The sequence below is a fragment of the Syzygium oleosum genome, unplaced genomic scaffold, assembly GCF_021117445.2.
Source record: "Syzygium oleosum isolate NSW1041296 unplaced genomic scaffold, Sole_v2.1 Sole_v2.06, whole genome shotgun sequence".
Classification (NCBI taxonomy): domain Eukaryota; kingdom Viridiplantae; phylum Streptophyta; class Magnoliopsida; order Myrtales; family Myrtaceae; genus Syzygium; species Syzygium oleosum.
The window spans coordinates 13135914-13206521 of NW_026607490.1; the positions used below are offsets into that span (position 1 = coordinate 13135914).

Consider the following 70608-nt stretch of genomic DNA (forward strand, 5'->3'; position numbering starts at 1 on the left):
AAACATTTACACGTTTTGTCAATTGAGTCTATCTTGCCAATTTTGGCAGAAAATCCCTGACATGGACACTGGCCGTTTTACGTGGCAAGGCTGGAGCTGACGTTGATAAATTTTTATAATTTTCATAATTTTTTTCAAATATTTTATTAATTTATTGTTTCTTTTATTTTTCCTTCTCTTTTCCTTCCTTCTTTTCTATTTATTTTCCCACAATGGCCAACGAACTCGCCAATCGCTAGCAAGGGTCGCGGCCGTTGCACAGATCTAGGGGAGGCCATCATGAGCCGCGGTTGCAAGCGAGGCTGCCTCACTCAGATTTGGGCGAGCCAGCCTCGCCAGGGCATTGCCGGTCGCACGTGAACGTCACCATGCCTCGCTCACGGCCACGATGGCCTCCCCAGTGGCCAGGTGGGAAAAAAAGAAAGAAAAGAAGGAAGGAAAAGAGAAGAAGAGGAAAAAGAAAAGAAAATATAAAAATTAGTAAAAGATTCGAAAAATATTAAAAAATTTTAAAAAAACTGTCCACGTCAGAGCCAATCATGCCACGTAGGACAGCCAACGTCCACGTTAGCGATTCCAGTCAAAATTAGCTGAATGGACTCAATTGGCAAAACGTGAAAATTTTTAGAACTGAATTGGCACATGTGTCATAGGGTAATGCCTTTTTGGTAATTTTTCCCTTATTTAAGTGAAAACCCCGAAATAGGAAGTCAGAAAAGAGGTAGCAAGTAAAATGGTATTATATTGATCAATATTCCAAGTTAATTCCCAGGAGTTGAATGGGTTAGTCGAGTGATAAAATGATTAAGATTGTTTATCTAAAGTTGTTTAATATCGCTAGTTCAATTATTACTTGACATAACCTTTTGGATCATGGTACAAGGAAGTATTTTATTGTGAATCTCATAAATGATAGTTTGGACGCAAATGAAGAACAACTTTTCACTATATACGTAAATTATTTAGCTTTTTTTTCCGACGTGTATCGATGTAAATGAGCCGCCCACATAGAACACCATGTTATTGCTCCAGAAAGATCAATAAAACTCAGCTTAAATTCATAAATTCCGAAATCATGAAATATCCCACTAATTCAATTGAACAAACCATGCTCAAATGAAAACGAAGTGACCATGTGACACAATTGGAAAGGGTTGGTTTTGTATGCGAATTTTCCCCGTCTTTGCACAAATCGGGTTCTTATTGATATTGTTAGGGTGTGAATGAAAACCATTTTTTTCCCAGGCCCATTTCTGGCTAGAATTAGAAAAAAATTATTTATGTTTCCTAGATGAGTTTCTAAGCTGAAAGTAGCGTTTGATAATGACACAAAATTTTTGTTCCCGGAATGGAAATTCGTTTGATAGGTTATTCTTAAAATTTTGTGACTGTCGGCGAGCGGCGGCAAGGGGTGGCGAACGGCCAATGGGGGGGCGGCGGATGGCTATTGGGGGGCCGTGGCGGCGGCGAACGATAAGAATAGTTGTTATTTCTAGAAATGTAAAAAAAATCCACCTCACATATCTGTTCCTAATCTATTTCTGAGTTAAAAATTTATCCCGGAAATAAAAAAAATGAAGTTGCGTTACTAAACAGATTTCTGTTCCAAACATGTTTCCAGAAACAGAAAAATAAAAAACAAAGAAATATAATCGTTATCATTCTCGCCCAAAGTCTGCAAATGCCTTGATCAAAATTTCAAAAATATATCTCCATTGAGGCAGGAACAAAGAGAGAAATATTAATACAAAAAAAAATTTGATGACAAAAAAGTGGTGGCGAATCTTTTTCAATTGAAACACTTCAATTTAGCATGGAAAAGCAACTCGTGACCTCTTCTAAGTATGCATTAATCATCATCATCATGAAGTAAGTTGCGATTTGGTAAAAGCTGTTAATTAATCATCATCATCACCATTATGCACATGTATGTTTTTTTTTGTTACCCTCTTCTATTCCTGAGTTGATAGGCAATGTATATTCAATTACACTATTCTATTCCTGAGTTGATAGGTAACTAATTCATTTGACATATATTTGAAATATGCAACCTTGTCAAAACTTATTTAAAGCAATTCTGAAATTACTTTAAATATGCTAAGATTGAAAGAAAACTCTAAACTTAATGTATCCTTTATTTAAGTTTTTAGAGTCATATATGACCCAAATGTGATATTCCTATTTGTATTTTGGAAGGCAGAGATAACTTATAGTGCTATATGAACAAAGCTCTAAATGTGTTATTTTCAATTTATTTTGTATTTCTCCGTAATAGACTTAATATAATAGCGTGGGTATTGCTAAGATAATGAACAAATCATGAAAAATCTAGAAAGTTAAATAGAATAAGAGAAATGAAATAATGATTACTTAGATATTTCTATTCTTCGAAATTTTTAAAGATTTTGTTAGCACACGCAATATGTAAGGATGTTAATCTATAATGCACAACATTGTAAATAAAAAATGGTCAAGATAACTGTAAGGTAATCTCTTAAATTCGTCATGCATTACAAACTAAAAATGCAAATTTCTCTCATCATGTGAGGGCGGCGCGGCCCTCGCATATGGCCAGTTGGCACTTGATCAAATCGTCATGTTAATAAACTCCGGCCAAAATTGACCAGGTGAAGAATATTAGAAAATTATCAAAATATTTAGGACTAAATTGGTAAAATTGTTTCGACAAAAAAAATTGGCAAAATTGGAAAGTTTATGACTTAATTAGCAGTCATACAATAGGCGTATGACTTTGTACACAATTTCCCTTTTTTATCACGTGTTTCATTGATTAAACAAGAAATTTAATTTTAAACCTTGATTTTCGAGAATTTTATTTCTGAATTGTTACATTTTTGGGAACTCGAATAATAATTCATTTTTGTTGAGCTTACTGTTTTACTGAAATTAAAATTAAAAGTCTTATTACCTTAATTACTTTTGGCATCAGGGTTGATTAACTTTTTTGTGGTCCAAAATTTTGAACAAACATGGCCACGGCACCCTTTATAAATTACAAAAAGCAGTGAGCATTCACTTTTATGAAAAAGTGGTTCATTCTTTGTTTGTTTTGCCAAAAATGAATTATTTGAAAAATATTTTCTTAAAAATGATCGTTTACAAAAATAAAGACCGATCACTTTGAATATGATGCGAAATTCACTGACAAAATGAGGAGGATCAAGGTATTGAGATTGTTTCTCAACATTTTTCCATTTTTTCCTTAGCTTTCAATTCCTATGCAGTGAAATGACTGCAATCTGCCAATCACCAGATTCCACTCCCTCCTGTGGACGAAAAAAAGAGAGTAATTGAAGACGTTGATAAGGATCGGCGCTATGCCATAGATGCGTCAACTGTGCGCATCATGAAGAAAGTTTTAGGTCATCAGCAGCTGGTTATGGAGTGCGTCGAGCAGTTACGAAACATGTTTGAGGTCTGTGATGGTCTCTATCTTTTCCCTTAATTAATGTTTTTTGCCCATCTCCCTTGCAAATATGGGCTCATCTTTATTAACTGAGCACATTTCTATTGCAGCCTGATTTCAGGGCGATCAAAAAGCGGATAGAAGATTTGATCACTCGGGACTATTTGGAGTGGGACAAAGATAATCCTAATTTGTTCAGATATCTTGCATGAAAAACTGCTAGTCTACTGTCCAGCTACAGAAGTTGCTGCAGATATGGGAAACGGCAGAGGGGGGTTCCATCATTTTCTTTCCGAAGGGTTTTGAAGACCCACGAGTTCAGCTGTACCTCTTCCACTTGATTAATTGGGAGCGCATGAGCTGAAAATGCCTGTACATTTTGCCTTGAAGACCAAGTATCAGCAATTGAAGAATATGCACCAAGATATCATGTAATGATTGTCCGAAACTTAGAGCGGGACCATCCAGCATCTTCCGCTGGTATGGAAGCACCCAAATGACTATTGGTGTTTTCGGGTTGATTTGTCCTTAGTCCCAAATCTTTAAGAATGAGACTCTACTTGTTTTAACACAAATTATCATTCCAATTTCGGGTTGTGCAGCAATATGTCGGAACTTTCTTATCTTCTGAACTGGACCTGCAATTAGGTTTTTGACAGCCTTGTTTCATACTGGTTCTTCATGAAAGGGTAAACTTATGATTCTCACTTCAGTTTTGTATGTGTGATGGTGAGATATCTTCAAGAATTCAATCATAATATTGGGTTAGAAATTTGGTTGAGTGCATTGCCATAACTCACGCTGAACCAGCCTTGTTTCATACTGGTTCTTCATGAAAGGGTAAACTTATGATTCTCACTTCATTTTTTGTATGTCTGATGGTGAGATATCTTCAAGAATTCAATCATAATATTGGGTTAGAAATTTGGTTGAGTGCATTGGCATAACTCATGCTGAATCATTTGATCATGCAAAGTTTCTGTGCCCAATAAAAGCACAAGAGTGGTCAAAACTCACGAGGTCCTAAGACTTTGAGAGCAAAATTTAGGCGTTCAGCACTGGCAATTGAATTTATATCTCTTGATGTGGTGTGTTGAAGCAGCCTTCGGACAGATTTGGTATGGTTTTTGATGTAGCTAGCAAGGATCACCTAGAGGGGGGTGAATAGGTGATCTAAAACAAGTTTCAATAATTTATGCGGAAACAAAATAAATCGCAGAAGAGTCGGAATAAAATTCAGATTCAAGACAGATTATATAGACTGTGCTCTTGATGTGCAGAATGTAAAGTAAGAGATAAGGGATAGAAAATCTGCACACAAGTTTATAGTGGTTCGGCTTATAACAAGCCTACGTCCACTCTCCCACGCTTACAGCTTACTGGCTGGATTCCACTAATCAAATCAATGAGAAGTTACAGCAAGTTGTGCCGCTTAAACCCAAGCACTTCTCCCCGAATCTGGTGCTGCTTATACCAAGCAGATAGATCACACTATCTCACACCTAAGCACACACTTATAACACTGTCTACACCTCTCAAATGATTACACGTTTAAGCTCACGAAAGACAAGAGATTGAATCGGAGTATGCTCAGACTTTGGACTTGTTGATTCTTGATTTCGTTCTCTACCTTCTGCTCCTCGTTGATCTCCTTTTATACTCCTCCACTTCCAAACTAGCCGTTGGACAGTCTTCAGAGGATCATCTTCCAATATTCACCTTTGGACAGATTTGTATAAAATGGATTGAGTAGCCGTTGGTTGATAAAATCTGAATCCCGCTGATTCTGGTCGCCCATATAATTAGAATCTTGGTTTCCATAAGTAGAGCTTTATCCATTGTAATGTATACTTGTCGTAATGTTTGATTGTCAATCAATTATAGCCTTAGATTGAGACAATCAAAACTTTCCTTCTGTGAAATCCATACCGGATCACTATGTTATGTTTCGTTCGAATCTAACGTCCGAATAATTTTAGCGTCTGCGCCCGAATAATTTCGGCGCTGCGTCTCGAAGAATTTCTGCGTCTGAAGAAATTCTGTGTCTGAACTTTCTCGTTCTGAGTCTGAACTTCTCGTTCTGAGTCTGAACTTCTCGTTCTGAGTCTGAATCTCTTTTGCTTGAAGTTCTTTCACAATCTGAACACGAACTAGATCAAGATTGACATATGCTTTTCTTCCAAAAACAACTTCCTGAATCAAAATATTTCAAAGCATTTATCAGACTTACAAAACACTCATGGACAGTTTTGTCAACTTCAAAATCTATTGGGAATTTTCCTTAACAGTTTTGAATGAAAGTCTCAAGTGTTTGGGAATGAATTTGTGTGTTCAGAACTTGGTCTGCAAGAACAAGTAATTCTATCCACTTTTTTCATATTTTATTTTGGAAGGAAGAGGCTAAATATGGAAAGGAAGCTGATATAGGTGCCCAATTTGCAGGTTCTTGTGAGGAAAGTGATTAAAGTACATAATAAGTACCCAGCACATGTCAAAGATAGTTTCGAGAACCACACTCTCCTTCAAAAGGTATCATGCTACTGCTGCTAGTTCTGCTTCTGGGCATCCCTGTTTATGCTTAATGTCACGTTCTCTGCTCTTCTGTAGAGGGAAGAATAGCATCTCTGCCAATTAAGAGGCTTTGCCACCGCCAAGATGGTCGTGTCTCCTTACCAGCATGTCTGAAATCACAATGAGGGAAGTAGAGTCCTTTAAGTACCTGACTCCACAAAGATGTTGGGTTCTGAGTCATTCTCCAGGCTTGTTTTCCCAACATAGCCTTATTAAAGGTGATGAGGTCTCTAAAGCCCAATCCTCCATTATCCTTTCTAAGTTTTAGCACATTCCAGTTTCTCCAATGCAATCCTGATTTGCTTGCCCCATTTCTCCACCAAAAAGCAGCAATTTTCTGTTCAATAGCATGACAAATGGAGATAGGAACTTTAAAGATGGACATAGCGTACTGTGGGAGAGCTTGAACCACTGCTTTAATGAGGATTTCTTTCCCTGCTTTAGATATCAACTTTTCTTTCCAGCCTTCTAGCTTCATATTGACTTTCGCCATAATCCACGCAAACATTTGCTTGACTCACCCCAGTCAGAAGGAATTCCCAAATACTTGCCAGTTTTCTCTATAATTGGCACTCGCATCTCCGTAACCATATTCTGTCTCAATCTTTGTGGGCAATCTTTACTAGCAAATAATCCAGATTTATTCAAATTAATAGCTTGACCCGAGGCATAGCAGTATTGATTCAAGATTGCAGCTACACTTTGGCACTCATTAATTGTTCCATCCAGGAAGAAGATTGAGTCATCCGCAAAGAGTAAGTGGGTCAAAGTTGGGCATGATCTATTTAATTGTATTCCTTTGATAATCCCATTCTCCAGTGCATTTTTCATCATAAAGGATAATACATTCACCACAATGATAAATAAATATGGAGAAAGTGGGTCACCTTGGCGAAGACCTCTTGAGGGATGAAAATAGGGCAATGGCTCTCCGTTCAACTTTACACTATAAGACACAGTTGTGATGCATTGCATAACCCATCTAACCCATTGAGCACTGAATCCCACTCTTAGCAAGCAAACTTCCATAAAATCCCATTCGACTCTGTCAAATGCCTTTTTCATATCAAGTTTAAGGATAGCCTGGAACTTCTTCTTTCTCTTTCTAATTCTGAGTTGATGTAGCACTTCCTGGACAATTAAAATGTTATCTTGAATCTGTCTGCCACTTACAAATGCACTTTGCTCTTTCGAGATGAAAGTTTGGCATCCATGGTTTCAGTCTATTCGCCAAGACTTTTGAGACGATTTTATAAGCAAAGTTACATAAGCTAATGGGGCGGTATTGTTCCAGCTTCTCTGGGTTAGGGATCTTTGGGATAAGTGATATGTGCGTTCTATTTAGCTCTGGGTTGAGAATCCCACAGTTTAGAAAGCTTTGTACTTCTTTGAACACCCCATGTTTTAGATCTTCCCAGTGATGATGGTAGAATTTCCCATGTAGTCCATCAGGCCCTGGTGCTTTAGTGGCACCTAGTTGATGAGCAGCTTCTGTAACTTCTTTCATTGTCAATTCTGCAGTTAAGACTTGGTTTATCTCCTCTCCCACTAAGTTAGGAACAAACTCCATTATAGGTTCAAAATGTTGAGGGCCCTCAGAGCTGTACAAAGTTCTGAAGAAATCCATTGTCTGCTGTTTTAGTTGACCTAAGTCATGGATCCAAACCCCTTCTAAGTTTCTCAACATTGAGATCTTGTTCCGTTGCCTTCTCTGTATTGTAGTGGCATGGAAGTATTTTGTATTTTTATCCCCCCACGTTAGCTAGCTGATTCTCGATCGCAAACCCCAGTACATCTCCTCTTGTATCCATATCTTCTCTATTTCCTTTTTTAGGTACCGCACTCTCTCTCCATCAATGAGGACTGTTTTGCTGTTAGTAAGTTCCTGAATTTCTTTCTTCATGGTCTTGATTCCCTTTTTTGCATTTGAGAATTTCCTCCTACTCCACTCTTGCAGAGCTTTTGAAACTATTTGTAGATGTCTGGATAGTTCCTCATTTGCTAGTTCAGAGGAATGCCAACTATTTCTAACAATCTGCTCACATTCAGCATCTTCTAGCCAAAACATCTCAAATCTGAATTCTCTTTTCCTTCTCACTAGTTTAGGAAATAAAGACAACAATAAAGGACTATGATCTGAGCCAACTGCTGGGAGTGCAAATGCTTCAGCGTTGGGGAAGCTAACCCTCCAATCCATGGTACATAACACCCTATCAAGTTTCTCCTTAACGAAAGCCTTTCCTTCCCTGTGATTAGACCATGTGAAAGCACAACTTTTACTCTCCATATCCATCAACGAGCAAGCATTTAGGAAGTCTCGAAAAGCATTGAGTCTATAATGCTCGGCCATGCGTATCCCAACCTTCTCCCAATGATAAAGAATCTCATTGAAGTCTCCAATGCAAGCCCAGGGGAGATGTTTCATGAGACTAATGCCATGTAATTTGTCCCATAAGAGAACTCTCTCATTAAACTGCGATGGTGCATGAACGAAGGTAAGTCGCATCTTCTGTTTACTCTCCTCGATCACACACTCTACATCTATAAAAAATTCTGAGTGTGATTCCACTTTTAAAAAAACTTGGTTGTTCCAAAAAATAGCCATACCTCCTGCAATACCCACTGGATTTACTATGAAGCAATTCTGAAACTGTAGCTGTCTTTTTATTTGATGAAGCATTTGTTCCTGATTTTTAGTTTCCACCAGAAACACCAAACTAGGCCTTTCTTGAGCCACGAGGGCTCTAAGTTCTCGAACTGTCAATGGTGTGCCTAACCCCTGACAGTTCCAACTTATAAGTTTCACTTGTAACCCGGAGGCTTATTAGGGCTAGCCTCCAAAGCCCATTCACTTGCTTCTGCTACAACATGAATAGGAGTTTCCATCAAATCTGTATCATCCACGGTATGTTGATTTGCCATCTTGGAATCGTAAGGGCTGTAACGTCGCTGTTTTTTATTGGCCTGAAGCTTTGGTCCCTTACTATTCTTCTTCTGGCTGCCCATTACAGACTGTTCCACAACAGAGATTATGGACTTTTGTACCTGCACAGGAGCTGGAAGTAGAAGTGGTGCCAATGCAGATACATGGTCTTGCTGGTTTAGAGAACTACCTTCCCCTATAAATACACCTTTTCCTTTGCTCTATTTTTGGGTATTATCCTGAGTTTCCAACTTGCTAGTACCCTTGTTAGAAGGCACCGGTAGAGTAGAGCAAACTCGAGTTTCAGGGATAAAATCTTCTGTCATTCTCTCTTCCTCCAATTCCCCGTTAAATATCTTCCAATGTGGACTCCATTCTTTCTCTTCAGCTCTTAGCCAGCTCCCAAAGCGACATTCATCCATCTTTCCCTCATCAAAGGATACTTCTTGACAAAATTTGGCAAAGTGTCCTATCCTTCCACAAGCATAACAGCAGTGGGGAAGCCTCTCATACCTGAAATCTAACCAAAATTTCCTATCTCCATTATCAGTAAGAATTCCAGACTTTAGAGGCTTAGATAAGTTCAGAGTTACTCTCGCTTTCCTTGTATTTTGGGAACCAGGACCTTTAGAGAATACTCGAACCTCCGAGACTTGGCCGCTAAATTTTGCTGCTTCATTCACTGCTTCTTCAGATAGCCATTCATACGGGAACCCATGGATTTGTACCCAGAACGAGTAGAAGTTAAACTCATATTCATGTGTTAGCATATTCGGTTCCCAGGGTTTGAGAATTAAAAGATGATTCGCAAAGGACCACGGACCATTATCAAGCACTCTTTTCTTCTCTATTTCGGATTTGAACATTACAGCAAACATACCAGCATCCAGCTCTTGGAAAGTGACAGAATCGGACCTCCATGACCTTCGCATTGTATTTTGGAAGGCTTGAAAACTGATGCTCGGATTATTAAAGATTTTCCCAAAAATGGTCAGATTACATTCTTTCAATTTTTCTGGGGAAACTACCCCTTTCATAATAGCAATATCTGAATCTGACCATAATGAACCTAGGCTCTTACAAAGGGCAGCCATTCGAGTTTCTTCATCGTTGATTTTCTCCATTGTTACTTTATAGGAGCGTCGCACCATGGACAAATTACCACCAGGAGAGAAGCAGTATCAACAGCGAACACACAACAGTCAACCAGACATCAAAGTGTAAGAACCTTTCCCAAATTCTTACACTAATTTCACTCGGGCATATGATCAAACATGTGGCAAGCGTCTTAGTCGATTAGAAGCAATGACGAAGCAAAGATTCGGATCATACCACCACGAAATCATCATGCCTTCCTGTGATTCAGCGAACACCAAGAACAGGAGAGGAGCAGCATCAACAGCGAACACCAAGAACCAGACCTTGTTTGTGTTGTAGGCAAGTTACAGAGCTATTGCGGAGGGGACCGGTGAGTCATTATGCAAGGCTGAGTTGCGAATTTGCCCAACAGACATGGAGAGAGAACAGTCGCTAGAGGGCCCAAATTTGACCTCCAAAGACTCTTCCTTGCTGGTCATCCATCGGTTAGTGGGCATCAGATCCTTTAGAAGGGAATGTGTGTTTCTAGGTTTCTAGATTTCTTTGTGGGTAATGGGAAGAAGTGGGGGTGTGATGTTAGGGTAAAACAGGTTGGGAAGATTTAGGGTTCTGGGGAGGGGAGGGATTTGGGTTAGTTATCACCAATGGGGTAGGGAAGAACTCTTACCGGAGAAGAGAGAGAAGCCCTAACGAGAGAGCAGGGCATTGCTTGTGGATCCTCAATTACGTCGACGTTAACTTGAATTCACGGGTTTGCTGGGCTGAAGAAGTTAAAGAACAGCAAGCGTGCACTTTGAGCGCTATTGAAGAGAGTTCAAGGGGAACTTTGTGCGTGCTCGGACGTGACTTCTTCGAGTTGCATGAAGAGCTCCGATTGTGCCGCAAGTTTACATTCAATTAAGTTGTTCATTTGAAAACACTATGAGTTTTGGTGTAATCTAGGTGTGGGAAACACTAAAGCGTGTCAACGATTGTAACTCTTTGATTCTCCTATTATTAGTGGATTATTTGCTACTGGCTCTTCCCATGAAGTAGATACCAACACTCGGATCAAATAATGTAAATCTTTAGTATTGTTGACACCTATTTTTAATTGCCTAAAATTAATTACACAAGTTTAGGCAAAAAATTATTTAGTTTCTAATTGCATTGCATATAGACATTAGGCATATTTGCATTAATAGGGCCTATTAGAATATATTTTCTTAATTAATTTTCAAAAAAAATAAAAAATTTTAATTATTAATTAAACAAAATTGGATCTGGCCGGGCCAAGGCCGGCCTGACCCGACCCTCTTTTCCCCCTTGCCGCAAGCCCAGCCCACTCCATTTTCTCTCTTCTTTTTCCTGCGCGGCTGGGCCCGTCCCGGTCCAGCTCCCTTTCTCTTCCACCTCCCCCAGTCGAACCTTCCCCCTCTTTCCTCTGCTCTCCTCTGTTCCGACCGCACCTGGGACAATGCGGATTACCCGCTCCACCGCGCAAAATTGCCACGAAAGTTTTCAGTAGGAGCGGTAGGCCGGTGCAGAGCATTTAATGGAGCAGAGAGTGGCGTCATCGTCGTCGGCTATACAGGCCAGCGAGAGAGAGAGAGAGAAGGGGTCGGCTGGTTCGGTTGGTGAGCAAGAACAGAGAGGCCGTGAGAGACAGACCTAGAGAAATTGAGCGAATTCGAGAGAAGACAGAGTGAAGAGGGAGCCTCAGTCAGCCTCGCCGTTGTGCGTAACCTCCGGCCGCCGAGCCAGGGGCGGTTTTTGAGAGCAAAACAGAGAGAGAGAGAGAGAGAGAGAGAGAGAGAGAGAGAGAGAGAGAGAGAGAGAGAGAGACAAACCGGGAGAGAAAGAGAGAGATCGGGTGAAAATTTTCCGATATTTGGCTTACAGGTGGAAGAACGCGACCGCAGGAGCCCCCCCGGCGAGCCAGAGCCGCCGACGATCCACCGAGCCGACGTCCTCGACCGGTTGATCATTCTCGGCCAAAACAGAGCACCGGAAGAGAGGGAGAGATTGAGCGAGAAATAGAGAGAAAAGGGAGAGTTGGCAGAGCACCGAGGTGACGCCGGAGCAGGAAGGGTAGTCAGCAGCCTCGCCGTCGCCCCCAGATCAGCCGGAGACCCTCCAGCAGCGCCGGTGAGCCTCCCCGGCTCTATCTGCCCCTGTTTTTGTGTGTGATTTGGCTGGGACTCGCGCCAGCCGTTTTGCGCGAATCCCGGCCAATACCGTCTCTGGTCCTGGCCCCCAGTCGCTGTCGGAGGCGAACCGAGGCTGTCGGAGCCGACCGGGTCGCCGGAACAGGTCAAAAATTCCCTTTTTAAGCAGTGCACGCCAGGTGCTCGACGAAATGCCCCAATGAAACAGGTTTGATTTTGGTCGCCGGCCGGCGAGTGCGTGGCCGGATTGCGAGTTGGGTGACTGAAGGAGCTTCGTAGGGGTCCCGAGAGGTGAAAGTCGAGCTGGATTTGGTCTGGGTCGGCCGGCGAAACGCCGGATCTCGCCGGCCGACGGTCTCGCGTGCCTCGGGCACGTGAGCGAGGTTTGGACCGTCTGCCAGGGTCGGACCCGGTTTGCAGAGGTCGACCCGGTTTGGACCGGGTCGACCGGTTGCGGGCCGGGTCGAGCCAGCCTGGGCCGGTTCGACCCGGTCGAACCGGCCCTATTTCGTCTCTTTCCACTCGACCGGGACCCAACCGGGCCCGATCCAGTCCAGACCCGAGTTGACCATTTGACCCAGGTCAGATCCGAAAATCCGACCCGGTCAACGCAATGGGTCGGGTCCGTTGACCCGGGTCGGTTCTGACCGACCCGACCCGGTTTTTAATATTATATTATTTTTTAAAAAAAAATTAATTTTTTTTTCTTCTTGTCCGTATTTACTTCTTTTTTTTTCTTCTCTAAATTATGTGATATATCCGATTGTTTTAATTTATTGTTGTATTATTATGCATGTTGTTATAATTGCATAAATTGTCATGTTTAAATTAGATAAGCCTATAGGGTTATGTAGTAGTATTTTGCATGTTATTTTTACTACTGTTTTGTTATTATTATGCATGTTTTCAATTAAAACATAATTGCATGAGCTGTTGTGTTTTGAATGTCATCTGACTTAGTTAGGATTAGAACCTAAGGCTGCATATCTATTTTGACAGCTGATCGTTTATGATTATGCACTCGCTTGATCACCTCACATGTTAAGAAAAAGGTCCTAAAATCAATCCAAATTGCCTGATAAATGTTTTTAGAAATGAACAGGGTAAAAAGGTACCGAAAGGGCATTAGTTATCCAACTAGTATAACCAAGTCCCCGAACTCAGTTAATCTCTGGTTCGTAGGAATATGGTGATTCTCCCATCACCTTATTTGGGTTTCTAGTCGACCCACCCCAAATCGATTAGTGGCGACTCCTTGAAATAAACCACTTGCATGTTAAATACTTAAACCCTAAGTCGCGATATAGTATGGGCTTAGGAGAGCCCGAGTTAAGTCCCGAACCTAGACTTAGCACGTACCAGGCGAGCCCCCCCTTTTTGCATGTTGCCGATAAAAAAACGAGAGGTCGGTCGCGACAAGTATCCTTTATTATTTCTCGTTTATTTCTTAAATAATTTCATATTGATTTAATTGTAAGATCTTGTGGCCTTCCACGTTAATTTTACAACAAGAATAGAGAAAGGGGGAGAGAGCACTATCATAAAAGAAGAGCTAAATATTCATAAGTGGAAAAATCAAAATAGGAAGTTAGAAAAGAGGCAGCTAGTAAAAGGGAATTGGATTGATTCATATTCCTAGTTAATCCGCAAGGAGTTGATTGGGTTGGTCGAATAATAAAATTATTATGATTGTTTATCTAAAGTTGTTTGATATTGTAAGTTCTATTCTTACTTGACATAACCTTTTGGATCACGGTACAAGGAAGTATTATATTGAGAATCTCATAAATGATAGTTCGGACAAAAATGAAGAACTTGGCAATATATGTGGATTATTTAGTTTGTTTTTCCAAAGTGTATCAATGTAAATAAGCCGCCCACAGAGAACACCATTCTATTGCTCCTGAAAGATCAACAAGCTCACTTAAGGGTTCGTTCGTTTCAGTGAAAATGAATGATATGAAAAATATTTTCCTAAAAATGATCGCTTGTATCTCTTGAAATAATTAGTTAATGAAAAATATTTTATTATCAATAACAATTTATGATTAAATATTTTCGTGAACGGTGAAAATATTTTTCATTCATTCATTTTTTGTAAGCAATACAAGCGATCAATTTCTAGAAAATATTTTCCAAATCATTTATTTTTTGTGAAACAAACGAAGCCTAAATTCTTAAATTCCGGTATTATGAAATATCCCACCAATTCAATCGAAAAAATCCCGCTCAAATGAAAACAAAGTGACCACGTGACACCCTCATCCTTAGAAAGGGTTGATTTTGCGTGCGAATTTCACCCTCTTTGCTCAAATCCGTGTTCTTATTGATATTGTTAGTGTGCAAATCCATTGACCAAAATATCAAAAACATAGCACCATTAGTCGAAGCATGTTACCTACGTCTTATTGGCGTGTAGTTGTTGTTCTTGCGGGTTTTAGTGTTTTTGGTGCTTGTGCACTGGCGAGATTCTTAGCTGTGAATTTGCTCTTCCTGCAGAGAAATCAGAGAGTTAGGGTGTGGATCTTGTAGGATGGACGATTTAGCGGAATTGGTACTTTAAAAGCAAAGAAAGTTAGCATAGTGAAAATGTGTACTTTAAAAAACATATTGGTACTTTTATACCTTTCTTTTCTTTTTTTTGTTCGAGTACTTTTATACCTTTCTGTTTCCAATAATTATGGCTAAAAAATCCATGGTTAAGCACATGATTTCCCGGATTGCAAGGAGCTTTTTTTGCCATTACTTTGGAAACAGAAAGTTATAGAAGTACCAATCTGATTTGATAGTTCACTTGTTTACATACTTACTTTCTTGTTTCAAAAGTACCAATTGCGCACGATCATCTATGTTATATTTAATGAGAAAAAGTACCTAATTGCTTGGGTTTAGGGAGCAATGGCCTACTTAATGACAAGTTTAGGTGAAAATAAATTAGTAATAAGAAATTGAAAATCCGTAGTTAAGCACATGATTACCTAGATTGCAAGGAGCTTTTACAGCCGAATTTTTAGGAAATAGAATGTTATAAAAGTGCCACTTGGTTTTAAATATTCACATGTTCACTGTGCTTGCTTTCTTTGTTTTAAAAGTACCAATTGCGCACGATCATCTATGTTATACTCAATGAGAAAAACTTCCTAATTTCTTGGGAGCAAGATCCACAGCCTACATAATGACAAACTTAGGTTAAAAAGAAAAGATATAAGCTCAAGCATTTGTCCTTAGAAATAAAAAATTGAAAGCGCATGACTAAGCACATGATTTTCCAGATTGCAAGGAGACTTTTTAGCCATTTTTATATTTTCACTAAACTTACTTCCTTTGTTTTAAAAGGGGTTAATACCACGAAAAATTTCAAACTTGTATACATGTGACAAATTTACTCCAAACTAATTTTTTGATCACTAAAAATCCTAAACTGGTGCGCCTGTGATAAGTTTTCCATAAACTAATTTTTTGATCACCAAAAACCCCAAACTGGTACATTTGTGACAAATTTACCCTCCACTAAATTGAATTAATACGAAAAAAATCACAAATTAATACACATGCGACAAGCATAGGGTAAAACCCTAAATGATACATTCGTCAACTATCATGTGTCATTTAACTTAACAATTTGACAGTAAAATTTAACGGAAACTAACGAATGGTAAGTTTGTCATAGGTGTATTGGTTTGGGTTTTTGGTAGTTAAAAAATTAATTTTTGGTAAATTTGTGCATACCGGTTTAGAGTTTTTTGTTGTAATAAACCCTTTTTAAAAGTACCAATTTCACGTGGTCGTCTATGTTATATGCAATGAGAAAAACTATCTAATTTGTTGGAGTAGGGTGTCCATGGCCTACATAATGACAAATTTAGGTGAAAAAAGATATGAGCTCAAGTATTCGAGCTTAGTACTAAAAAATTGGAAATCTATGGTCAAGCACGTGGTTTCCCAGATTTTTTTTCGGTCAAAGTTGTTTCCAGATTGCAAGGAGTTTTTATAGCCAATGTTTTAGGAAATAAAAATTATAAATTTACTTATTTGTTTTAAATGTTAGCACGTTCACCGTGCCTACTTTCCTTGTTTTAAGGACCGCATGCCTATTGGCAAATATTCACGTGTTCATTGATGAAGTCCTCGTAGTATGTATACCTTCATTATCAGCATTAGAGATAAGTAATTTGTGAAACATCCTTACATTAGATATCAGTGTATAAACTATTTTATCATGCGTTAATATATTTGTCATAAATTTTACGTAAGATTGAAATGACATCAACGTATTGGAGCGCTACTTGACCATACTGTTCAACAATTAGAGAAGAACTAAGCAAAATTATAGGGGTTCTTGCAAAGCTCGGAAAAGCTGTAATGTATTTAAATGAGAAATTTATATTAAGCTCCAACTCAAGCAGCCAATGGAAGCTTGGTGATGTAGCCATGGCCTACTACATCCCATTTCTGTCAAGCCCTTCTCAAAAGCTATTTACCAAATTACATCAAATAAATGTAAGTTGCAATTAATACCGACAGTATGTTTAAAACAAATCTGTTATGGAGAACAATTTCACAAAATATGAAATTAAACACTCCAGCTATATTTTGAATACCGTGAGGAAGTTTCATAAAGTAACACAAACTTTGCTAATATAGTCTGTGAAAGGACAAAGGAGACAACCGAAGTAATTCACGAACTTTCCTTGAATAGTCACTAGGGGGACGAAGCAAACAACCAAATAGAAATTTTCAATCTCAACTGTATCTCTAGGGGGACGTTATCCATTAGATCTCATAAGTGATCCCAACTTTGAGCAGCCTCTTGTGAGGAATGTTGAACACTTCCTCTTGTTGCCTCACATTCCTCTTCAACCAGTTGTACAAGCAATTGATCACAAACCTTTTTGCCAAGCCTGAACTCCTGGAAGCTGTCACCTCACTCTGACCCATCAAGTACATGATCCCTCCGATCTTGATTGCTTCATCTACCAATCCAATCTCTCTCCTCACTCTCTCTTCATTGACCATTGCGACTCCATGGTCACTAGCCTCGCCTCGCTCGTCCGCGGCGTGTGGTGCGTCCTTCCGAATGAAATCCTTCAATCGGTCGATCAAGACCTGTTCAAAGAATTGCCGCTCCATCTTTGCATCTTGATATCCGTATCTCACAACGCACCGATAGATGCCCGACTCCTCAGGCTCCGCCTGTCGAAAGACGAACCGCTCCTCGAGGGGCACCTTGCTTATGGGTAGTGACTTGATCGAGACGAAGACAAGGACCGAGTGCAAAGCGGGTACATTGGCAACGTATTGGGTGAATATTGGGGAAATGCCATGGACGAGCTCGGTGTAGAATAGGGCGACCGCAGGGACCCGGTGGATGTTTGCGTTCGACATGATCGTGATGAGGGCTTCTCTCGAGACCTTGTTCTCGAACTCATACTCGTACTTCTTTCGGTATCCATAATTCCATACGAACATGATGGTGACCATCACGGCAGCGAAGACGAGTGGGACATAACCCCCATCCACGAATTTGTAGAGGACCGAGCTTAGAAACACGTACTCCGCGAGCCCGATGGTGAGGACATAGAGAATTATGAGCAATATGTTGGTCTTCCAAATCATGACCATCACAATAACGAGGAATGTGGATGTGATAGTGAAGACGAATGCTACTGCAATTCCTGTAATAGAGATTTACGAATAAATGCGAATTTTTCTTTCAATAATCCCAGTTTGGTAACTTAATGAATTAGGGAATCGGCATAAGGACACTAAATGTGTGCGTATATAGTGCGATCCTTTTTGCTTACCGTAAGCATTGCCCAACTGCAATGTGGTCTTGAAGCCAAGGGTGACACCAACACAGGCCAACATGAGAAGGGTGTTGACCTCAGGTATGTAGATCTGACCCTCGTGGTTTTGCGAAGTGTGCACGACCTTCACGCGTGGGAAGCACCCGAGCGCGACCGACTGCTTCACTATGGCGTACGTGGCTGATATCATGGCTTGACTTGCTATTATCGCCGCCAACACCGCTACCACAAACATTGGCCAGTACACCGGTTCTGCATCAAAACATTAGATAGATTCATTGGATGACCCCACAGGATAAATGATGCATCAGATGAAGTAGAAGTAGAAAGCTTACTTGGTATCGAACTATAGAAAGTGCTAGCAACATCTTCAGTGTGCTTTCGGAGATATGCCGCTTGACCAAAGTAAGCGAGGATGATTGAAGGAAAGACAACTACGCATGAACTCAACTGAATGGAGAGAATATTAAAGTGCCCCAGATCAGCAAACAATGCTTCAGAACCTATAATCAAAGGCTCAGAGCGTAAAACCAGAGTCAATTCACGAAAAAAAGTTACATATCTAGGTTAAAATGAAAAAAATAATTGACTAATAGATGAATCATTTGAATGATGTTTAGCTATATGTTATCAGTTATGAATAACTAATTAATGGAAAGGCTAAATGTTTGGATTACCAGTTAAGCAGAGAAAGATCCCTCCAAGAGAAATCCATGCTTCTTTTTTGTTCCTCCTGAAGTATTGGACAATGTAGAGCGGATTGACGGCTCTGATCACTCCCGGATCATGTTTCGCGAAATTGTAGATGCCGATCATTGCGATACTAAGGAACCATAAAGAGAGAATCGGGGCAAAGCTGTATCCGACTTTGTGAGTCCCGAACCTCTGGACTTGAAACAGAAGGATCAAGATCACCACGGAGATCCACATGATTTGATCATCTCCAAGTGAACTTGCAGCTTCTCTTACGCCCCCAACAGCCGACAATACTTCCTCATAAAAGGAGAAAAGAATCAGAACCATCTATTGAAATTCAACCAAGAGAACTAATTAGATCTATAGATAAGCCGAGACATTAAATATAGTGTGTCGTTTTATATTGTAATATTACCTGTGATTGAATGTACTGTAAAAAATCATTAGGAAATAGATATATATATTCAAAATAGATTAATTGAAAAATTAAAAACCTATTGGTGCATCATTCTTTTCTTATAAAGAAAATCTCGATGATAGAATTACTACCGGATATGCATGGTGTGAGAATCCCGTCTCCGATGACCATGGCGGTGGCCAACATAGTCACAAACAAGAGCAAGTACTTGGCCGTTTTCCTATTCTCGAGCAAGGACTTCACTGCGGAGGCCCACCGGAGGCGGCGGCTCGGCACCTCAAGGTGGTAGTTCGAGATTTCCCTGTCCTCGGCTTGTTGGTTAGGGGTCAAGCTCGCCTTGGCATAGCGACATATTAGAGAGTACAAAGCAAACGTTCCTCCTATATTGTCATAGCCAAAACCCTAACTACATTAGCACAAGATTTGGCATAGAGAGAGAATAAAGAACCTGCTATGTAGCAAATGAATTCTGTGGTGATACGGCTAGAGAGAAATCGCTTACCATCACCATTGTCATTTGCTGATAGAACGATGAAGACATACTTGATCAAGTAAATGACGATGATCGAATAAAAGATCAGAGATAGTGCTCCGAGGAGATCTTCTTCGTGTTTTATCCCGTTTGGAAAAATTCCTGCCATGACATAGAGAGGGGACGTGCCTATATCGCCGTACACCACCCCAATGCTTTGAATCGCAAGCTTCATTACCATCCCCCATGGCAGATTCTGTATTTGGAAAGACCGTAACCAAATCATGATCATGAAAGCATTTCCTAGCTTCCTATCTTCACTCTTGCTACGATTGTGTTAGAACTTTCGATCGATTATATATACACAGCCCAGAAACAAACATAGGAAACAAAAGATGTAAACTATCAATTCGAGAGAACATCTATTTCTCCTTTTTTATATTTTACTAGGTATATGTATCAAAGACATAGCAAACCGCACGACCCTTAACCATCTTCTTCCCTATGAGTTTTTACGTCGAGCTAATTCGAGTGATGATGCCATTTTAAAAAATTGTAAACGACATAAACCTTTAAAATTAAAATCAAAGTATCTTCAATCAGTCGCAAGCAATTAGCGGGGAACAGATGCTTGTGTCCCTCTTTTCTTGCGATTGAAGTGTTTGTTGAATCCATAAATCTCTTTGCATATTTTCAATTTATTAAATCCCTTTCATCGGATGATAATCATTTCAAATCTCAATCCCTAAACTATGGAAATCGTTAGAGATTTTTCCTGATCCCTATACATTAAAAAAAATTCTTTGATAATTGCACACATTCATACAATTAGAGTGCACTACGACTCCCATAATCGAAAGAAAATGAAAAAAATCATTTCAATTAATCTATTTCTCCGAGAATAAGTTCTCTATAGAGTTTTACATATTTTATTACGTACACGTTCATGCAAAAACAAAAATAAAAAAATTTGGGAACAGTCGCCCTAATGGTAATTTGCAAAAAAAAAAATTTCAACCGGAGTATTTTTATTGAAAGGAAAAACCTTTTCTCTTTGTTTTTGCCTTTTTAAGGAAAATGGATAAACACCGACCTGGTTCGATGAATGGCCTTGGTCTGACTTGAGCCGGGTAGTCTCTATATCAAACGAATCCAATTTCTTGATTTTCCTCAACCCCTTGTTTCCCTCTACGCGACCATCGTGGTGTCCATCAATCGAGTCGACTTCAACAATCTTCGGCCTCCCTCCTTCTGCTATACCATCGATCTCCATTGAAGAATCAGAGAGAGAGAGAGAGAGAGAGAGATGAAGATGGGTGAAAGGGAAGGATTACGTGACCACCTGCTTCAAAGGAGAAGCACAGAGTCACGCATCCCTAAGGGAAAGAAAATAAATGGATGTACCAAGGAATCTGAACGATGGGACAAAACCAAACTTTGATGGCATTGAATTTATAATACGTTTTGCGAACTCCAGAAAAGGAGGAACAGAATGTACTTGCATGTCTAAAAGAAGGGAGGTGCCAGAACCTTTCGGCCTGGCATGGCCCAAATGGAGACTTTGAAGAGAGAACGACGGGTGGACGTACACGAATTAGTAAAAACCAATCAAAATAGAGTCAACATGATGAGTGAGAAGGGTACGCGTTTCTTACGTGTTTATGGTTCTTGCCAATAGGAAATAACCAAGAAGGAGAGGTATCGATTAGTTTGCGCATACAAATCGGCCTATTTTTCCATAGAAATCTCTCGCGAAAACCTGTAGCCCTGTTTAATAGATATATTCCTTTTCAAATTTCGAAATTTTTTTATTTAATTTAATACATTGATGATCTCTCTCGTGATAACGCGCGAATCTTTCTTATTTTTGGTAATATGGTCTCTTTTCAAGTTTTAGAAAAGGGCATCAGCGTGTGAGATGCTATGAGAGATTCTCTGTGTTCTTCTGTTCCTAATCAGAGAAAGTTTTTCCAACCAATCTTTCTAATTTGTAGGTTTTAAGTTATAGACATCATCCCCTTTTTATTTTGAGTTAATTTGTGATTGATTCCGACATATATCGGTAACGCATCGATCTGAAGCATGATCAGAGGAAATCTCCTCCACCCTCCTACATATAGTCATTATAGCATTTCATTTGTCGCCGGGAAAATTACCAAAAAGGTCCTAAACCTTTTGCAGTTGTCCCAATTCAGTCCTAAACCTTTTTTTTTTGGCCAATTCAGTCCTAAACCTTTTGCAATTCAGCCAATTCAGTCCTTTTGGCTGGCCGGAGCTGACGTTGACGCCGGCCGGCGCTGACGTGGACGCCGGCCGGTGACGTGGCAATATTTTAATATTTTTTTCGAATTTTTTTTTCCTTTCTCTTTTTTTTTTCTTTTCCTTCTTCCCCCTGGCCAGTCCGGCCAGGGGGAAGCTCGCCGGCGAGGTCCACTGGGGAGGCTCGCCGTCGCCGGGCAAGGCGAGGCGACCTCGCCCAACCTCGCCACGGCTGTACGACTGCCATGGCGAGCTCCGCCCTCGCCGGTCCTCGCCAGTGCCGACGAGGGCGAGCCTCACCGTCGCACAGCCACAGCGAGGCTCGATCTCGCCAGATCTGGGCGAGGTCGAGCTCGCCCGGCCATGGCGAGCGGCCGGCGAGGGCGACCTCGCCCAAATCTGGCGAGGTCGAGCTCGCCCGGCCATGGCGAGCGGCCGGCGAGGGCGACCTCGCCCAGATCTGGCGAGGTTGAGCCTCGCCGTCGTACAGCCACGGCGAGGCTCGACCTCGCCAGATCTAGGCGAGGTCACCCTCGCCCGGCCATGGCGAGCGACCGACGAGGGCGACCTCGCCCAGATCTGGCGAGGTCGAGCCTCGTCGTGGCTGTGCGACGGCGAGGTCAAGCCTCGTCATGGCTGTGCGACGGCGAGGCTCGCCCTCATCGGCACTGGCGAAGACCGGCAAGGGCGGAGCTCGCCATGGCTGGGCGAGCTGGGCGACGCCGAGCTCGCCCAGCGGCGGCGAGGGCAAAGCTCGCCCAGCCATGGCGAGCTCCGCCCTCGCCGGCCTTCGCCGTCGCACAGCCGTGGCGAGGCTAGGCGAGGTCGCCTCGCCTTGCCCGGCGACGACGAGCCTCCCCAGTGGACCTCGCCGGCGAGCTTCCTCCTAGCCGGACTGGCCAGGGGGAAGAAGGAAAAGGAAAAAAAAATGAGAAAAAATATTAAAATATTGCCACGTCACCGCCCGGCGTCCACGTCAGCGCCGGCCGGCGTCCACGTCAGCTCCGGTAGGCCAAAAGGACTGAATTGGCTAAATTGCAAAAGGTTTAGGATTGAATTGGCAAAAAAAAAAAAAGGTTTAGGACTGAATTGGTACAACTGCAAAAGGTTTAGAACTTTTTTGGTAATTTTCTCATTTGTCGCCTGATTCAATCTAAAGAAATCACTTCATTATGTTTGTAATGTGTATACTAGAATAGGTAAGTCTAAAAATGCTGTGGACCATAAAGTACTTAATTAGTCTCATGATATTTTACATGGCAAATTATATGATTAGATGAACCAATTCCCACATGTTAACCAGACTCATTTTATTCTTGCCTAAAAAAACAAGACTTATTTTAAAAAAAAACGGTCGTATCTATCTCCACAAGCAAAAGATACCATGTTTAATGGTCATAAATCCATTGATGTCTTTTTTGAGTTATCGATGTGTGATAGGACTAAATAAGACGTACATTCATAACTGTGATCTATCATCTTACTTTATTTCAAAGCAAGGAGAGCACTTTATCACTAAATTTTCTCTTCTAAGGTAAATTAAGAACTTTCTTTATGACGCCATGAATTGTAAATAAAACGATTCAATAAGAGTGCGACATATTCGACCAAATGCAATTGTCATATCACCGTACGAATTGATTTTGTGAATCAATATTTTGTCCTACTTTTTAGACTTGGCTTCGCTGCTGTGGGTGGGCATTGAATTTGGTTGTCGCGCTGGAGTAGATCAGTGCGGCAACGTGGTCGTTGCAAGGCTCGCGGTAAGGCTGAGGTTGGTCGCGGCCGATCTATAGTGTTGTGGCGGAGCAGGGAATCAGTAGTAGGTCGTTGTTGTAGGTTGGTCATTGTTGATCGGCACACCGATGACGAGCAGGACGCAACGTTGATGGTCAGGACTCGTTGCGGTGCTGCCGCGATAGACGGGACTCATGATTGGTGTAGTGTCGTTGCGATCGTGACTCGAGAAGTAGCAGGAGATCCTCGGGGGAGCAGGAGCTCGGCCAAAGGAAGGAGTGGCGGCTCGAGAGGTTGCTGCGGTGCAGAGCGCGGCTCGCTAGATGGCGGCGGTGGAAGTCATAGTCGTAGAAGGGAATCGGCTGTGTTTTTTGACCGTAACCTCCCTCTCTCCCTTTTCTCGTGTTTCACTCATATCATCTCTATGTTTTCCGACGTTGATGTTTTCGAACTCTTTAATTGTGAGGACTAAAAGTCCTTATATAGTGGAAACTAACATTAATTCTTTTATTCGGGAATTTTTTCTAGCCACATTAAGAAATAATTGGCTCCAATAACCTTAAGTTCAAAACCTTTTATAAATTCTAGCTCTTATGGGTTAAACCCGGTTTATTAAGTCCAAAATCCCCCATTTTGCCATGTGATTTTCGGCCAATGTGTATTTCTGTGGGCTCGGCCGAATTTTGCTTTCCTCATGAGCTCGGTCCAGCTAATTAAATTAAGTTCATAACCTTTATTTAACTCCATCCACCAAAGGTCCAATTTTAATACAATTTTATGGGCTAAATTAACTACCAGTGAAAATACTCATTATATCTATATGCAAATCAACTAATATTTTTGTTGAGGGTTCTCGATCCATCGCTAGTTTTATATGCAAATATACTTAAATGGATCGCTGAAATTTAGGTGTAAACAATTCTCCCTTTGATAAGCCGTTGACCAAGCCCACATTACGGCCTTGATAAAGACCTCTTAGATTGGTAAGGTCGTACCACTTGCAAGAAAACTTGCACCCTTGTTGACATGATGGTAATAGTAAGATCGAGTGTTTCTCTCTTTTCCTGCATCAATGGTCAGGACAAAATAGTCATCCTTTTACACTAAAAGTCTATGATTTAGCATTTTTAAGAAATACATGTTATGAGTGAAAATCATCTTGATGATAATTCTCCCTAGTGGAAATTTGGTGAAACAAACATGGTAAAATCACTATGCACAAACTCTATTGAATTGATAAAAAAAACCCTCATGAATCTTGATGTACGCATTCTAAAATGGCTATGCTCTCTATCTCTTTAATGAATGCATATGTACATTTGCTCTAATTGTGTCTGACAAATAATATTTTCTCGAAAACCAAAGAGTTCTTGACGTTCGAGTTGCTTTACGAAGTCTCGTGATTCATTCAAACATTTCTGAATTTCCAAAATGCCTACATATTAGGACCTTCTAGGACACGTATCAAATCCTCGGGTGAAGACCCCTAGGTGCTCATTATTTAAGTCTTTTAAAGCCCTGCTGATGAGAACCCATCAAGCAAACTATTAAATTCTTGGGCAAGCACCCCTAGATGCTCATTATATTAGTTCTTTTTTCAAGCCTTGCTGACAAGAATCTACCGGGCAACATACCAAATCCTCGGCAACGACCCCTAAATGCTAAATATTTGAGTCTTTTTAGGCCCTGCTGGTAACGAACCACCGGGCAACCTATCAAATCCTCATGCGAGAACCCTAGGTGCTTATTATTTGAGTCTTTTCAAGCCCCGTTGGCAAGGACCCATAAGGCAGCCTATCAAATACTCATGTGAGGAACCCCATGTGCGTTTACTTGTTATTCTAATCTATAAAAGTCCTGCAAACGAGGACCCTCCGGGCGAATTTAAACTCTTGAAATGAGTTCCGGGTGTCTTCCTTGATATCTAAAGTTCATCCTAGATATTTCAAAATTTCTTTTTACCAAGAGGTGAGAGACCTTCTCGAATGCCTAAGGTACGTTCTAGATATTTCAAAATTTCTTTTTACCAGGAAATGAGAGACCTTCTCGAGTGTCTAAGGTACGTACTAGATATTCCAAAATTTCTTTCTACCAAGAGTTGAGAGACCTTCGTGAAAGTCTAAGGTATGTCCTAAATATTCCCAAGTTTCTTTTTACTAGGAGGTGAGAAACCTTCTTGAATATTCAAGGTACGTCCTTAGTATTCACCTATTTCTAAACTTCCAGATTAGTTTCTAGATTTTTATTTCTACCAAGAGGGTGAGAGACCTTCCCGAATATTCAAGGTGTTGACACCTAAATTTTTTGCCCAAAAATCATGTTCGAAAAATTGGAACTTGTTTTTCCACAAAAATATTTTGGAATTATTCTACTAAAAAAAAAAATGGAAGAGCAAGGGCCAAGGATTCGAGTGTAGCTAGCCGAGACCTGAAGGATCAAATTGCAAATGAACCAGCAAGTTGGGGCCAAAATGCAATTTCCAAAGTTGGGGGACCAAATCACAAAATTTGTAAAATTCGCCCCCAAGCCCTTAAATCATCATCTTTACCCCTAATCAAGCTTGAAATTGAAAACGGCCAAGGTAAAATTGATCAAATCAAGCCAAAAGGACTAAATTAGCTCAAATCGAGCATTCTCGGGCAAGAAAATGGCTAATTTTGAGGGACTTTCCTGCAAAATTGGGCATGAAAAATTACAAATTCTGATTATCATCTTAAACTAATATACTTCAAATTTCAAAATGATCAAAAATTCCGACCAGATTAATGGATTAAAGCACTTAAATCAGCTTCCAAAAACCGGTCCACGATTTGGTCTCAATTCGAGGCTGCTGAGTAGCCAACTTCGTGGCCCCACCATATCCTACTCAGCCAGCCGATCAGCGTGAACTCTGGCCGAGGTGTGAGACCATCATTAGGAGTGCAAATGGACAAAAAATTTGCCGGGGATAAGCTGCTGAAGGCACGTGATAATCTCGTTCAAACCTGCCCACTCAACAGCTGCAAATTATGATGATTTTGGAGTCAGAAAGTTGGTGAAGAGACTCAGTTTGCAGGCTTGGTAAGTGGGCAATCACGGGCTAAAAATCTGGTTGGATTTGATGGATAGGATCTCTGAAGAACGTTCTTTTGGGGGATAAAAATAAATGGATGAGACAAGAGGAAGAGAGTTCACGGTCGTTCCAAAAACTCACCCTCAGACGCAACTCAAACAGAACATGAACCCAGAAAAGTTCCAGACTGGCTTTTGGAGAGGAAAGTGAGATTTTCGTGAACTTCGAGCCAAAATTAGCCAAAACCTTCAACTAGAGAGTGGAACTACATTCAAAGAGCTTTCCAACCATAGGTCGCACGTCCCAAATGGATGTCGGGAAGCCACCCAAAATCCCCTCGAAAAGCAGCCCATTCTCGGGTCAAGAGAGAAACCCAGAAATCTTTTCTTTCTTTGCAGATCTCATTTTCCAGTTTTAAGAAGCCTAGTTCCCCGCGCCCTTCGAAGACAAGTTTTTGGTTCCCTCAACCAAGGGATACTTCAAAGAGAAACTAGGAAGCAAGGTGAGTATCCTACATGTATTTTTGTTCAATTTTGAACATGTTTTAGTCATGAAAAATCAAGAGAAAACCAGCCCAGAGAAGTGACTTCTGAGGCTGGAATTTTTCTAAAGTGTTGGAGCCCCTTCATGAGCCCTATATGTTTGACTTGCTACTGTTGTTTTTTAAAGAACCGAAGGAGAATTGACAGCAAAATCTGTATTTTGCAGCAAGACCGAATGTATTGGAAGGGAACTTCTCTTTCTATTCAGAAAACTGAGATTGCTTAAATACAGACTAAAACTTTTCCACTAACTACACGTTGCCCACTAACTACACTTTGCCCACTAACTAACAACTTGCTTGGTCCACAAAACCAGCAACTAACAGAGCAGTTAAAGAAAACATGCAGCTAAACACTCCTACAAAATAGGACTGACCAAGTAAAACCACAACTAATTAACCCCTAGATAATAGGACATCAGCAAACTGACTAAATAGAAAATAGATAGTGCAGCCTTGATACAACAACACTCTCCTCCTGGATCAAGTGCTGCACACTCCTAGCTTTGCCCTGAGAAGTTCAAATCGACCAACATGAAATGACTTTGTGAATATATCTGCAATTTGGTTTTCTGAACTATAGTACACCAGCTTCACCTCTCCAGCCTTCTGCACTTCTCTCAAGAAGTAATACTTGACCTTAAAATGCTTCGTTCTTCCATGAAATACTGGATTCTGTGAAATGGCCATAGTAGCTTGATTATCCACAAATACTGCTATGCCTTCTTCTTGCTCCAAATGCAGATCATCCATCAGCTTCTTTATCCATAATGCTTGATTCACAGCTGCAGTAGCTGCAATGAACTCAGCTTCTGCAGTTGATTGAGCCACTATTTCCTGCTTCTTTGAACACCAGGAAAAACATGCCGACCCAAATGTAAAGCAATACCCTGAAGTGCTTCTCATATCATCCACTGATCCTGCCCAGTCACTATCAGAATACCCCTGCAACTTAAACTTCTGAATTTTGCAGAACTTAATTCCATATGAAAGAGTACCTTTCAAGTACCTCAACACCCTCTTTGCAGCTACCATATGCAACTCACTTGCACAATTAAGGAATCTAGACAAGACACTTACAGTAAACATGATGTCTGGCCTAGTTGTAGTGAGATACATAAGACAGCCAATCAAACTTCTATAAACTCTTTCATCTGCAGGTTCTGATCCGTCCTTCTTCTGAAGCTTTTCCTTCTGACCCATTGGAGTACTCACACTCTTGCACTCCTCCATATTGAATCTCTTCAGGATCTCCTTCATGTACTTCTTCTGACAGATAAAAACTTCATTCTGAGTCTGCCTAACCTCCATCCCCAGAAAATACGACATCTCACCAAGATCAGTCATTTCAAACATCTTCATCATCTCTTGCTTAAATGCAGTAATCTGAGCACTATTACTCCCTGTCACCAGCATATCATCCACATAAAGAGACACCACCACTAAGTCAGATACTAACTTCTTGACATATAGAGTGGATTCACTGAGGCTTTTCTTGAAACCCAGGCCTAGTAAGTGCTCATCCATCTTACTGTACCATGCTCTGGGAGCTTGCCTCAAGCCATAGAGAGCCTTTCTTAGCAAATAAACTTTCTCCTCCTGGCCTGGTGTGACAAAGCCTTCTGGCTGCTCAACATAAATCTCCTCCTGCAACACTCCATTCAAAAATGCAGATTTCACATCTAACTGATACACCTTCCATCCTTGTTGAGCTGCCAAAGCAAGAGTCATTCTAATTGTATCCAGTCTTGCCACAGGAGCAAAGGTTTCTGAGAAATCAACTCCCCAAACCTGTGCATATCCCTTCACCACCAACCTGGCCTTATGCTTATTCACTGAGCCATTAGGATTGAGTTTGGTCCTAAAAACCCATTTTACTCCAATTACCTTTCTGTCTTCAGGCCTCTCCACTAGCTCCCATGTCTGGTTCTTTTCTATCATAGCCAACTCTTCCTTCATTGCATTCATCCACCTCTGATCACTTTTAGCTTCCTCATAACCTGCAGGTTCCAAAACAGCCACACTACACCTCTGATATATATCAGTCAGAGATTTGGTACCTCTAACTGGAACATCATCCACCAGCTCGTCAGGTTCCAGTGAGACCTCCTTGTGCTTGCCTTGTGGCTCATCTGTCCAATCCCATTACTCATCTTCTAGGAACTGAACATCCCTGCTAGTGATCACCTTCCCTGTCTGTGGTTGATAGATCCTATAGGCTTTTGACACTAAACTATAGCCAACAAAGATCCCAGGTTCAGCTTTCTCTCCCAACTTGTCTCTCTTGACCTGCGGAATATGAGAAAAACATAGACAGCCAAACACTTTCAAATTTCTTAGAATTGGCTTGACACCAAACCAAGCTTCAAAGGGTGTCTTCTTCTCCAATACCCTTGTAGGCAATTAATTCAGCAGAAAAACTGCTGTGTTTGCTGCTTCTGCCCAAAATTCTTTTGGTAGATTTTTCTCATGCAGTAGACACCTAGTCATCTCCATAATGGTTCTATTCTTCCTCTCACTAACTCCATTTTGCTGTGGAGAGTAAGGAGCAGTAAGCTGATGCTCAATTCCAGCCTCTTCACAGAAAGAGTTGAATGTCTGTGAAGTGTATTCTGTTCCATTATCAGATCTGATGACCTGAATCTTACAGCCACTTTGGTTCTCAACCCATCTCTTAAACTTCAGAAATACCTCAGCAACTTCTGACTTTTGCTTCATGAAGTAAATCCAGCACATTCTAGTATAATCATCAATGAAAATAATGAAATACCTGCTGCCATTTAGTGAAGGAGTCACTTGTGGACCACAGAGATCTGTATGAATCAGCTGCAGCTTCTCTGTAGCTCTCCAAGTGGATTCCTTGAAGGGAAGTCTTGTCTGCTTGCCCAGCAAACAAGCCTTGCACCTTGTGATCTGCTCCTCCAGGCTTGGTAACCCGGTTGCCATTTCATTCTTCTGCATGAACAGCAAGCCTTTGTGATGAAAGTGGCCCAACCTCTTGTGCCATATCTCTGAATCGCTGGCCTGACACTTGAATGCCACCTGCTCCTTCTCGAGAGGATTTAGAGAAAAACTCTTCTGTTGCATCTTTATCTTGAACAGCTCCTGACCACTGGAGTCAAAGATCAGACACTTCCCCTCTTCAAATATCACCTTAAATCCTTTTTCTACCAACTGCCCCATACTCAGCAAATTCTGATCAATCTCAGGCACATACATCACATCAGAAACCAGCTTAATTCCCTCATAACTCTCTATTGCTACAGTCCCTTTACCTTTCACGTCTAAGTACTCCCCATTCCCAATTCTCACTCTTGACTTCAATGACTTGTCAAGGTCTATAAATAGCTTTTCATCACTTGTCATGTGGTTTGTGCAGCCACTATCAACAAGCCAACTGTCACATGGAGTACTAGAGGAGAAACAAGAGGCAACAAACAGTTGATCTACCTCTTGCTGGACTGCAGCATGTGCTTCACCTTGCTGCTGATCTCCCTTCTCTTTGCAGAACTTCTCAATGTGTCCATGCTTATGACATTTTCTGCACCTTACATCTGGCCTCTTCCAACACCTAAAGTGTGGATGATTCTGTTTTCCACAGTGCTGACATGAGGGATACCTTCTCCAATTGTTCTTGGAGTTGCCTGCATTGTTCTCTCCTGCAGCAGCTTCTGAACCACTACTGCCATTCCCTTTCTTCCCTTTCCACTTCTTGCTTTTCCCTCCTACATTTTACTGTTCTTTGGCCTGCAAAGCTCCTTCTGTACTTCCTTCCAACCTCATTAACCTCCTCTGCTCTTGTGCTTGCAGAGCACTTAGCAATTCTGCCAACTTGATCTGAGACAAATCCTTGGTATTCTCCAAAGAGGCAATGGTTGCCTCAAACCTTTCAGGCAAGGAGACAAGAATCTTCTGCACTAGCCTATTATCAGAGAGGTCAGTGCCTAGAACTCTTGCTTGATTTGCAATGCTTATCAACTTATCAGAATACTCCTTAATTGTCTCAGACTCCTTCATCTGCAATCTCTCGAATTCTGTGATCAGATTTAGCCCCTTCATGCTTCTGATCCTCTCATCTCCTTGATACTCAGCTTTGAGGAAGTCCCAGATAGCTTTGGCTGATTCACAAGCCATAATTCTGCTGAAAATGGCAGGTGAGACAGCAGCATATAAGCAAGACTTTGCCTTTGCTTTCCTTGTTGTCCTCTCCTTGTGATACTTGATTTGATTAATGGTTGGATTGTCAGGAAGGGGAACAACTTCATAATCTTGTTCCACAGCTTCCCAAAAATCACAACCCTCTAGATAGGCTCGCATTCTCACTGCCCAGGCTTGATAATTTTCTCCATCAAACACTGGTGGAGCCATTGCTAAAAAACCACTCGATTCTGCCTCCATTTTGTCTTCGGCTTCTATGGATGCAGACACACCTCTCAATCAATCTCACAAGTCACTCACAGCCCCTTAAGATCAAGAAGGCTCTGATACCAATGTTGTTTTTTAAAGAACCGAAGGAGAATTGACAGCAAAATCTGTATTTTGCAGCAAGACCCAATGTATTGGAAGGGAACTTCTCTTTCTATTCAGAAAACTGAGATTGCTTAAATACAGACTAAAACTTTTCCACTAACTACACGTTGCCCACTAACTACACTTTGCCCACTAACTAACAACTTGCTTGGTCCACAAAACCAGCAACTAACAGAGCAGTTAAAGAAAACATGCAGCTAAACACTCCTACAAAATAGGACTGACCAAGTAAAACCACAACTAATTAACCCCTAGATAATAGGACATCAGCAAACTGACTAAATAGAAAATAGATAGTGCAGCCTTGATACAACAACAGCTACTCCCCTTTGCATGCGTTTTCTACCTTCATGAGCTTGATGAACGTTATATGGGTGTACAAATTATGCTGAGATCCACTTGGTTCGGTCTTTGAAGGCCCGTGTGAACCATGAGATGGCTTGAAACTTGAGTAAAAAGCCAAGCTAACCCACATTGATTCATGGCTAGTCACTATGAACCATGCGTGTATGCTTCTTGGAGGGGTTGTTTCGACGCGTTCACTTGATCATTCTCCATGATGTTTGTTTCATTTAAAAGTAGATGTTACGTATATTCTTTTGGATGAAGTGATGTTTCCCATAGATCTTGCACGTGATGAGTGTCGGGGCTTAAACCTGGGCATGCAACAGGTTTGCTTGACCTGGGTTTAAACCCAGATTTGCAAAAGCAGTCCGAACCCACATATTGGAGGCCGATTCCAACTTGGTTCTTGTGCGTTTTAGGATGTGATTTCCAGCTAATCTTGTTCTTTGCATGTGATAATATAACCTTGATACTTTGGTTCCACTTGATATCACACACGGAGTGAGATTGAAGGCCACGAATATGGCTCGAGGAAGCCATTTGGGGCAGTTTAATGCACACCAAATGCTCGACGAAATGCCCAAACCAAGCTTCGAGCTTTTTTTTTTTGGGCTAAAGCTTCGAGCTTGAAACGGTTGATTTGAGCCCGGTTCTCGCAATATTCATATTCTGAGTTGTTTCATGTTCGCGTAAACCGAGCATAGACCGATTTAGGGAATTATTACTTTTTAAAATTAAAAAAAAACGAAAAAAATGAAAAAAAATCAGAAAATTTCAAAAAAAATGAAAAATGTTGGATAGTATCAAATTATGCAAAAAACGACATTTATGAGATTTTCCTAATTTTATAAAGTCATTTGCTTAATTTAATGCTATTTTGGTATTTTATTACCATTTTTACGGCAAAAAAAAAAATCCATTTTGCATAGACTAAAATTACTTAGAATAGTTTTGTGTAGCTAGAGTAATTTCATGCATATTTAAATTCTCATTTTGCTCATGGGGGCCCTGTCCCGGGGCATGATAACGAGGCCATGTAATATTATTTGCCCGACTTGTATCGGGTTTTCTCTTTCCGCGTTTACTTTCAAGTCATTTCAATTTCTTGAATGTTTACTTACTGCTCTGCTTTTTTTTCAATAATTTGAGTGCTAATTTCTTTCCTAAATTAGGTTAGTATTAATCTAGACATTGAAGAAAACAATCCCACAAAAACACTTGCAAGGACACTTAGCGGCTTTGATATCATAGGATTATAATTGGTGATCAAGATCGCGTGACCACTTAGATAATGCACTCTCAAGTTAGGTACCGAAAGGGCGCTAATAGAAATGTTAGTGTAAACAAGTCCCCGGCCCTAGAAGCTCTGGTTGCGTAGGAATCGAGGCGACACTCCCGCGCCTTGATTGGTTTCTAGCCGACCCCAATAGGCTAGTGGCGACTCCTAGAAGTACTTAAGTTATCGAGAATTCAAAATGAAATCCAACGTTGCGCGGGGTATGAACTTGGGGAGAGTTCGCGTCTAGATTGATGGGCCATCGGTCCGCCTTTTTGGGCAATACCACCTAAACCCGTTCCTTTTTTCCATGACGGAAAAAGAAGGACCTTCCCGAATATTCAAAGTACGTCCTTGATAATCACCATTTTCTAAATTTTCGGATTAGTCCCGAATATTTAAGATATGTCCTTCATATTCACCAATTTCTAAACTTCCAGATTATATTCCAGATGTTTATTTTTACTGGGAGGTGAGAGACGTTCCCGAATATCCAAGGCACATCTTGGATATTCCATATTTTCTAATGTTTGCTTCTTTGAAGGTGAGCGACCTTCTCAGGTATCTAAGGATTTTCAAGAGATTATTTTATATCCACGTGTGCTTCCTGGATTCCCAGGTAATTAACAATGGATACGTACCCTATCTTTGCACTAACATGTCCATTTTCACCATATTTCATTGAATTAGAAAATGGGTATTGGTTCATTAAGATCCACGATCCCGACAAAAAAATTCATTTTCATGACATTGCATTCGAATGGTTTGAATTTAGGTATCATTTTGTCTTTGAATGAAACATTTGTGAGCTCCCATTCAAAGAGGGGCATTCCCACATTTCACTTGACTCCATCAGCCTTGAATAAGTTAGTGGCGACTCCCAATAACGAAAGAACATGTTAATCATAATAAATCGAGTCAATCACATGTCGTGAATTAGTAGGGTTTGGAGAACCCGCGCCGAGTTGTGCATATGGGAATCCGATTGCCCTCACATGACCAGCCATCGTCCTGACGAATGCCCTGTTCACCATCTGAGGGAGGGTCGCGACAATATATATTAGCGAAAAATTCCAACACAGATTAACACACAACTGATCATATTAAAGACATAAATCATTCTAGAAGATGACATTGAAGAATGTAAATAATTAACTGATAAAGAGATGTGCGAAATTTGCAAATAAAGAGAATATGTTCGAAAAAATGGTATTGTAGCAAACAAGTTTTACGTGAAAATAAGATAAGGATATATTATGACTATTATGAGTTATAATTATCTCAACTTTTCTAGATTTCCAATTTCTCATTGTGATTTTTTTTTTTTTTGCAAAAGTTTGAGATAGAAATCTCCTTCGAAGCTTGCATGCTTTGTATATAGGAAAAATGCCCCAATGGCCACCCTTATTACTTGAGAAGTGGGAGGTGGGGAGTTCAATTCTCCATCTTCTCAGGGGGGCTAGGAGTGGGAACGTTTAGTTTCAAGTGTGAAGTTCAACTCTCATGCTCTGCAAATTGATCGGAAGGACTGCAATGAAATTTTGCACAAAAGTTTAAGACTAAATTAGTAAAATTGGAAAGTAAAGAACTGAATGAGCATTCGCAATACATATTTAGGACTGATTAGACAATTTTCCCTTTGTATGTAGTATATTGATATGGATGCATAGTATAGATGCTTTTGTTCAAACGTACTTTTAAAGGAACTTATTTTCAAGGAACATGATTCATTTTCCTATGTTTGGCTCTATTTTGTTGATTATTTTCTGGTATTTATATTACAGAAAAATTGAAACACACATTTGAGAAAAAGTCTCAAGTACAATCCTGGGTCCCGACTTCGAGCATGGGGATTGTTGGCCCGACTTCAGGAGACTCGGTCCTGGCCTCGAGAGACCGAGTCTCAGCTCTTGTGATCCTTGGCTTGGGCACTGAGGTCTTAAGCACGAGTCTAGTGACCCACCTCGATCATCAATGTCTTGAGCCCGTTCACCGGGTTTCTAGGCATGGGCACTAGGCATCCTGGCCAATAGGACCTGAGCGCTATCGCTAGGGTCTCAAGCCCAACCCTCAAGGAACCTAGGCTTGACCTCATGGGACCGGGCTCGAGTAACGTGTAAGTTTTTTTTTGGGTTGGTACATTGTGAGTTCAAGTGCCAAGGTTTTGTCGGATTTTGAAAGATGGTTTCCCATTTTTTTAAAGAGGTAGTCCATTTCCTATATTTAAGCAGAATTTTTTTTTATAAAAATGAAAAGATTTTTCATTGACTCATTTTCAAAGCAATCCAAATGATGCAAATGATTAAAATATTTCCAATAGTAAATTTTTACCGAAATGAATGGACCTTAAATTGTAACTTCATGGTCGATATCTAACTAAAAGGACATCAAACGGGACCATTATTACGCACAAGAATGTGGAAAATTATTTATCAACAGCTGTAGAAAGGCATAAAGAAAACCCTGTTCAAGAAAATGTATGCTTATTTCGTCATATTCAATCGCACTCATAGTCTTTGGTTTTCGTTAAAATAGAATAGAATTGACTCATATTTATATATTTATAAGGCGATGTTGGATTGCTAAATAGCGATTACGCATCGCACAATAAAAAGTTAGTGCACTCTAAATTGTAACTTTTATTAGTCAGTTGCTTAATAGAATATATATATTTATATATTTTAACAAAATCCTATTTATTCATCTATAGATTCATTCTTCTGATTAATGAGGTGGATCAATGAGGTAAGTCTTTTAAAAAAGAGTAAAAATTGAAAGAACTCTATTGTAGCATATCTTACGACTCCTGCAGCCATTGATGAAGTCTTGTAGCGTATATACCTCAATTATCAGCATTAGCGATAAATACTTTGTAAAACATCCCTACATTATATATTAGTATCTATATTATTTTAATATGAGTTAATATATTTGTCATAAATTTTTCATAAGATTGAAATGACATCAACGTATTGGTGCGCTACTTGACCTTACGGTTCACTAATCATAGAGGAACTAGGCAAAAACTATTTCGTGCATATAATGAGATATTTATATTAAGCTCCATCTCAAGCAGTTAATGGAGGCTTGGTGATGTAGCTATGGTCTTCTATATCCGATTTTTGTCAAGCCCTTCTCAAAAGCTACTTACATTCAGCATGTATATGTTACCTTATTTTCATCAAATAAATGTAAGTTGCTATCAATACTGACAGTATGTATAAAACTAATGTGTTATGGAGAATAATTTCACAAAATATGAAATTAAATACTCTCACTGTATTTTGAATACCGTGATGAAGTTTCATAAAGTAAAACAAACTTTGCTTAAATAGTCTATGAAAGGACAAAGGAGACAACCGAAGTAATTCACGGACTTTACTCTACTAGTCCCTAGGAGGACAAAGCAAACAACCGAATGTAAAGTTTCAATTTCAACTATATCGTATACTACTAGTTAAAGTCATGGACACTATCCACTAGATCTCATAAGTGATCCCCACTTTGAGCAGCCTCTTGTGGGGAATGTTGAACGCTTCCTCTTGCTGCCTCACGCACCTCTTTAACCAGCTGTACAAGCAATTAATTACCAACCTTTTTGCCAAGCCTGAACTACTCGAAGCTATGACCTCGCTATGACCCATTAGGTACATGATCCCTTTAATATTGATTGCTTCATCCACCAATCCAAGCTCTCTTTGCACTATCTCTTCATTGACCATTGCGATTCCATGGTCACTACCCTCGCCTCGCTTGTCGGCGGCGGAAGGCACGTCATTCCGAATGAAATCCTTCAATCGGTCGATCAAGACCTTCTCGAAGAATTGCCTCTCCATCTTTGCATCTTGATATCCGTATCTCACAACACACCGATATATGCCCGACTCCTCAAGCTCCACCTGTCGAAAGACAAACCGCTCCTCGAGGGGCACCCTGCTTATGGGTAGGGACTTAATCGAGACTAAGACAATGATCGAGTGCAATGCAGGTAAATTGGCGACATATTGGGTAAATATTGGGGAAATGCCATGGATGAACTCGGTGTAGAATAGGGCGACGCCGGGAACCCGGTGGATGTTTGTGGTCGACGTGATCGTGACAAGGGCTTCCTTCGAGACCTTGTTCTCAAGCTCATACTCATACTTCTTTCGGTATCCGTAATTCCATACAAACATGATGGTGACCATCACAGCAGCGAAGACGAGTGGGACATAACCCCCATCCACGAATTTGTAGAGGACCGAGCTTAGAAACACGTACTCCGCGAGCCCGACGGTGAGGACATAGAGGATTATGAAGATTATGGTGGTCTTCCAAATCATGACCATCACAATAACAAGGAATGTGGACGTGATAGTGAAAACGAATGCTACCGCAATTCCTGTAATAGAGATTCACAAATAAATGCAGATTTTTCTTTCAATAACCCGAGTTTGGTAGCTTAATGAATTAGGAAATCTGCATAAGTAGACTAAATGTGTGCGTATGTAGTGTGATCCGTTTTGCTTACCATATGCATTGCCCAACTTCAATGTGGTCTTGAAGCCAAGGGTAACACCAACACAGGCCAACATGAGGAGGGTGTTGACCTCAGGTATGTAGATCTGACCCTCGTGGTTTTGCGAAGTGTGCACGACCTTCACGCGTGGGAAGCACCCGAGAGCGACAGACTGCTTCACTATGGCGAACGTGGCCGATATCATGGCTTGACTAGCTATTATCGCCGCCAACACCGCCACCACAAACATTGGCCAATACACCGGCTCTGCATCAAACCAACAGATAGATTCATTGTGTGACCCGACAGGATAAATGAGGCATCGGATGAAGTAGCAGGAGGAAGCTTACTTGGTATCGAACTATAGAAAGTGCTAGCAACATCTTCAGTGTGCTTTCGGAGATATGCCGCTTGACCAAAGTAGGCGAGGATGATCGAAGGAAAGACAACTAAGCATGAACTCAATTGAATTGAGAGAATATTAAATTGCCCCAGATCAGCAAACAATGCTTCAGAACCTATAATCAAAGGCTCAATGAGTGAAAATTCCCGAAAAAAGTTATGTGTGTGTGTGTGTGTTATCATTTGAATGATGTTTAGCTATGTGTTATCAGTTGTCAATAATTAATCAATGAAAAGATAAAATGTTTGTATTACCAGTTAGGCAGAGAATGACCCCTCCAAGAGAAATCCATGCTTCCTTTTTGTTCCTCAAGTAGTACTGGAAGATGTAGAGCGGATTGACAGCTCTGATCACTCCTGGGTCATGTTTCGCGAAATTGTAGATGCCGATGAGTGCGATACTGAGGAACCATACAGAGAGAATCGGGGCGAAGCTGTATCCGACTTTGTGAGTACCGAACCTTTGGACTTGAAACAGAAGGATCAAGATCACCACAGAGATCCACATGATTTGATCATCACCAAGTGAACGCGCAGCTTCTTTTATGCCCCCAACAGCCGACAATACTGCCCCAAAAGAGAAGAAAAGAATTAAAATCATCTATCGAAATTCAACCAAGAGAACCAATTAGATCTATAGATAAGCCGAGACATTAAATATAGTGTATCATTTTATATTGTAATATTACCTATAATAGGATGTACTACAAAAAAAAACATTTGGATATATATATGTGTGTCCCATTTCCTTTGTAGATAAAGGGTAAAATTAAAAAACTATTGGTGCATCCTTTTCTTATTAAAAAGATCACGATGCGAAAATTATTACCAGATATGCATGGTGTGAGGATCCCGTCTCCAATGACCATGGCAGTGCCCAACATAGTTACAAACAAGAGCAAGTACTTGGCTGCTTTGCTATTCTCAAGCAAGGACTTCATGGCAGAGGCCTGCCGGAGGCGGTGGCTCAGCCCCTCAAGTCGGTAGTTCAAGACTTCATTGTCTTCAGCTTGTTGGTTAGGGGTCAAGCTCGCCTTGGCATAGCGGCACATTAGAGAGTACAAAGCAAACGTTCCTCCTGTATTGTCATAGCCAAAAACCTAACTACATTAGTACAAGATTTGGTATAAACCAAAAAAACCCTTCTATGTCAAATATAATTTTGTGGTGAAATGGTGAGAGAGAAATCACTTACCATCGCCATTGTCATTTGCTGATAGAACAATGAAGACATACTTGATCAAACCAATGAGGATGATCGAGTAGAAGATTAGAGATAGCGCTCCGAGAATATCGTCTTCGTGTTTTATCCCGTCCGGAAAAACTCCTGACATGACATAGAGAGGCGACGTGCCTAAATCGCCGTACACCACCCCGATGCTCTGAATAGCAAGCTTCAGTATCATCACCCATGACAAATTCTGGATTTAGAAAGATCTAAACAAGTCATGATCGTGAAAGCATTTCCTAGCTTCACTCTTGCTACGATTTTGTTAGAACTTTCAATTGGTTATAATAAATAGTCCAAGAACAAACATAGGAAACAAAAGGTGTAAATTAACAATTTGAGAGAATGATAAACATTAAACTCCACATATCTCTTCACCAATTTCGTCACTTTAAAATTTGCGAATATATAGATCAATATTTTATATCCACGCAATTATGTGCAACTGGAAATTTCTCTAGCTAATATATGATGGCAAACCCCACGATTATTACCCATCCACTGTTTTATTTCTACATTTCTCCCCTATGCATTTTTACATTTAGCTAATTCGATTGATAACGCCATTAATATTAAACAGCATATCCCTTTCAAAGCAAAATGTTTTTTTATTAACACGCAAAATCGAAAGGAACTGACAAAAAAAAAATGTGTGTCATTTCTATTAATCCATTTCTCCGAAAATAACTTCCCTATCGACTTCTAAAAATTGTGTTATGCAAAAAACAGAAAACAAAAAATGTAGGAACTATATTCGAACTAAGTGTCCCGAGTAGTAACTTGAAATATTTGTTCCCAACCGGAGTATTTTACATGAAAGAAATACTTATTCTTTCTTTTTTCTTTTTCAGGGTAAAGGGAAAACACAGACCTGGTTTGAGGAATGGCCGTGGTCCGACTTGAATCGGACGGTCTCTATGTCAAACGAATCGAATTTCTTGAATTTACTCGATCCCTTGTCTCCCTCGTACTCGTCAGCCGAGTCAACTTCGACCACCTTCGGCCTCTCTTCTTCTGTTATACCGTCGCGCTCCATTGAAGAATCACGGGGAGAGAGAGAGAGATGAAGATGAGTGAGAGGGAATAATTACGTGACCACCTGCTTCATACAAGAAACACACAGTCACGCATCACAAAGAAAAGAACATAAAAGGATCTACCGAGGGATTTGACCGACGGCCAAACAAAACTTTAACGGCATTGCACTTATAATACATCGTGTCATGCGAAACCCAGAAAAGAAGAGAGAACTCGCATGCCAAAAAGAAGGGTAAGAGACAACCTTTCGTTCTGGTGTGGACCCAATAGAGGAGATATTGCAGAGGGAATAATGAATGGACTTACTGGTAGTAGGAAAAGCTACTCAAATAGAGTCAACGAGACGAGAGAGAGAGAAGAATACGCGTTTCTTTCGTGGTTATGGGTATTGCAAATAGAAAATTACCAAGAAGGAGCGGTATTACTTAGTTTGCACATAGAGACCAGCCGATTCTCCCATACATTACTCTTTTCAGTCTGTTTAATAGATAGGTTCCCTTTCAAGTGTCAGAAAAAAAAGCATTTGATTTAACCCCCTCAATAATAGGTATTGTGAAAACACGTGAATCTTTCTCTCTTTTTTTGTAATAGGGTCTCTCGAAAAAGGCATTAGCATATGAGATACTTTGAGAGAGCCATCTTTCAACCTATCTTTTGATTTGGAGGTTATAAATTATGACCTTCACCCACTTTTAATCTGTGTTAATCTGAATGTGATTGATGCCGATAAATATTGGTAACCCATCAGCCAAAAAACTTTCTCCAACCTCCTCCATATAGCCATTATAGCATTTCATTTGCTATTCATTTGTCGTCGAAACTACCTAATTAGTCTCATGATATCTTTTTCGTGGCTAATCGTATAAGGTCTTGTCGTCATTACTTAGGGAATTAAGTAGGAGAGTTGAAAATAGCGGTGCAGGCCTATCACATAATTTTCTTGAAAAGTGTAATTTTCGAGTTTTCCTATAACTAGGTAGAAAAGTCTTTTGCTTTTAGACGAACGAATTTCCACGCGTTAATAAGACTCGTTTTCTTCTGGTAATAAAACAAGACCAATTTTAAAACAATATCTCTCTCTGGAAGCAAAAGATACCATATTTGTTGGTCATTCATTCACTGATGTCGCGTATGAGTGTGTTCCTTTTTTTTTTTTTTTTAGTTATCAATGTGTGAAAGGACTTAAATAAGATTTACACTAATCACCGAGATCGATCACCTTACTCCGTTTTCGAGCAAGCCCAGGACTTCATTAGTAAATTAAGAACCCTCTTTTGGAAAGTTATATTTAAGGTAATGGAGAAAGTGCGTTAATGAAGAAAAACACAAACTGGTAGCCCTAAGTTATATTTTCAGTAAGGTAAACCCTCATTTGGGAAGTTAATTTGATTATCGTAATGGTTATTAACATAGAGTAGACTTTAACCATGGCTAGACAGACTGCCGGACTTGTTAAGCCCTAAGCATGCAGAGGGGCAAGATTCGACAAGTGGTTTCTTCGGATTTGTTGACACCTAAACATTAGTAACTAACATCCGTTTATTGATCAACTTGACTCAATCATGTATAGGATTTACATGTAGTGATCAATGTTTTTGGATTGCGAACTCTAGAGCAAATACATATGAATGGAAAGAAACATGTGCTCAAACATGGCATGTTCTCAACCCTTAGATAGAGACCAAAGTATGAGGAGCATAGTTCCGTTCAAGAACCTCCTTTTTCTTAATGATCACAAGGAGGAATACCGATTCTTGAATTCGATTGATTCACATGTATGGATGCACGTAAATCCCTCAGGTCACATGTATCATTTCCTTTTGCAGATGAAGCAGCCTACGTCCTCCTTTACATTCTTGCGAGGCCCATCTTCGTCACTGCAGATTCGTAACCAGTAAAGAATGGCATGTGAATCACGCATGATGATTCACTTAAAAGGGCCTGAAAGGTCTAGAGAAATTTCCCCTTTTCCTTGATCTGGTTAAGAGATGGGCACCCTTTATCAAGTCCAAATTCCATGAAAACTCCTCGAGACAAGTGCACGTTCGGGAGCTGACGGTGAAATGCGAAGTTTTGGCTGGTCTGTACTGTCGTGTGTGACTTTAACCATGGCTAGGCGGACTGCCGGACATGCTAAGTCCTAAGCATGCAGAGGGGCTAAGTGAGACACACGGTGAGAGTAGAGAAAGAGGGAGAGAGCACTAAGAGCTAAAACTGAAATAGAATGATTAAGATTGTTTATCTAAAGTTGTGTAATATCGCAAGTTCAACTCTCACTTGACATGACCCTTTGGATCATGGTGCAAGGGGCTATTTTATTATGAATCTCATAAATGATAGTTCGGATGAAAATGAAGAACAATTTGGCAATGTATACGTGAATTATTTAGATATTTTTTCCAAAGTGTATTCATGTAAATAAGCCGCCCACATAGAATACTATTGCTCCGGAAAGATCAATAAAACTCACCTTAAATTCATAAATTCCGGCATCGCCGAAATATCCCACTTATTCAATCCAACAAACCATGTTCAAAAAACAAAGTGACCATGTGACACCATCCTCCTTGGAAAGGGTTGATTTTGCGTGCAAATTTCGCCATCTTTGCACAAATCGTGATCTTATTGATATTTGTTGGTGCGCAAATCTTTTGACCAAACTATAAAAAGGGTTAATACCATGAAAAATCTCAAACTGGTATACATGTGACAAATTTACCCTAAACTATTTTTTTGACCACAAAAAATCCCAAACTAGTACACCTATGACAATTTTATCCCGAACTATTTTTTTGATCACCAAAAACCCCACACTGGTACACCTATAACAATTTTACCCCGAACTAATTTTTTAACCACAAAAAACCCCAAACTGGTACACTTGTGACAAATTTACCTTTCGCTAATTTCCGTTAAATTTTATTATCGAATTGCTAAGTTTGATGACACGTGGTAGTTGACGTATGTACCAGTTTAGGGTTTTACTCCTCTGTTTGTCACAAGTTTACCAATTTGTGATTTTTCGTGATATTATTAATCCAATTTAACCGACACTAACGGAGGGTAAATTTGTCACAATTGTACAAGATTGGGGTTTTTAATGGTCAAAAAATTAGTTTTTGGTAAAATTATTACAGGTGTACTAGTTTGAGATTTTTGGTTGTCAAAAAATTAGTTCAGGATAAAATTGTCACAAGTATACCAGTGTAGGGTTTTTGGTGGTCAAAAAAATAGTTCAAGGTAAATTTGTCATAAGTGTACCAGTTTGAAATTTTTGATGGTCAAAAAATTAGTTCGGAGTAAAATTATCACAGATGTACCAGTTTGGGATTTTTCGTGGCATTAACCCATATAAAAAATATATCACCGTAGAGGCAAACTATGAAAGAAATAAAGAGAGAAATATTAACACCTAAAAATAAATTTCCACATCTGTGCAGACCATGCCATGTAGGATGGCAGCGTCCACATCAATAATTTCCAGTCAAAATTGGCCAGATTGGCTCAAGTGGCAAAATGTGAAAAGATTTAGGACTAAGTTGACATAATTGAAAGGTTTATGACTGAATTGGCATAATCAGAATTAGTTTAGAACTTTTTTGGTTCTTTTCACTTACTTAGACTTAGCATGACCAAGTACCCGTTCCTAAGATCTTTGGTCCTGAAAAAGTGAAATGACCTCTCTCATTTCACTTGGCTCCTAACCGGCCTAGAATAGGTTAGTAACAACTCCCAAATGGAAAGACATGTTAATCATAATGAACCAAGTCATCTAAATGTCGCGGATTACAAGGGTTCGGAAAAACTCGCACTGAACATTAGCACAACTTTATATGGGGCTCCAATTGCTCACACATGGCAAGTCATCATCATAACTGACACCCTCTCTACCATACGGGAGGGTCGCAACTACACATACTAGCAAAAAAAAATTCAAAAATAGATTAACATATAACTGATTATGTTTGAAGACATGAATCATTGTAGAAGATAAGAATGATAAATGTAAATAATTTTAAAAAATAAATATGTGCGTGAAATTTGTAATTAAAGAGAAAATGTTGAAAAAATGGTACTTTAGCAAACAAGTTTTAGATGGAAATAAGATAAGCATATATTAATACTATACTAAGTTATAATAATCTCAACTTTTATGGATTTCCATTTTCCATTATAATGATGAACTATCATAGTTCAACTTATTATATATAGGATGGATAATCGTTTTCATATTTTGAAAAATGGTCTCCGATTTTTTTCAAGAGGAAGTCCATTTATTGTGTATAAATAATCAAAAATTTTGGTAATTATGAAAAAAAAATTTGCTGACTCATTTTCAAAGCAATCCAAAAGCGCAAATAAGGAAAATATTCTCCTATAGTAATTTTTTACCGAAATAAATGGACTTTAAATGGTAAGTTCGTGGTTTGGTAATTATGAAAAGATTTTCTGCCAACTCATTTTCAAAGCAATCCAAATGGTGCAAACGAGGAAAATATTCTCCGATAATGAATTTTTACCGAAACAAATGGACCGTAAATGGTAAGTTCATGATCAATATCTACCTCAAAGGACATCAAACGGGACCATAATTATGCATTATGTAAAAATTATTCATCCATAGTTGTAGAAAGGCATAAAAAAAACCCTGTCCAAGAAAATGTATGCTTATTTTGTTATATTCAATCACACTCATAGTCTTCGTTTTTCATATACATGCAATAGAATTGACTTATATTTATAGATTTAATAAGGCAACGTTGGACTGCTTATTATCGATTACAAGGATCACAAAAAAAAAGATAGTGCACTGTAAGTTGTAACTGTTATTAGTCAGTTTCTTAATAGAATATAATGCACTTTTTAACAAAACCCAATCTGTATATCATTAGATTGATACCTCTGATTAATGAGATTGATTAATGAGATAACTCCTTTAAAAAAGAGCAAAAAATTGAAAGAATTATATTTTAGCATATCTTACAATTCCTTCGGTCATTGATGAAGTCCTCGTAGTATTACCTTCATTATCAGCATTAGAGATGAGTAATTTGTAAAACATCCTTACATTATATATCAGTGTTTATCTTATTTTATCATGTGTTAATATATTTGTCATAAATTTTTCATAAGATTGAAATGACATCAATGTATTGGAGCGCTACTTGACCATACTGTTCAACAATTAGAGAAGAACTAAGCAAAATTATAGTTGTTCTTGCAAAGCTCGGAAACACTATAACTCGTTTAAATGAGAAATTTATATTAAGCTCCAACTCAAGCAACCAATGGAAACTTGGTGATGAAGCTATGGCCTACTACATCCCATTTCTGTCAAGCCCTTCTCAAAAGCTACTTACCAAATTTCATCAAACAAATGAAAGTTGCAATTAATACCGACAGTATGTTTAAAACAAATCTATTTTGGAGAATAATTTCACAAAATATGAAATTAAACACTCCCGCTATATTTTGAACACCGTGAGGAAGTTTCGTAAAGTAACACAAACTTTGCTAATATAGTCTGTGAAAGGACAAAGGAGACAACCGAAGTAATTCACGAACTTTGCTTGAAGAGTCTCCAGGGGGACGAAGCAAACCACCAAATATAAATTTTCAATCTCAACTGTATCTCTAGGGGGACATTATCCATTAGATCTCATAGGTGATCCCTACTTTGAGCAGCCTCTTGTGGGGAATGTTGAACACTTCCTCTTGTTGCCTCACATTCCTCTTCAACCAGTTGTACAAGCAATTGATCACAAACCTTTTTGCCAAGCCTGAACTCCTTGAAGCTATCACCTCACTCTGACCCATCAGGTACATGATCCCTCCAATATTGATTGCTTCATCCACCAATCCAATCTCTCTCCTCACTTTCTCTTCATTGACCATTGCGATTCCATGGTCACTAGCCTCGCCTCGCTCCTCGGCAGCGTGTGGCATGTTGTTCCGAATAAAATCCTTTAATTGGTCAATCAAGATCTGCTCGAAGAATTGCCGCTCCATCTTCGCATCTCGATATCCGTATCTCACAACGCACCGATAGATGCCCGACTCCTTAGGCTCCCCCTGTCGAAAAACGAACCGCTCCTCGAGGGGCACCTTGCTTATGGGTAGAGACTTGATCGAGACAAAGACAAGGACCGAGTGCAATGCGGGTACATTGGCGACGTATTGGGTGAATATTGGGGAAATGCCATGGACGAGCTCGGTGTAGAATAGGGCGACCGCAGGGACCCGGGGGATGTTTGTGTTTGACATGATCGTGACAAGAGCTTCTCTTGAGACCTTGTTCTCGAACTCATACTCGTACTTCTTTCGATATCCATAATTCCATACGAACATGATGGTGACCATCACGGCAGCAAAGACGAGTGGGACATAACCCCCATCCACGAATTTGTAGAGAACTGAGCTTAGAAACACGTACTCCGCGAGCCCGATGGTAAGGACATAGAGGATTACGAGGAGTATGTTGGTCTTCCAAATCATGACCATCACAATAACGAGGAATGTGGATGTAATAGTGAAGACGAATGCTACCGCAATTCCTGTGATAGAGATTTACAAATAAATGTAAATTTTTCTTTCAATAACCCCAGCTTGGTAGCTCAATGAATTAGGGAATCTGCATAAGGACACTAAATGTGTGTGTATGTAGATTGATCCTTTTTCCTTACCGTAAGCATTGCCCAATTGTAATGTGGTCTTGAAGCCAAGGGTGACACCAACACAGGCCAACATGAGGAGGGTGTTGACCTCAGGTATGTAAATCTGACCCTCGTGCTTTTGTGAAGTGTGCACGACCTTCACGTGTGGGAAGCACCCGAGTGCGACCGACTGCTTCACTATGGCGTACGTGGCCGATATCATGGCTTGACTTGCTATTATCGCCGCCAACACTGCTACCACAAACATTGGCCAATACACCGGTTCTGCATCAAAACATTAGATAGATTCATTGGATGATCCGACAGGATAAATGGTGCATCCAATGAAGTAGCAGGAGGAAGCTTACTTGGTATCGAACTATAGAAAGTGCTAGCAACATCTTCAGTGTGCTTTCGGAGATATGCCGCTTGACCAAAGTAGGCGAGGATGATTGAAGGAAAGACAACTACGCATGAACTCAATTGAATGGAGAGAATATTAAAGTGCCCCAGATCAGCAAACAACGCTTCAGAACCTATAATCAAAGGCTCAGGGCGTAAAACCACAGTCAATTCATGAAAATAAGTTACGTATCTAGGTTAAAATGGCAAAAGAATTGACTAATAGATGAATCATTTGAATGATGTTTAGCTATATGTTATCAGTTATGAATTATTAATTAATGGAAAGACTAAATGTTTGGATTACCAGTTAGGCAGAGAAAGATCCCTCCAAGAGAAATCCATGCTTCCTTTTTGTTCCTCCTGAAGTATTGGACGATGTAGAGCGGATTGACGGCTCTGATCACTCCCGGGTCATGTTTCGCGAAATTGTAGATGCCGATCATTGCGATACTGAGGAACCATAAAGAGAGAATTGGGGCAAAGCTGTATCCGACTTTGTGAGTCCCGAACCTTTGGACTTGAAACAGAAGGATCAAGATCACCACAGATATCCACATGATTTGATCATCTCCAAGTGAACTTGCAGCTTCTCTTACGCCCCCAACAGCCGACAGTACTTCCTCATAAAAGGAGAAAAGAATCAGAACCATCTATTGAAATTCAACCAAGAGAACTAATTAGATCTATAGATAAGCCGAGACATTAAATATAGTGTGTCGTTTTATATTGTAATATTACCTGTGATTGAATGTACTGTAAAAAATCATTAGGAAATAGATATATATATTCAAAATAGATTAATTGAAAACCTATTGGTGCATCATTCTTTTCTTATAAAGAAAATCTCGATGATAGAATTACTACCGGATATGCATGGTGTGAGAATCCCGTCTCCGATGACCATGGCGGTGGCCAACATAGTCACAAACAAGAGCAAGTACTTGGCCGTTTTCCTATTCTCGAGCAAGGACTTCACTGCAGAGGCCCACCGGAGGCGGCGGTTCGGCACCTCAAGGCGGTAGGTCGAGATTTCCCTGTCCTCGGCTTGTTGGTTAGGGGTCAAGCTTGCCTTGGCATAGCGGCATATTAGAGAGTACAAAGCAAACGTTCCTCCTATATTGTCATAGCCAAAACCCTAACTACATTAGCACAAGATTTGGCATAGAGAAAAAGGAACCTGCTATGTAGCAAATGAATTCTGTGGTGATATGGCGAGAGATAGCTTACCATCACCATTATCATTTGCCGATAGAACGATGAAGACATACTTGATCAAGTAAATGACGATGATCGAATAAAAGATCAGAGATAGTGCTCCGAGGAGATCTTCTTCGTGTTTTATCCCGTTTGGAAAAATTCCTGCCATGACATAGAGAGGGGATGTGCCTATATCACCGTACACCACCCCAATGCTTTGAATCGCAAGCTTCATTACCATCCCCCATGGCAAAATCTGCATTTGGAAAGACCGTAACCAAATCATGATCATGAAAGCATTTCCTAGCTTCACTCTTGCTACGATTGTGTTAGAACTTTCGATTGATTACATATACAGAGCACATAGGAAACAAAAGATGTAACTATCAATTCGAGAGAATATCTATTTCTCCTGTTTTATATTTTACTAGGTATATGTATCAAAGACATAGCAAACCGCACGACTATTAACCATCTTCTTCCCTATGCGTTTTTACGTCAAGCTAATTCGAGTGATGATGCCATTTTCAAAAATTGTAAACGACATTCCACTTTATAATTTAAATCAAAGTATCTTTAATCAGTCGCAAGTAATTTGCGGGGAACAGATACTTGTGTCCCTCTTTTCTTGCGGTTGAAGTGTTTGTAGAATCCATAAATCTCTTGCTATATTTTGAATTTGTTAAATCCCTTTCATCGAATAATCTTAATTTCAAATCTCATTCCTTAAACTATGGAAATCGTTAGGGATTTTACGGGATCCCTATACATTAAAAAAATTCTTTAATATTTGCACACATTCATAAAATTAGAGTGTGCTACGACTTGCATAATCGAAAGAAAATGAAAAAATATATATGCGAATCATTTCAATTAATCTATTTCTCTGAGGATAAATTCTCCATAGAGTTTTAAAAATTTTATTATGTAGACGTTCATGCAAAAAAAAAAACAAAATATTTGGGAACAGTCGCCCGAATGGTAATTTGCAAATAATTTTTTTTCAACCGGAGTATTTTTATTGAAAGGAAAAACCTTTTCTCTTTGTTTTTGCCTTTCTAAGGAAAATGGATAAACTCCAACCTGGTTCGATGAATAGCCTTGGTCTGACTTGAGCCGGGCAGTCTCTATGTCAAACGAATCCAATTTCTTGATGTTGCTTAATCCCTTGTTTCCCTCTGTGCAACCTTCCCCGTGTCCGTCAGTTGAGTCAACTTCGACGGCCTTCGGCCTCCCTCCTTCTGCTATATCATCGCGCTCCATTGAAGAATCAGAGAGAGAGAGAGATGAAGATGGGTGAAGGGGAAGGATTACGTGACCACCTGCTTCAAAGGAGAAACACACAGTCACGCATCCCCAAGGGAAAGAAAATAAATAGATGTACCAAGGAATCTGAACGATGGTATAAAACCAAACTTTGATGGCATTGAATTCATAATACGTCGTGCGAAATCCAGAAAACGAGAAAGAGAATGTACTTGCATGTCTAAAAGAAGGGAAGTACCAGAACCTTCGGCCTGGCATGGCCCAAATGGAGATTTTGACGAGAGAACGGCGGGTGGACGTTCACGAATTAGTAAAAACTAATCAAAATAGAGTCAACATGATGAGCGAGAAGGGTACGCGTTTCTTCCGTGTTTATGGTTCTTGCCAATAGAAAATAACCAAGAAGGAGAGGTATCGATTAGTTTGCGCATAGAAACCGGCCTATTTTTCCATACAAATCTCTCGCGAAAACCTGTAGCCCTATTTAATAGATACATTCCCTTTCAAATTTCGAAATTTTTATTTATTTAATTTAATACATTGATGATCTCTCTCATTATAACGCGCGAATCTTTCTTAGTTTTTGTAATAGGGTCTCTTTTCGAGTTTTAGAAAAGGGCATCAGTGTGTGAGATGCTTTGAGAGACAGTCTGTGTTCTTCTATTCCTAATCATAGAAAGTTTTTCCAACCAATCTTTCTAATTTGTAGGTTTTAAGTTATAGACATCATCCCCCTTTTCGTTTTGAGTTAATTTGCATGTGATTGATGCCAACAAATATCTGTAACGCATCGATCTGAAGTATGATCAGAGGAAATCTCCTCCACCCTCCAACATATAGCCATTACAGCATTTCATTTGTCGCCTTATTCAATCTAAAGAAATCACTTCATTATGTTTGTAATGTGTATACTAGAATAGGTAAGTCTCAAAATGCCGTGGACCATAAATTACTTAATTAGTCTTATAATATTTTACATGGCTAATTATATGATTAGATGAACCAATTCCCACATGTTAATTAGACTCACTTTATTCTTGCCAAAAAAAAACAAGACTTATTTTTAAAAAAAATCGGTCATATCTGTCTCTAGAAGCAAAAGATACCATATTTAATGGTCATTAATCCATTGATGTCTTTTTTGAGTTATCGATGTGTGAAAGGACTAAATAAGACGTACATTAATAACTGCGATCCATCATCTTACTCTATTTGAGAGCAAGGAGAGGACTTTATCACTAAATTTTCTCTTCTAAGGTAAATTAAGAACTTTATTTATGACGCCATGAATCGTAAGTAAAACGCTTCAATTAGAATGAGATATATTCGACCAAATGCAGTTTTCATATCACTGTACGAATCGATTTTGTGAATCAATATTTTGTCCTACCTTTTAGACTCGGCTTCTCTGCTATAGGTGGGCAATGATGTTGATTGTCACAGTGGAGTAGATCAGGGCAGCAACATCATCGTCGAAAGGTTCACGGCAAGGCTGAGGTTGGTCACGGCTGGTCTATGGTGTTGCGGTGGAGCAAGGAATTAGTAGTAGGTCGTCATTGTATGTTGGTCGTCGTTGATGGGCACACCGATGACGAGTAGGATGCGGTGGTGGCGGTCAGGACTCGTTGCTGGTGCTGTCACGATGGCCGGCACTCATGGCTGGCGTAGTGTCGTTGCGGTCATGACTCAGGAAGCAGCAGGAGATCCTCAGAGGAGCAGGAGCTCGGCCGAGGGAAGGAGTGACGGCTGTGTAGAGCGCGGCTGGCTAAATGGCGGTGATGGAAGTCACCGCCGCAGAAGGGATTCGGCTGTGTGTTGTTTGACTGTAAACTCCCTCTCCCTTTTCTTGTATTTTACTCGTATGATCTTTATGTTTTCCAACCATGATGTTTTTGAACTCTTTACTTGTGAGGACTAAGGTCTATTTGGTAACATTTTTATTCTTGGAAACAATTTCTGATCAGAAATTGCTTTTTCTATTTTTATTCTCTAGAACAATTTCTGAGCAAAAAAACGTGTTTGGTAACTATACAAAATTTCTATTCTTGGAATAGAAAAAGAACATAAATACGTTTAGTAACTACACAAAATTTTTATTCCTGGAGTACAAAAATTTCTATTCCCAATTTTTTTATATGATTATCTGCTGAAAGTTTTTTAAGAAGACAACTTCTTTGGTATTTTTAATCACTTCAACATTCCTAAATTCGTGATTTTTAAGTTTAAAACAAATACCTTTATGGGGTCATTATGAGAGTGGCATGGCCTAATAAATAAAATCATAACATATATGATGTAGAATTGGATGGCCTAATTCGATTAATAGAAATATATTCATAATAGTTTACAAACTCATTACAAAAGTCGTGGATGACCTTAATATGATTAACAAAAATGTATTCATAATAGTTTACAAACACATTACGAAAGTCGGAAATACAAAGTCATGGTATCTCATGCATATTGTGATCCCTTACCATTTTATTTGCAATATTTTCCCTAATCATATTTATCTCAGTTGCCTCGTCAGGTGATGTATCATTTGCAACCTCCGCTTGTGTATGTCCGAACGGGTACTCCAGATCTCCATACAGGGAAAAGTTTTTGTGCATCTTGGTTCCTCACAAATGTAATTTTGTCCATCTTGCTTCCTCACGAATGTAATTTTGTCCATCTTGTCTTCCCTTTTTGACCTCTTCTACCAACAAACCAACATACAAGTTGGTTAAACACTCAATCCACTTTGCAATGAATGCCTTTTCCTGAGATGCCATTTAGGGTGCGTATGGTAACATTTCTGTTCCCAAAAATAATTTCTATTTAGAAATAGTTTTTTCTATTTATATTCCCTAGACAAGTTTCTGAGTAGAATAATGTGTTTGGTAACTACATAAAAATTTCTATTCCTGAAGTAAAAAAAAAAATTAGAAATACGTTTGGTACAATCCTAAAAATTTCTATTCCCAATTTTTTTTATTTAATAAAAAAATGTTTGTGAAGACTTAAGAATTCATGTTTGGATAAAACTAGACTAGAAATATAATCAAAATATATTATAATATAGAATTGGATGACTTTAATACAATCATAAAGAAAATTACTCCTAATAGACAAAGTAAATACCAGATGGTGGTCGAGGAAATTGAGGTTTGGGATTTAGCATTTATGGTTTATGTTTTTAGGGTTTTGTGTTTAGTATTTTAAGTTTTAGGGTTTGGGGTTTTGAGGTTTTGGGTTTCAGGTTTGGGGTTTGGGTTTTGGGGTTCGGGGTTTGGATTTTGGGTTTTAGGGTTTTAGGGTTTGGATTTTGGGGTTTCGTGTATTAGGTTTTGGGTTTTAGGTGTCGGGTTTAAGGTTTTAGGATTTCGGGTTTTAGTATTTGGGGTTTTAGGGTTTCTAGTTTTAGGATTTAGGGTTTCGATTTTTGGTTTTGGGGTAGGGTTTTGGGTTTTAGGGTTTTGGGATTTGGGTTTGGGATTTAGGATTTAGGGTTTTGAGGCTTTAGATTTCGGGTTTGGGTTTTGGGGTTCGGGGGTTGTGGTTTGGGTTTTTGGGTTTTAGGGTTTGGATTTTGGGGTTTCAGGTATTATGTTTTAGGGTTTACAATTTTAGGGTTTTGAGTTTAGGGTTTTAAAATTACAGGTTTTAGGGTTTGGGGTCTTTGTGTTTAGAGTTTTAGGATTTAGGGTTTCAAATTTTGGGTTTGGGGTTTGGGGTTTAGGGGTTGGGGGTTTTGAGTTTTGGGTTTGGGGTTTAAGGTTTCGGGTTTTAGGGTTTGGGGATTTGGGATTTAATGGTTTATGAAATTGTTTCTCTTTTTATTTATGGGAACAGAAAAGTATATTTTTTTTACTTCTTCTTTTTGTTTCAAAGCTATTCCCTGACCACTTTTTTATTCTGGGGAAAAGAAAAATTATCTAATGTACACAAACGGATTTATATTCTTTTTTTATTCCATGGCACAAAAGAATAGAAAAATATATAAATAGAAACGTTACCAAACGCGCCCTTAACCTTCACTAGTTGAGCATCATATGAGTTCATGATAATCATATAGAAGGAAAATAACTTTCTGTCTTGTTTTTTAAGTAAAGATGTTCAAAAAGTGTCACACCAAATACAGACATATTCATGAATACATTGCATGGATAGAGAAACTATCAGCAGCACATCTGTGTGTGTCGTGGGAGTGCGTGTGAGCTCAGCTGCAACCAAGGAATGAATATGTACAATGCAAAGTAAGTGAAAACCAACCAAAAAGAGAAGACCTAAAAATATATATAGTTTGTTCTTACACAAGTTCCCTTGGTCATGATGAACAGGTCGAGAGCACAAGTGGGTTTTAGAAGGGTCTAATATGTAGTGGGTAGTTCAAGTTAACGAAGTTGTAGAAGGCGTCATGGCCAAAAGGTATAGATTAAAACATATTCTTTACTATCCGAATCCTTTAATCATATGTAAAAGAATCAGTCTGGAAAGCAGGCTACTAAACATCTCAGCAAATATTTGTTCTGTCCATGAAGAGCTCAAGCTATATTATTAACTAAGAATCAACACTTCTCTGCACTAAGTTTGTCAAGCTTGTTTACCTAATCTGTCTACCGAACCATGGCACAAGGTCTTGCATTTCCATCACAATGAAGCAAGTTGTGCAGCATCATCGACATCCCTCCCAAGTTCACCAACTGAAATCTAGCACATGCTCGATGCTTCCTTTCGTCCAAATCAAGTGGAAGGACCAACAACGACTTCCACATTTTTTACATCAACTAATTTACTTATATAAGATATGCACAACAACTAGAAGCAGAGCAAATCGACGCTAGGGTTTCAATCGACGTTAGGGTTTCAAATTTACAAACTGATGAGACTAGCAAATATCACCTAGAGGGGAGTGGATAGGTGATTTGAATGCAAATTGATCAATTCTAATGCGGAAGTAATTGATCTTAAGCAAAGTCTAAACAACGTTCAGATTTTAGTCAGACTTTGAATAATAAACAAAAAATGTGCAATAAAGAGATTTAGGGAATAGAGAATATGCACACAGATGTATAGTAGTTCGACTTATAGCAAGCCTATGTCCACTCTCCCACGCTGATAGCCTACTGACTAGATTCCACTAGATAATTGATCAAGAGATTATAAGTTTTGAGTGATCTTTAGAAGGATCACTTTATCTTTCTTACAACAAGTCTCTCAAGATCACAAATTTAGGCTCAATAAAGACAAGTAAAAATTTGTCAGAGTTTGCTCAGACTTTGGAATTGATAATTCTGGATTTCGTCTCTCTACTGCTATTCTTCGACGATTTGTCTCCTTTTATACTCCTCCACTTCCAAACTAGCCGTTGGACAGTCTTTAGAGGATCATCTTCTAATTTTCATCTTGGACAGATTAATATACAAAGGATTGAGTAGTCGATGAGTGATAAAATTAGAATCCCGCTAAATCCGATCACCTATACAACCAGAGATTTGGTTTCCATAAGTAGAGCTTCTCCATTTTAGAAATAAACTTGTCGTGGGATTTGATTATCAATCAATTTTGGATATCTTGCTATATAAATATTCCTTGCAAAATAGTCTTTTAAGATCGAATCAATCACTTCTTTCCATTTGTGAAATCCAAACCAGATCACTAGTCATTGTTTACATTCTGAGTAAGCGATAAAGTCTGGATAAAGTCCTTGTGCTCAGAACTTGACGTCAGGGTGGTTTGTTCGATAGATTCTAAATATATTGATTCCAATATATAAACTGAAGTACTTCAACTTCTTTGTATGAAGTTTATACTTTGTCTTTTGCGGTGTAGAACTTGAATTTCTTCTTAAAGTCTGGACTTCTATAATGTAATTGCCTGGACTTAGAATACTTCAAAAGCATATGTCAGACTTTACTCATAAATAGTTTTGCTATCATCAAGTCTATTAGGAAGTTTTTTCAACACAAACAATCCTAACAAATCCATATGCAAAACGCGGCCATTCAACTTCAAGAAGTGAGAATCACAACTAAAAAATGTACAACTACAAGGAATCGAAGCGAAAAACCTGGATTCAGGGCAATCGAGAGAAGCAATCGAGAGAGAGGCGAGCACGATTAATGCAATCAATAGCCGAGCAAAGACAAGGCGACTAGAGAGAGGCAACACGACTGGACAGGGCGACTGGACAGAGGCGACCGCTGGAGGTGAGTTTTGTGCAAATATGGACTAGACAAGAGGCGACAAAGGCAACGCCACCACAAAGAGCCAACCGAACATAGGGGATGCTTTGGAGGCAGTGAGTTAAGATGGAGATGTCGTGCACGAGCTGGAGAGGCAAGCGGGTGAGAATGGAGATATTAGGGTTTATGAGGAAAAAATGTTTTACTTTTTGTTTCTGTTTCAAATCTATTCCCTTGCTACTTTTTTTTTTTGGTAACCCCTTGCTACTTTTATATTCCAAAGAACAAAAAAAGTAACTGAAATTATCAAATGGATTTCTGCTCTTTTTCTATTCCGATGAAGAAAAGAACAGAAAAACAGAGAAACAGATACGTTATCAAACAAGCCCTAAAAGTCCTTATATAGTGGAAACTAGATTTAATTATATTATTCAGGCTTACTTTCAAGCCATATTAAGAAATAATAAGCTCCATTAACCTTAAGCTCAAAACCTTTTATAAATTTTATCTCTTATGAGCCAAACCCAATTTACTAAGTCCAAAACCCCCCCTTTTGCCACGCGATTTTCGGCCAATGTGTATTTCTGTGGGCTTGGCCAAATTTGGCTTTCCTCATAAGCTCGGTCCATATGATTAAATTAAGCTCATAACCTTTATTTAAATCCATCCACCCCATTTGAATGCAATTTTATGTGCTAAATTAACTACTTATGAAAATACTCATAATATCTATATGCAATTCAACCAATATTTTTGTTGAGGGGCCTTAGTCGATCCCTAATTTTTTCTATGAAAAATTCTTAAATGGATCGCCAAAATTTAGGTATCAACGATTAACCCTTTGATAAGCCGTTGACCAAGCCTACATTACGGCCTTGATAAAAACCTCTTAGATTGGTAAGATCGTACCACTTGCAAGAAAACTCGGACCCTTGTTGACATGATAATAATGGTAAGATTGAGTGTTTCTCTCTTTTCTCGCATCAATGGTCAGGACAAAATAGTCATCTAAATAAGAGTGAGTGAAAAGCCCCTTTTACACTAAAAGTCTTTAATTTAGCATTTTCAAGAAATACATGTTATGAGTGAAAATCATCTTGATGATAATTCTCCCTGCTGAAAATCTGGTGATGCAAACATGGTAAAACCATTATGCACAAACCTCAATTGAATTGGAAAAAAAAAACCCCCCTCAATGAATCTTGAAATACGCATTCTAGAATAGCTACGTTGTCTATCTCTTTAACGAATGCATATGTATATTTGCTCTAATTGTGTCTGACAAATCATGTTTCCTCGAAAACCAAAGAGTTCTTGATGTTCAAGTTGCTCTATGAAGTCTCGTGATTAATTCAAACATTCTTGAATTTTCAAAATGCCTATAAGCAAGGACCCTCTAGGCAACAGATCAAATCCTCAAGTGAGGACCCCCGGGTGCTCATTATTTAAGTCTTTTAAAACCCTACTAGTGAGAACCCATCAAGCAACCTATTAAATTCTCAGACGAGGACCCCTAGATGCTCATTATTTGAGTTCTTTTTTCAAGCCTGCTGGCAAGGATCGACCGGGTAACATATCAAATCCTCGAGCGAGGACCCCAAATGTTGGATATTTGAATCTTTGTGAGCCCTATTGGCAAGGATCCACCAGGCAACCTATCAAATCCACGGGTAAGAACCCCCAGGTACTCATTATTTGAGTCTTTTCAAGCCCCATTGGCAAGGACCATCAGGCAGCCTATCAAATCCTCAGGTGAGGAACCCCATGTGCATTTACTTGTTATTCGAATCTATTAAAGGCCTAGAGACGAGGACCCTCCAGGCGAATTTAAACTCTTGAGATGAGTTCCAGGTGTCTTCCTTGATATCTAAAGTACATCGTAGATATTTCAAAATTTCTTTTTACCAAGAGGTGAGAGACATTCCCGAATGTCTAAGATACATACTAGGTATTCCGAAATTTTTGTTTTACCAGGAGGTGAGAGACCTTCTCAAATGTCTAAGGTACGTCCTAGATATTCCAAAATTTCTTTCTACCAAAAGGTGAGAGACCGTCATGAATGTCTAAGGTATGTCCTAGACATTTTCAAATTTCTTTTTCCTATGAGGTGAGAGACCTTCCTGAATATTCTAGGTACATCCTTAATGTTCACCAATTTCTAAACTTTTGGATTAGGTTCTAGATGTTTATTTCTACCAAGAGGGTGAGAGACCTTCCCGAATATTCAAGGTCTGTCCTTCATATTTACCAATTTCTAAAATTCCAGATTAAGTTTCAGATGTTTATTTTTATTAGGAGGTGAGAGATCTTCCCGAATATCCAAGGTACTTTTTGGATATTCCAAATTTTCTAATGTTTGATTTTTTGAAGGTGAGAGACCTTCTCAGGTATCCAAGGATTTCCAAGAGATTATTTTATAGGGTTAATACAACGAAAAACCCCAAACAAGTACAAATATAACAAATTTATCCCAAACTAATTGTTTGACCACCAAAAATCCCAAACTGGTACATTTGTGAAAAATTTACCCTCTAGTTTCCGTTAAATTGGATTAATACCGTAAAAATCATAAACCGGTACACCTATGACAAACGGAGGGTAAAATCTAAACCCGGTACATCCGTCAATTACCGCGTGTCATTTAACAAAGTAATTTGACAATAAAATTTAACGGAAACTAACGAAGGGTAAATTTGTTACAGGTGTACCAATTTAAGATTTTTTGTAGTAAAAAAAATTAGTTTTAGGTAAATTTGTAATAGATGTACCAGTTTGGAATTTTTCGTGGTATTAACCCTATTTTATATCTAAGTGTGCTTCCCGGATCCCCAGGTAAGTAACAATGGATATGTACTCTATCTTTGCATTAACATCTCTATTTTCACCACATTTCATTGCATTAGAAAATGGGTATGGGCTCATTGAGATTCATGTCCCTGACAAAAAGATGCATTTTCATGACATTGCATTCGCATGGTCAGAATTTAGGTATCATTTTATCTTTGAATGAAACATTTGCGAGCTCCTCTTCAAAGAGGGGCATTCCCACATTTCACTTGACTTCATTGGCCTAGAATAAATTAGTGGCGACTCCCAAAAATGAAAGAACATGTTAATCATAATAAACCGAGTCAATCACGTGTCGTGAATTAGTAGGGTTTGGAGAACCCGCACCGAGTTGTGCATATAGGAATCCGATTACCCTCACATGGCAAGCCATCGTCCTAACGGATGCCTTGTTCACCATCTGAGAGTGGGTCTCAACAATACATACTTGCGAAAAAAAATTCAAACACAGATTAACACACAACTGATCATGTTTAAAGACATAAATCATTTTAGAAGATAACACTAAAGAATATAAATAATTAACGGATAAAGAGACGCGTGAAATTTGCAAATAAAGAGAAAATATTCGAAAAAATGGTATTGTAGCAAACAAGTTTTACGTGGAAATAAGATAAGCATATGCTAAGACTATTTTGAGTTATAATTATCTCAACTTTTCTAGATTTCCAATTTCCCATTATAATTGTTTTTTTTTATGCAAAAGTTTGAGATAGAAATCTGCTTTGAAGATTGCTTTGTACATAGGAAAACTTCCCCAATGGCCACCATTTCCACTTGGGAAGGGGGAAATGGGGAGTTCGATTCCCCATCTTCTCATGAGGGCTAGGATTGGAGACGTTTAGATTCGAGTGTAGGGTTTGACTCCCATGCTCTGCAAAGAGACAGAGCAAAAGTCTGAAAGTGATATGAGAGTTAGAGTATGACAGATCAAAAAAGACATAATAAATATTACCAAATTGGTCCTAAACCTATTATAGAAATGTCAATTCAGTTATAAACTTTCTAATTTTGCCATTTTAATCATAAACCTTTGCACAAATTTCTGATGTAGTCCTTTCAGTCAACATTCGCCGGGAATCGCTGACCTAACGGTCCAATCATTGACGGTTGTCCTATGTGGCATCGCCATGTCAGCGTTTCCAGTGAAAATTGATCGGAAGAACTATAATGAAATTTCGCATAAAGGTTTAAGACTAAATTGGTAACATTGGAAAGTAAAGGTCTGAATTAGCATTCATAATATGGGTTTGGGACCGATTAGACAATTTTCCCTTTGTATGTAGAGTATATAGATATAGATGTATTGTATAGATGCTTTTGTTCAAAAGTACTCTAAAAGGAACTTATTTTGAAGGAACATGATTCATTTTCCTACGTTTGGCTCTATTTTGTCTATTATTTTCTGGTATTTATATTACAGAAAAAATGAAACACACATTTGAGAAAAAGTCTCGAATACAATCCTGGATCTCGACTTTGGGCACTGGGATTTCCTCAGGAGACCGAGGCTCAGCTCCCGTGGTCCTTGGCTTAGGCACCGAGGTCTTAAGCACAAGTCTGGTGACCCGGCGCGATCATCAACATCTAGAGCCCGTTCACTAGGGTTCCAGGCATGGGCACCGGGGACCTGGGCACTGTCGCCACAGTCTCGAGTCTCGAGCCCAACCCTCAAGGAACCTAGGCTCAACCTTAGGGGATCGGGCTCGAGCAACGTCATGACTTCAAGTGCCAAGGTTTTGTTGTATTTTGAAAAATGGTTTCCGATTTTTTTAAAGAGGAAGTCTATTGCCTATATTTAAGCAGAATTTTTTTTTGTAACAATGAAAAGATTTTTCATTGACACATTTTCAAAGCAATCCAAATGGTGCAAATGAGTAAAATGTTTCCAATGGTAAATTTTTACCGAAATTAATGGACCTTAAATAGTAACTTCGTCGTCGATATCTAACTAAAAGGACATCAAACGGGACCATTATTACGCACAAGAATGTGGAAAATTATTTATCCTAGTCTTTGGTTTTCGATAAAATAGAATAGAATTGACTCATATTTATATATTTATAAAGCGATGTTGGATTGCTAAATAGCGATTACACGTCTCACAATAAAAAGTTAGTGCACTCTAAATTGTAACTTTTATTAGTCGGTTGCTTATTAGTATATATATATATATGTACTTTTTAACAAAATCCTATTTGTATATCAATAGATTGATTCCTCTGATTAATGAGGTGTATCAATGAGATAACTCTTTTAAAAAAGAGTAAAAATTGAAAGAACTCTATTGCAGCATATCTTACAGCTCCTCCAGCCATTGATGAAGTCTTGTAGCATATATACCTCAATTATCAGCATTAGCGATAAATACTTTGTAAAACACCCTACATTATATATTAGTATATATATTATTTTAATATGAGTTAAAATATTTGTCATAAATTTTTCATAAGATTGAAATGACATCAACGTATTGGCGCGCTACTTGACCTTACGGTTCACTAATTAGAGGAAGGCAAAAACTATTACGCGCATATAATGAGAAATTTATATTAAGCTCCAACTCAAGCAGTTAATGGAGGCTTGGTGATGTAGCAATGGTCTTCTATATCCGATTTTTGTCAAGCCCTTCTCAAAAGCTACTTACATTCAGCATGTATATGTTACATAATTTTCATCAAATAAATGTAAGTTGCAATCAATACCGACGGTATAAAACTAATGTGTTATGGAGAACAATTTCACAAAATATGAAATTAAACACTCTCGCTATATTTTGAATACCGTGAGGAAGTTTCATAAAGTAACACAAACTACGCTTAAAAAGTCTCTGAAAGGGCAAAGGAGACAACCGAAGTAATTCACGAACTTTGCTCGGATAGTCTCTAGGGGGACAAAGCAAACAACCAAATATAGATTTTCAATTTCTACTGTATCTCTAGGGGGACATTATCCACTAGATCTCGTAAGTGATCCCTACTTTGAGCAGCCTCTTGTGGGGAATGTTGAACACTTCCTCTTGCTGCCTCACGCACCTCTTCAACCAGCTGTACAAGCAATTGATCACAAACCTTTTTGCAAAGCCTGAACCACCCGAAGCTATCACCTCACTCTGTCCCATTAGATACATGATCCCTCCATTCTTGATTGTTTCATCCACCAATCCAATCTCTCTCCGCACTCTCTCCTCATTGACCATTGCGACTCCATGGTCACAAGCCTCGCCTCGCTCATCGTTCCGAATGAAATCCTTTAATCGGTCGATCAAGACCTTTTCGAAGAATTGCTGCTCCATCTTCGCATCTCGATATCCGTATCTCACAACGCACCGATAGATGCCTGACTCCTCAATCTCCGCCTGTCGAAAGATGAACCGCTCCTCGAGGGGCACCTTGCTTATGGCTAGCGACTTGATTGAGACGAAGACAAGAACCGAGTGCAATGCAGGTACATTGGCGACATATTGGGTGAATATTGGGGAAATGCCATGGACGAGCTCGGTGTAGAATAGGGCGACCGCAGGGACCCGGGGGATGTTTGTGTTCGACATGATCGTGACAAGGGCTTCTCTCGAGACCTTGTTCTCGAACTCATACTCGTACTTCTTTCGGTATCCATAATTCCATACGAACATGATGGTGACCATCACGGCAGCAAAGACGAGTGGGACGTAACCCCCATCCATGAATTTGTAGAGGACCGAGCTTAGAAACATGTACTCTGCGAGCCCGATGGTGAGGACATAGAGGATTATGAGGAGTATGTTGGTCTTCCAAATCATGACCATCACAATAACGAGGAATGTGGACGTAATAGTGAAGACAAATGCTACTGCAATTCCTGTGATAGAGATTTACAAATAAATGTAAATTTTTCTTTCAATAACCCCAGCTTGGTAGCTCAATGAATTAGGGAATCTGCATAAGGACACTTAATGTGTGTGTATTGAGTGTGATCCTTTTTGCTTACCGTAAGCATTGCCCAATTGTAATGTGGTCTTGAAGCCAAGGGTGACACCAACACAGGCCAACATGAGGAGGGTGTTGACCTCAGGTATGTAGATCTGACCCTCGTGGTTTTGCGAAGTGTGCACGACCTTCACGCGTGGGAAGCACCCGAGCGCGACCGACTGCTTCACTATGGCGAACGTGGCCGATATCATGGCTTGACTAGCTATTATCGCCGCCAACACCGCTACCACAAACATTGGCCAATACACCGGTTCTGCATCAAAACATTAGATAGATTCATTGGATGACCCAACAGAATAAATGATGCATCAGATGAAGGGGTTAATTCCAAAAGAAAAGCACCAACTTTAGGTCGAGGGACAATTCTGGCCCGAACTTTTTTTTGTTCCATAAAAAAGCACCAACTTTAAGTCGAAGGACAATTCTGGCCCGAACTTTTTTTTTGTCCCATAAAAAAGCACCAACTTTAGGTCGAGGGACAATTCTGGCCCGAACTTTTTTTTGTCTCGTAAAAAAGCACCAACTTTCATTTAAATACCAAATTTAGCCCCCCATTGACTTTCTGTCTGAAGTTACCCTAAGACAATGAATAATGCTTTAAATCCAGTCAGCAAGTCACGTGGATTTATTGCTAAGGTGGAATAGTCTAGTTGGAAAATCAATTATTTTAAGTCAATAAGGGCCAGATTTGGGATTTAAGTGAAAGTTTGTGCTTTTTTACGAGACAAAAAAAAGTTTAGGCCAGAATTGTCCCTCGACCTAAAGTTGGTGCTTTTTTACGGGACAAAAAAAAGTTCGGACCATAATTGTCCCTCGACCTAAAGTTGATGCTTTTTAATGGAACAAAAAAAAGTTCGGGCCAAAATTGTCCCTTGATCTAAAGTTGGTGTTTTTTTTTGGAATTAACCCCAGATGAAGTAGCGGTAGAAAGCTTACTTGGTATCGAACTATAGAAAGTGCTAGCAACATCTTCAGTGTGCTTTCGGAGATATGCCGCTTGACCAAAGTAGGCGAGGATGATTGAAGGAAAGACAACTACGCACGAACTCAATTGAATTGAGAGAATATTAAAGTGGCCCAGATCAGCAAACAACGCTTCAGAACCTATAATAAAAGGCTCAGAGCGTAAAGACCAGAGTCAATTCATGAAAAAAAGTTACATATCTAGGTTAAAATGAAAACAAAAAATAATTGAATAATAGATGAATCATTTGAATGATGTTTAGCAATATGTTATCAATTATCAATAATTAATCAATGGAAAGACTAAATGTTTAGATTACCAGTTAGGCAGAGAATGACCCCTCCAAGAGAAATCCATGCTTCCTTTTTGTTCCTCCTGAAGTAATGGACGATGTAGAGCGGATTGACGGCTCTGATCACACCCGGGTCATGTTTCGCGAAATTGTAGATGCCGATCAATGCGATACTAAGGAACCATAAAGAGAGAATCGGGGCGAAGCTGTATCCAACTTTGTGAGTCCCGAACCTTTGGACTTGAAACAGAAGGATCAAGATCACCACAGAGATCCACATGATTTGATCATCTCCAAGTGAACTTGCAGCTTCTCTTATGCCCCCAACAGCCGACAATACTACCCCACAAAAGGAGAAAAGAATCAGAACCATCTATCGAAATTCAACCAAGAGAACTAATTAGATCTATAGATGAGCCAAGACATTAAATATAGTGTGTCGTTTTATATTGTAATATTACCTGTGATTGAATGTACCATAAAAAAATCATTAGGATATAGATATATGTTCAAAATAGATTAAGGGAAAAATTAAAACCTATTTGTGCATCATCCTTTTCTTATAAAGAAATTCTCGATGATAGAATTACTACCGGATATGCATGGTGTGAGGATCCCGTCTCCAATGACCATGGCGGTGCCCAACATAGTTACAAACAAGAGCAAGTACTTGGCCATTTTCCTATTCTCAAGCAAGGACTTCACGGCAGAGGCCCACCTGAGGCGGTGGCTTGGCGCCTCAAGGCGGTAGTTCGAGACTTCCCTGTCCTCGGCTTGTTGGTTGGGGGTCAAGCTCGCCTTGGCATAGCGGCATATTAGAGAGTACAAAGCAAACGTCCCTCCTATATTGTCATAGCCAAAACCCTAACTACATTAGCACAAGATTTGGCATAGAGAGAGAATAAAGAACCTGCTATGAATCAAATGAATTCTGTGGCGACACGGTGAAAGAGAAAAACTTACCATCGCCATTGTCATTTGCCGATAGAACGATGAAGACATACTTGATCAAGTAAATGAGGATGATCGAATAAAAGATCAGAGATAGCACTCCAAGGAGATCTTCTTCGTGTTTTATCCCGTTTGGAAAAATTCCTGCCATGACATAGAGAGGGGACGTGCCTATATCGCCGTACACCACCCCGATGCTTTGAATCGCAAGCTTCATTACCATCCCCCATGGCAGATTCTGCATTTGGAAAGACCGTAACCAAATCATGATCATGAAAGCATTTCCTAGATTCACTCTTGCTACGATTTTGTTAGAACTTTCGATTGATTACATATACACAGCCCAAAAACAAACATAGGAAACAAAAGGTGTAAACTATCAATTCGAGAGAGTCTCTTTTTCTCCTGTTTTATATTTTACTAGGTATATGTATCAAAGACATAGCAAACCGCACTACTTTTAACCATCTTCTTCCCTATGCGTTTTTACGTCTAGCTAATTCGTGTGATGATGCAATTTCAAAAATTGTAAACGACATACCCCTTTAAAATTTAAATCAAAGTATCTTTAATCAAAGGCAAGCAATTTGCGGGGAACCAATAAATCTTTTCTTGCTTTTGTCCCTCTTTTCTTGCGGTTGAAGTGTTTGTAGAATCCATGAATCTCTTGGCATATTTTCAATTTGTTAAATCCCTTTCATCGGATAATAATCATTTTAAATCTCTATCCTTAAACTATGGAAATCTTTAGAGATTTTTCCGGATCCCTACACATTAAAAAAAAATTCTTTAATATTTGCACGCATTCATACAATTAGAGTGTGCTACGACTCCCATAATCGAAAGAAAATGAAAAAATCATTTCAATTTATATATTTCTCCGAGAATAAATTCTCTATAGAGTTTTAAAAATTTTATTACGTACACGTTCATGCAAAAAAAAAAAAAACAACAAATTTGGGAACGGTTGCCCGAATGGTAATTTGCAAATAATGTCTTTTCAACCGGAGTATTTTTATTGAAAGGAAAACCCTTTTCTCTTTCTTTTTGCCTTTCTAAAGGAAAAAGGATAAAAACCGACCTGGTTCGATGAATGGCCTTGGTCTGACTTGAGCCGGGCAGTCTCTATATCAAACGAATCCAATTTCTTGATTTTCCTCAATCCCTCGTTTATCTCTGCGCGACCATCGTCGTGTCTGTCAGTTGAGTCGACTTCGACGGTCTTCAGCCTCCCTCCTTCTGCTATACCATCGCGCTCCATTGAAGAATCAGAGGGAGAGATGAAGATGGGTGAAAGGGAACAATTACGTGACCCCCTGCTTCAAAGGGGAAACACACAGTCACGCATCACTAAGGGAAAGAAAAGAAATAGATGTACCAAGGAATCTGAACGATGGTACAAAACCAAACTTTAATGGCATTGAATTTATAATACATCGTGTCACGCGAAATCCAGAAAAGGAAGAAGAGAATGTACAGGCACGTCTAAAAGAGGGGAACTTCGAGAACCTTTCGGCCTGGCATGCCCCAAATGGAATGCAGGATTTTGAAGAGAGAATGACGGGTGGATGTACACGAATTAGGAGATACTAATCAAAAGTGAATCAACATGATGACTGAGAAGGGTACGCGTTTCTTCCGTGTTTATGGTTCTCGCCAATAGGAAATAACCAAGAAGGAGAGGTATCAATTAGTTTCCATAGAAATCTCTTGCGAAAACGTGTAGGCCTGTTTAACAGATACACCCCCTTTCGAGTTTCGATTAAAAAAAAACCATTTAATTTTTAATAAATTGATGATCTATCTCGTGAAAACGCCCGAATCTTTTTTTGTTTTTGTAATAGGGTGTCTTTTCGAGTTTTGGAAAAAGGCATCGGTGTGTGAGATGCTTTGAGAGAGTGTCTGTGTTCTTCTATTCCTAATTGGAGAAAGCTTTCCAACCAATCTTATTAAAGAAAGTTTTCCAACCAATCTTTATGATGCCATGATAGTCGGACGACAACAATTTCTCATTGAAGCGTTTTACTTACAATTCATGGCGTCATAAAGAAAGTTCTTAATTTACCTTAGAAGAGAAAATTTAGTGATAAAGTCATCTCCTTGCTCTTATTTAGTCCTTTCCCACATCGATAACTCAAAAAAGACATCAATGGATTAATGACCATTAAGGCTGTGTTCGTTTACGGAAAAATATTTTTCCGGAAAACATTTTCGCGTTTTCCGGTGTTCGGGGCGGAAAATGTTTTCCGTGGGAAAATATTTTCCTTCCCCACCCCAAATCCTTCATTGTTTTGAGGAAAATGATTTCCTCTTTTCACAAAGAGGAAATCATTTTCCCTCAAAGTGAAGGCAAAATTGCCCATAGGAGGAAAAATATTTTCCGTGAGAGAGGAAGTGGATCGCCGGCCGCCGCGGCCGCCGCCGCGCCGCTGTCCCGCCGCCGCGGTCGTCGCCCGCCGCGTCACCGGCCGCCCCGGCGCGCCGCGGATCGGCGGTCGCCGCAACACCCTTGAAAATATTTTCCGAAACTTTTAAATTTAAACTAGACTAAAAAAGAAATAAATTTAACAGAAAATGTGTTAGGAAAACATTTTTCAGGAAAATGACTTCGGAAAATATTTTCCAAAAGGAGGATATTTTCCGGCAAACAAACGGAGCCTAAAATTAAGAAAGTTTTCCAACTAGTCTCTTCGTTTTCGTCGGACTATCATTTCGTTTTCGCCCCAGTGGCCACCCTTCCTGCTTGGACAGGAAAAGGTCGGGAATTCGATTCCCCATCTTCTCAAAGGGGTTTAATTTCGGATGTGGGTTTCGACTCTTGCACTCTGCAAAAAGGTAGGATAAAAGTGTGAGAGTAAGTTGAGAGTTAGAAAATGAGAGAAAAAAATAATAAACTAGACTCTTTTTTTCCTTCCCCAAAAAAAAACAAAAGACTTATTTTTTAAAAAAGAAAATATCATATCTGTCTATGAAAGCAAAAGATACCATACTTAATGGTCATTAATCCATTGATGTCGTGTATGAGTGCGTGTGTGTGTCTTTTTTTTTTTTTTTGAGATTTTAATTTTAGAAAGGACAAAATAAGACATACATTAATCACCGAGATCAGTCACTTTACTCCATTTTCGAGCAAGGAGAAGACTTTATTACTAGATTTTCTCTTGTGAGGCAAATTAAGAACTTTTCTTTGTCTGAAATACAGCTGTAATATAACTGTAGGCGTCAATTTTGCAAATCAATATTTTGTCCTATCTTAAAAATTTGACATTTCTAGAAAATACTTTTCAACAAGTCATTTTCCAAAAGGGCAATATTTTTTTGTGTTTGATTGAATCCTGAATATGAACAGAAAATTATTTTCCTTCATTTAGAAACTAAAAGTTGATTTTGTTTTCCTAAAGTGACATGCGCACTATTCATGTGATACAAGGGATACTCATCCACCGGGGTCCCGTTGCAGGAGCAGGGATTTCCCGAGCCTAGCCACTGAGAACTTGAGCACAAGTGTCGAGGCACCGGGGTCCTGGGCATGGCCGATGTTTACCCGGTCCCCGCCGCCGAGGACCCGGGCACTGGCGTAGGGTTTCTCATGCTCAAGCACCGAGATCTCCAGTCCAAGCGTTTTTTTTTTTTGATAACCGAGGTGTCCGCGCGGCCGGCGAGCTAGGGCTCAAACCAGCGGTGATGCCCGACTAGTCCTCGAGGGGGGCTAGCGCAGCATCCCACCGCCACGACCCCCCACTTAAATCACCGATGGGCGAGTTTGAACCCAGGACCTCTCGTGAAAGGAACTGAACGCAAACCAACGCGACCACCGATGGGTGGGTATCTCCGGTCCAAGCGTTGCTATCTAGTGATATTAAAGAAAATGATTATGAAAATGATTTTTAGAGAAGGAAATTATTTTCTTGAATTTTAGCTTAAAATTTCTGTTGACTCATTTTCCTAAGCGATCCAAATGCCATAAAAAAAAAGGAAAATATTTTTCAACATAAAATTTTTCAAGAAACTAACGGAGCCTCGCTGAAAATAAGTGATTTGTAAATTATTTTCCTAAAAATGATTGCTTACATTGTTTACAAAAATGAATAAAAGAAAAAACATTTTCATCGCCTGCGAAATGTTTAGACATAAAAATCGCTGTTGATAATAAAAATGGTTTTTTATTAACTAATTATTTCAATCGATACAATCGATTATATTTTACGAAAATGTTTTCAAAATCATTATATTTGATTACCATTATTGCTATTAACATAGAGCAGACTTTGACCATGGCTATAGGCTGACCACTGGAAATGTTAAGCGCTGCAGATGGGCAAGCTTAGACGAGTGGTTTCTTTGGATTGAATCCGCGGAGTCCGTTCAAATTTATGGGGATAATTTAGCTTAGTTTCAATGTGGTGGAGGCATGGTAGGTGTAGACAAACAGGGAGAGAGCACTGCCACAAAAGAAGAGCTAAAAATGCATAACTTGAAAAATCGAAATGGGAAGTCAGTAGAGAGGTAGATAATTCAATGAAATTACGTTAGTTAATAATCCTACCTACATCCCAAGGAGTTGATTCGGTTCATCGAGTGATAAAATGATTTAAACTGTTGGCTTCAAGTCGTTTAATATCACAAGTTCAATTCTTACTCGACGTGGCCTTTCAGGTCATGGTACAAGGAAGTAATTTCTTGTGAATCTCATAAATGATGGTCGGGCGAAAACGAAGAACAGACTTGGCAATATGTGTCGATTGTTTAGTTTTTTTTCCAAAGTGTATCAATGTAAATCAGCCACCGGCACGAACACCATGTTATTGCTCCAAAAGATCCATAAAGCTCACCTTAAATTCATAAGTTCCACTATCATGAAATATCCTACTAAGTCAATCTAAGAAACTGTTGAATAGTTTGTTATCATAAAAAGACGTAACTATTGATCATGAAAAGATACGACTCTTCGTTATGAAAAAAAGTTATTGTTGATATAAAAAAGTGTGATGGTTTATCATGAAAAGTGGTGATAATTGGGATAAAATACCTATTCCCAAAAGATATGTTGAATGGTTGTCTATAAATAGTATCAAATCACACATTGTTCATAATAATCACAACTATTTAGAACAACAATTTTTTCTTGGTAACACTCACTTATTCTCTTTTTATACACACAACTTTGATGACACATTTAAGGTGAAATTCCAAGAGAGAAATTGAGCAATTGCTAAAGCCGTTTCTCTGCGGCTTTGGTGTATATCTTAGAAGTATAATTGTTCTAAACCCGACAGCAACAACAGTGGAGGCAAATAATATTTTAAGGGCAGTGATCATCATCACAAATCAAAATATCAAACATCTATGACTACAGCTCTATCTTCATCAGCAATCAAATTTCCCCAACAATCTTTAGGTATTATTTTCATGAAAACGGAGATAGTGATT

At 39.3% G+C, this 70608-nt stretch overlaps 7 protein-coding genes across 10 annotated transcripts; 1 reads left to right on the forward strand and 6 right to left on the reverse strand.

Annotated features, from left to right (window-relative positions):
- The first annotated feature begins 3125 nt into the window (after nt 1–3125).
- LOC130138476 (cullin-1-like) lies at nt 3126–3684 on the forward strand. Its single transcript, XM_056312691.1, has 3 exons — nt 3126–3185; nt 3275–3436; nt 3538–3684. The coding sequence occupies exons 1-3, from the start codon at nt 3171–3173 to the stop codon at nt 3637–3639; spliced, it is 279 nt and encodes a 92-aa protein (XP_056168666.1). The 5' UTR covers nt 3126–3170; the 3' UTR covers nt 3640–3684.
- A 5412-nt stretch (nt 3685–9096) lies between these two features.
- Nucleotides 9097–10721, reverse strand: LOC115664946 (uncharacterized). Of its 3 annotated transcripts, none has more exons than XM_056312162.1 (2): nt 10254–10721; nt 9097–10149 (listed from the first exon to the last, which is right to left on the reverse strand). In XM_056312162.1, the coding sequence occupies exon 2, from the start codon at nt 10070–10072 to the stop codon at nt 9143–9145; it is 930 nt and encodes a 309-aa protein (XP_056168137.1). In that variant the 5' UTR covers nt 10073–10149; nt 10254–10721; the 3' UTR covers nt 9097–9142. The 3 variants fall into 3 exon arrangements, with proteins under 3 accessions (XP_056168137.1, XP_056168136.1, XP_056168135.1); XM_056312161.1 differs by having other exon boundaries at nt 9097–10161; XM_056312160.1 differs by having other exon boundaries at nt 9097–10167.
- A 6218-nt stretch (nt 10722–16939) lies between these two features.
- LOC115667368 (potassium transporter 5-like) lies at nt 16940–20952 on the reverse strand. The gene is made up of 7 exons (XM_056312694.1): nt 20653–20952; nt 19590–19815; nt 19219–19467; nt 18651–18962; nt 18309–18476; nt 17971–18225; nt 16940–17841 (listed from the first exon to the last, which is right to left on the reverse strand). Exons 1-7 carry the CDS (start codon nt 20830–20832, stop codon nt 16940–16942), a joined length of 2292 nt encoding a protein of 763 aa, XP_056168669.1. The 5' UTR covers nt 20833–20952.
- Nucleotides 20953–36778: 15826 nt separating this feature from the next.
- Nucleotides 36779–40463, reverse strand: LOC115682879 (potassium transporter 5-like). The gene is made up of 7 exons (XM_030607236.2): nt 40299–40463; nt 39395–39620; nt 39029–39277; nt 38455–38766; nt 38148–38315; nt 37810–38064; nt 36779–37680 (listed from the first exon to the last, which is right to left on the reverse strand). Exons 1-7 carry the CDS (start codon nt 40461–40463, stop codon nt 36779–36781), a joined length of 2277 nt encoding a protein of 758 aa, XP_030463096.1.
- A 5627-nt stretch (nt 40464–46090) lies between these two features.
- LOC115682880 (potassium transporter 5-like) lies at nt 46091–48685 on the reverse strand. Of its 2 annotated transcripts, none has more exons than XM_030607237.2 (5): nt 48388–48685; nt 47828–48139; nt 47487–47654; nt 47149–47403; nt 46091–47019 (listed from the first exon to the last, which is right to left on the reverse strand). In XM_030607237.2, exons 1-5 carry the CDS (start codon nt 48440–48442, stop codon nt 46118–46120), a joined length of 1692 nt encoding a protein of 563 aa, XP_030463097.2. In that variant the 5' UTR covers nt 48443–48685; the 3' UTR covers nt 46091–46117. The 2 variants fall into 2 exon arrangements, with proteins under 2 accessions (XP_030463097.2, XP_056168626.1); XM_056312651.1 differs by having other exon boundaries at nt 47828–48143; nt 48388–48522.
- An 18-nt stretch (nt 48686–48703) lies between these two features.
- On the reverse strand, nt 48704–50143 carry LOC130138515 (potassium transporter 5-like). The gene is made up of 2 exons (XM_056312739.1): nt 49804–50143; nt 48704–48976 (listed from the first exon to the last, which is right to left on the reverse strand). Exons 1-2 carry the CDS (start codon nt 49981–49983, stop codon nt 48704–48706), a joined length of 453 nt encoding a protein of 150 aa, XP_056168714.1. The 5' UTR covers nt 49984–50143.
- Nucleotides 50144–61847: 11704 nt separating this feature from the next.
- On the reverse strand, nt 61848–66512 carry LOC115682881 (potassium transporter 5-like). Its single transcript, XM_056312679.1, has 7 exons — nt 66260–66512; nt 65191–65416; nt 64821–65069; nt 64255–64566; nt 63908–64075; nt 62970–63224; nt 61848–62840 (listed from the first exon to the last, which is right to left on the reverse strand). The coding sequence occupies exons 1-7, from the start codon at nt 66437–66439 to the stop codon at nt 61957–61959; spliced, it is 2274 nt and encodes a 757-aa protein (XP_056168654.1). The 5' UTR covers nt 66440–66512; the 3' UTR covers nt 61848–61956.
- Between the last annotated feature and the right edge of the window lie 4096 nt (nt 66513–70608).

Bases quoted from the DNA above. Each gene is read 5' to 3' on its own strand.
- LOC115682880 (XM_030607237.2), bottom strand. From the start codon at position 48,442: ATGTTGGCCACCGCCATGGTCATCGGAGACGGGATTCTCACACCATGC. The intron at 47,655-47,827 runs GTAATCCAAACA...CTTTGATTATAG, and splicing joins GATCTTTCTCTGCCTAACTG to GTTCTGAAGCGTTGTTTGCT. The intron at 47,020-47,148 runs GTAAGGAAAAAG...TCTCTATCACAG, and splicing joins ACAATTGGGCAATGCTTACG to GAATTGCGGTAGCATTCGTC.
- LOC115682881 (XM_056312679.1), bottom strand. From the start codon at position 66,439: ATGGAGCGCGATGGTATAGCAGAAGGAGGGAGGCTGAAGACCGTCGAA. The intron at 64,567-64,820 runs GTAGTAATTCTA...TTTGTGGGGTAG, and splicing joins CCTCACACCATGCATATCCG to TATTGTCGGCTGTTGGGGGC. The intron at 63,225-63,907 runs GTAAGCTTTCTA...GTTTTGATGCAG, and splicing joins TTTCTATAGTTCGATACCAA to AACCGGTGTATTGGCCAATG.
- LOC115667368 (XM_056312694.1), bottom strand. From the start codon at position 20,832: ATGGAGATCGATGGTATAGCAGAAGGAGGGAGGCCGAAGATTGTTGAA. The intron at 19,816-20,652 runs GTCGGTGTTTAT...TTCCAAATACAG, and splicing joins AAGGCCATTCATCGAACCAG to AATCTGCCATGGGGGATGGT. The intron at 18,226-18,308 runs GTAAGCTTTCTA...GTTTTGATGCAG, and splicing joins TTTCTATAGTTCGATACCAA to AACCGGTGTACTGGCCAATG.
- LOC130138476 (XM_056312691.1), top strand. The intron at 3,437-3,537 runs GTCTGTGATGGT...TTTCTATTGCAG, and splicing joins AGTTACGAAACATGTTTGAG to CCTGATTTCAGGGCGATCAA.
- LOC115664946 (XM_056312162.1), bottom strand. From the start codon at position 10,072: ATGGTGCGACGCTCCTATAAAGTAACAATGGAGAAAATCAACGATGAA.
- LOC115682879 (XM_030607236.2), bottom strand. From the start codon at position 40,463: ATGGAGCGCGACGGTATAACAGAAGAAGAGAGGCCGAAGGTGGTCGAA. The intron at 39,621-40,298 runs GTCTGTGTTTTC...TTCTAAATCCAG, and splicing joins ACGGCCATTCCTCAAACCAG to AATTTGTCATGGGTGATGAT. The intron at 37,681-37,809 runs GTAAGCAAAACG...TCTCTATTACAG, and splicing joins GAAGTTGGGCAATGCATATG to GAATTGCGGTAGCATTCGTT.
- LOC130138515 (XM_056312739.1), bottom strand. From the start codon at position 49,983: ATGGAGCGCGATGATATAGCAGAAGGAGGGAGGCCGAAGGCCGTCGAA. The intron at 48,977-49,803 runs GTTGGAGTTTAT...TTCCAAATGCAG, and splicing joins AAGGCTATTCATCGAACCAG to ATTTTGCCATGGGGGATGGT.